The 72,089-nt window shown below is 45.9% G+C and overlaps 3 protein-coding genes and 1 pseudogene across 3 annotated transcripts; all 4 read right to left on the bottom strand.

Annotated features, from left to right (window-relative positions):
• Window positions 1–27,897: 27,897 nt before the first annotated feature.
• On the bottom strand, window positions 27,898–28,392 carry LOC120667677 (annotated as a pseudogene).
• Window positions 28,393–29,437: 1,045 nt separating this feature from the next.
• On the bottom strand, window positions 29,438–30,295 carry LOC120667676 (probable WRKY transcription factor 70). Its single transcript, XM_039947704.1, has 2 exons — window positions 30,045–30,295; window positions 29,438–29,960 (listed from the first exon to the last, which is right to left on the bottom strand). Exons 1-2 carry the CDS (start codon window positions 30,293–30,295, stop codon window positions 29,438–29,440), a joined length of 774 nt encoding a protein of 257 aa, XP_039803638.1.
• A 19,674-nt stretch (window positions 30,296–49,969) lies between these two features.
• On the bottom strand, window positions 49,970–53,145 carry LOC120665145 (probable WRKY transcription factor 62). Its single transcript, XM_039944605.1, has 3 exons — window positions 52,634–53,145; window positions 52,004–52,093; window positions 49,970–50,585 (listed from the first exon to the last, which is right to left on the bottom strand). The coding sequence occupies exons 1-3, from the start codon at window positions 52,942–52,944 to the stop codon at window positions 50,204–50,206; spliced, it is 783 nt and encodes a 260-aa protein (XP_039800539.1). The 5' UTR covers window positions 52,945–53,145; the 3' UTR covers window positions 49,970–50,203.
• Window positions 53,146–59,357: 6,212 nt separating this feature from the next.
• Window positions 59,358–60,808, bottom strand: LOC120665144 (WRKY transcription factor 22-like). Its single transcript, XM_039944604.1, has 3 exons — window positions 60,361–60,808; window positions 60,168–60,269; window positions 59,358–60,033 (listed from the first exon to the last, which is right to left on the bottom strand). The coding sequence occupies exons 1-3, from the start codon at window positions 60,660–60,662 to the stop codon at window positions 59,577–59,579; spliced, it is 861 nt and encodes a 286-aa protein (XP_039800538.1). The 5' UTR covers window positions 60,663–60,808; the 3' UTR covers window positions 59,358–59,576.
• Between the last annotated feature and the right edge of the window lie 11,281 nt (window positions 60,809–72,089).

Raw genomic sequence — 72,089 nt, 5'->3', positions numbered from 1 at the left:
TACGTTTAGCAGAGATTCAGTTTTCATTCATATAAAACTCACCCAAGAGGAAAGGCGCACTGATATCATCGATGCTCTCACGTAACATGTTATGCACATCTTTTTTGTTCTTACAAATTTTGTATCTTGCCGTGATACAAAATTTCCCACTTGAGAAGGATCAATTATGTCTTGCAGTATCGGGAATTATGTTTCATGGAAATAGCACACCGGCCGGATACTTTGTGTTCGGCAATGTCGCCAATAGGCAATAATGAATGCACGCATGCTAAGCTCCAGTATGCGTTAATCACAAAGTCTCGCCTCAGAGACAACTGAAATTATAGCCTATCAACCCATGCTTCCGCACGGACTAATTAGAGTTATTTTAAAAATAAATCATATAACTAATAACTATAATTATCTATTCACACACTCTCATCTATTAAATATTCTAACACACACTACCAGGGGCGGGCCTACCTTATAGCAAGGGTATTCAATTGAATACCCATTATTTGTGGTAAAAAATTTTTATATATGTAGTGTATCATATATATAGAGCAAAAATACGAATATTACACAAAATAATAAGCTTCCAAACTTCTAGTTTTCTACTCGTGCTGAAAAATCATAGCAGCCCACATCACACCCCTCCTCACTTGATGGCCCAGAGGTCCATTAGTGGTCAAGTAGCTAGTGAGCTAGCTTGACCGACAGGCCAAGCGTCCATGCACCCTCTCGGTCCCTCGATTCCCAATCCCCATCTGCAAGACCCTAGCTCCTCGAATCGATGATCACGGCGGCGAGGACGCAACGAGACCAAACAGAGGTAGGGGCTCGTCGGTCGTGAGGATGAACGGCCGTAGGGGCTCCGGGCGGACGGCGTCACGGGCTTGGCAGCCGGGCAGGCCATGAGACACGGGCAGCGACCAGGCTAGCCGCAGCTAGGCAGGGGTGCAGGGTTTGGGCGTGCATGACATGGCGCACGCGGCCAGGGCATGGCACTGCCCCTTCTCTAGTGCGGCGGGGCCTGCACAGCCCGCCGCTCCAGCAATCCGTGCCCTTTGGAGTGTGAGCGAGCAACCAGAAGCGGATCTGAGTGAAATCAAAATCTGAGCGCAAAGTGAGTTGACTAGTGATAAATTTGATCTTAAGTTTGAAAATTATCATTATAGTTCATAAAATTTGGCTTGTCAAAACAAATTACATCTTTTGAAATTTTGAATACCCATCTCTCGAATTCTGGGCCCGCCCCTGCACACTACAAAATATATATTTATCATAATATAGTTGTCATAGATTTTATTATGCACCGCAGCTCTTTGTGTGTTCCACGCTGCTTTGTTAATCATATATTCCACGTTGTTGTATTAACTTCCACACAATTGTTGCATTTAGTCTTTAAAAACTCACTGTTGAAAACTTCTAAATTAGTCATCGTAGATTTTTAAGAACCACACTGTTGTAAATCTTCTGAAAAAAAATGAAACACAGTATAGTTCTAAATCACAAGGACAAAACTATATTTGGAACGTGAAAAAGGAGGAGAAAAAAGAATTTGAAAAATTGAAAAATAAGCTTGGTGGGCCTCATTATCGTGGGCTTTTTCTACTTCTTCCCTGGTGGATTAGCCCATGGATCGGTCTCACTCGCACGCGTGCCTATATAGCTCGGCGCACCGCCATTGCTTCGGCCACACCTCGAGTACACACGAAACACCAGCGGCGATGCCTCGCCTCCTCCTTTTCTTCGCCGTACTTGCCACCTGCTGGTTCATCGCCTCACCGCCGACCAGCGTTCTTCGGGTGGATCGGCTTCCTGCACCGACGTGCACTACCACATCCCCGACGTCGGCACGAGGCTCTGCCGACCGCTCCGCACTGGCTCCGCTCCGCACGCCGGGCGGGTCCTTCCCGGACCCAGTGCCCGCGCGTCCGTGGGGATCGGAGCCAGGGTTCAACTTACCGACCGCTAACCGGTAACCGCCGGCCTCCGGTTCCGGTATACCGGACCGGTTTGGCCGGTTACCGGTCGGAACCGGACAAATTCAAATTTAAATTCAAACTTCCCCGTTCAACCGGTTCGTACCGGTATACCGGCCGGTTAGACCGGTTTACCGGCCGGTTTGACTGGTAACCAGTCAAATTCAATTTTTTTCTTTTTTGGTTTAAATTCAAATGCCCACAAAGTATACTAAATAAATGTTTGTATAACATATTTTAGTCTAAATGAACCCTCCAACCCTCTTTTGTACTACTTTTACATTGTATTTGTATACTTTTGTATGCACGTTTTTTTTGTTTAACTTTAAATCCCCGCAAACTATACTAAATGAATGAATTTTTGAGAAAATTTGACACCATTAAATTTGTCGCATCTTGAAATATTTTTAGGAATTTTTTGAGAATTTTTCATTTTTTTTGAATTCAAATTTAAATTTTGAATTTGGACCGGTTTATACCGGATCAAACCGGAACCGGTCCGGACCGGTAACCGGTCAAACCGGACCGGTTACCGACGGTTAGGGGAACCATGATCGGAGCACGCGCCTCCGCCGCGGACTCCTCGCGGCGAGATGTCCAGAGGGGCCACCGGCGCTTCCGGGCGAGTGTCCGACATCGGCGTGGGACCCCTCCGACCGCGCGGCGTCTTCTCCTCCTCTTCAGGCGCCACCACCATGAGCACCCTTACCCGAGCGCGCGGCGTCATCTCCCGCGACGTCGGCACCAGGCTTCTCCGAGCGAGCCGGCCTGTCTCCCAAGAGCACGCCATCGAAGACGTCCTCCGTCCCCGCGCCTCCCGAGTGCGAGTTCGCGCTGCCGTCTCCACGTCTCACCGCTCCCGACTTCGGCGCGTCTGCGGGACTCCTCCGAGTGCGTGGGGCCGTCTCCGCAGCGTGCGGCTTCGGCTGCGCCCTCGGCTTCCGGCCATCGCTCGCAGAGAAGCTCCCTGCCGGCCGCCGAGACGGCGTCGGCTCGGTCCACCTCCACGACCACGCCACCGCCGCTTCCTGCCACCGCCCCTCCGTGCGTCTTCAACGTCTACATCGGCGACACCGGCGAGGCACAGGTGGTCGGCGGGGAGCTCTGGTACGAGGCGCGCAACAATTCAACCAGTTCCGATGATAACACTTGCTTTGATGAGGAGAAGGAGGACGACGACGACGGGAGCAACAGCAGCAGCAGGGACGCCGGCGGTGACTCGATCGGCGCCAAACTCTGCCAGTTACTGTCGTGGTTTGAGGCCACCCTTCATCTGTTTGGTTGGGATTTGGACACAGAGGCGGATTAGATCCTGTTCGGGCTGCCCACTTCAGTTTTCGTCAGTTTTCTCTTTCCGGCGAGCTAACTCAAGTTGAAATCTAGGTTGTGTTCAGTTCATGGTTTGATTGATTAGCACAGATTTGAAACGTGAGTGGTCTAGGGAGCCTCTGTTTGCAATCTCAAAGAGTGATGTGAACGTGGAATTCAGGTGGTTAGGATGTAGGATATGGATATGTTTGATTTCAGGTTACTGTACATTGGGATGATGTCTGAATGTTTTGCAGTAGGATGGATCATAAAAAATCATGGGATGCAGTATATGATGTGATTTCAGGTGTGTCGTAGATTGGGCAGCATGTTCTGAATCTGTTTGCATCTGATTTATCTGGAGTTGGCATGGGAAGTTTCTTTGTGCAGATGTGGTGAGATGATAATGATGGGGAGATGTGAAACTTTGTTTGCATCTGATTTCTCTGGAGTTGGCACAATTATGAACTCGATTTGGTAGGTTCCAAGGAATTGAAAAGTCTGATGGTCAAACAATTTTCACTCTGAACTCTAGGCAAATTTATGAATGCATCATTTTGTTCTATTTGCTCAGAAATTGTACATACTGGTAGAAAACAAAAACATTCACAATGGCGGATACTGTTGCATCTAGAAGTTCTACACCATCCGGATGCACATACAAGCTGTCCTTTTGCTCTAGCAGACGGCAGCACAACCCGGATCAACAGGTTGATGAGCAAGTTTCAAATGAATAGCCATCTTGGTGCGAATAAGAGCAAGAGGCCTACAAACTGAAGCAAGGTGAAACACTAGCTTGTTTGCAGGACTCGGTCCTACACTCCTAAAAATCACATGAAGAACCAAAGTCACATACATGGAATAAATTTAAGTATGCGGAAGAAAGTTGCGGTTCCAAAATATTTATTTCAACAAGTTTCATAAGCCTGCTACACAGAGCATTCTTCAAGCAAGGAGATCAAATTGTCTGATACTACTACAAACATAGTGCGTAAACTTCAGGCAAAAAGAACAAACAAAACTTGGCCTGCATCTTCCTATTTACACGATCAGCTAGAAAACTTGTCATCTCCTGTAGACATCTGCATCTTTCAAGGGCTGTATACTCTGACAAAAAAAAACATTTAGAATGCCAGAAATTGTTGCAGCTAGAAACTCTCTACCATCCGCATGCCCAACAACACTAGCTCTACTTTCGCTCCAGCCCACGGCACACAAGAGGAACAACTTTTCTCGGACCTTCTAATTGCAGTTTTGGTAGATGTTTATGCATCTGGGCTTCTTCTTCTTCCCCGAGCAACTTCTCTTCTGCTGCTACCTGGCCTCCCTCTGCTTGCACAGTCCCTTCGCTGCCTTGAGGAAAGCTCGCACCACTCTCCACAGATCCGAGAGGTGAGCATCCGCAGACGCGACCTCCCCACCTCCATCTGGGCCAGGCGGGGGTGGTGGAGGCTGGGGAGGCGGCGGTCGGAGGGTCCTGCCTGCGGGTGATCTCACAGGCGGGGGCGGGGATGAAGGGGGCGAAGCCGGCGGGGGAGGAGGAGGAGGAACGGGCGCCGATGACCTTGACGGCTCCCCGCTGTTCTTCGGCGGTGGAGCGCCCGCGCCCGCACATGGCGAAGGCGATGGCTCGGCGGCGTTGGCACCGGAACTGGTTGGGGATGCTTGGGCGGCGACTTCCGCTGCCCCGGGCCAGTCGGGTCGAAGGGCCAGGCGGGCGGGGAGACGGGGGTAGCACTGGCGGCGTCGATGGTGCGGTCGGCTCCGCCTTCGGGCGCTGGAGCGGCGCGGTCATCCGGGTCAGGACATCGCCCATGGGCCATGGGGCCCAAGCGGAGCGTCGCCTGGGTCGCGTCGAGCGAAGCGTTGCCGGTGCCCCACGGTCATCGATGCCTCAGAGGCGGCGATGGTGGACGCATCAGCGACGATGAGGAGGGCGGCGGCGACGACGCCTACGAGGAGAGCGGCGGCGGCCGCCATGGTTGGCGCAAGAGTAGTAGCGGCCGGTGGAGGAGGGCGGAGGGGAAGCGGGGTGGGTGGTCGGGTGGGGAGCGCAGCGGCTAGTACGCTCGAAAAGCGGTGAACTCGTGGTATTTGTATTTTGTAGTGGGGAAGCCACCCTTCGTCGATGTTGTGGGGCCGAGGTCCTTTTTTCTTTGAAATCTTATGGAAGAAGACTCACGGCTGGCCTGGCAGCTGGCACAGCTGGCCAGCTGGCTTGGCACCAGATGGGGTGTCTCAACTCTCGAACGTGTTGTGCCATCGGAAATTCGAACGAAAGGTTTCGGTTTTTCGAGGATTGTAACTAGTAATTTATTAAGAATCTGGGACGAAATACAAAAGAGCCTCTAAATTTGGAAAGTTCATATTATCAAAACATAGTTTAACTTAGTTAACTACATGTGCAATACTAGGGGCAAAACAAAAATCGTATGAACAATATTTATGAGAATTGTCCACATTGTTCACAAATTTTGCAGTTGAGAAACTTGGTAATTATTTGTTTACATCCTATTGCTAACTTTTCACATATATATTTTCATGGTAACAACAAAGTCACAAGTTCTTTGCTAGTAGGATATCACAAATTGGTAATTTAAAACATTGAAATCTAGCATCATGGTGAGTATTACAACAAAATCAAATACTCATCTAGTCGACTGAGTTACTTCAGAAAAATCTGGTGGACTGCACGGTAAATGTTCAAGAAATGACACATAGCAATTGTTCCTTCATCCGCATAGTGGTATAATGAAATAATTCTAACTCAGTTGTGTATTGTAACATCCCATATTTATATGAAATGTTATAAACTCAAAAAAAGCGAGTTTTCAAAAAATTTCGTGGACATGTGATAATAGATAGAATAATTTAAGGTTGACTCCATTCTCTATCCCAAATTCCTAGTAAATTAAAACTAAGACAACATAAGGAGATATAAAATGATAGTGTGATTCATTTGGAGTTGTTGGATTTTATTTGAGTCTACCTTGTTTCAAAATTCTAGTTGAATAATTTTTTGTGTGAAACTTGTGTGGCAAATAAATTGAAATGACCAATCAAATTATTTGCAAAAGATACTAACCTACCCTAACTAACTTGGGCCAAGACCCACCTAAACCTAAAATCCAGCCCACCTAACTAAGGTCTTTCGGCCTGCTAACCAGACCCCTAAACCGGCCTGCGACCCCGGCCTACCCAGCACCTGCACGACCCTATTCCGGCCCGGAAGCCCGCCTGGACGTGCGCCCCGCGCACGGGCCGAAACTCCCTGCCCCGGCCTGCATTCACGCGCACGCCGGCCCGCTTCCACCGCCAGCCCAATCGCTGCCGCCAACCCACGCCGCAGCAAGCCGGCCCAACTCCGCGCACTCTGGCCCGAGACAGCCGCCGCGCCCCTGTCTCTGCCCCGTGCCGCTAACCAGCGGGCCCCGCCTGTCATCTCGACCCCACTTGTCAGCCACCCAGCACCGCTCCCCTATTCATCTTCTCCCCCAAGCCTTTTTACCCTTCCTCACATCGCCGCCCGGCTCTGCTTTTGCCGCTCGCCTGCGCGCGCCAGCTCTGCTCCGCGCCTCGCCTGCATCGCGACAAGGCCGAGCCCGCACCTCGCGCCGCGCTTCCCGCCGAGTGCTGACGCACCTGCCTGCCAGCCTCGCCTGCTCCTGTCGGCCACGCCGCGCGCGCACCGCCTCGCGCCCATGTGACCGGGCCCGGACGCCGAAGACTGCCGGCCTGGTCGCGGAAAACCCTAGTTGGCTCCGCCTATAAGAAATGGACGCCACAACCCGCAACCCTAGCCCCTTAGGGTTTGCCGGCCCTCGCCGCCACCAATTCGAGTAGAGAAGGCAAGGAGGGGGAAGAGCAGAGGAGGCGGGAGGGGTAAAAGAGAAGGACTGGTGATCGGAGCTGAGGAAGAAGAAGGGTAGAAAGGGAGGAGCTCGGCGCTCTCGTCGCGTTGAGAAGGGGCCAAGGAGGAGGAGGACGACAACGCCGCTTGAGCCGGGGATCGCCGCCGCCGGGGAGCTTCCGCCGCGCCGCCGACCGGAACGCCGCCGTACACACCCCTGCACTTCCCGGCACGGCGTCAAGCCTTCCCTGCACCGGCCCGCCACGGCACCGAGCGCCTTCTTCCCCAAACCCACCGGTGAGCCGCCGCCGCCGCCGAACCCAGCGCCTGTTTCTCCTCTTGTGTGTGTGCCGCACGTCACGCCGGCGCCACGTTCGGGCTACGCCATGCCTCGCCATGGCCACGCTGGAGTGCCTCCACGCGCGTACTAGCCCAAGGTTGCACCTTTTTGGCTCACACGCCCGAACCCGTCGCCCTTATCCTTGCCCTTGATGCCTTAGCCGCTGTCGCTCTTCCACCGCCAGCGTCGCGCCGCGCACGCACCGCCACTAGAGCCCTCGTCGCGTTCTAGGCTCGCCGGCTGCTGGCAAGGCCGAAAGGCCAAGCCTTTCTACCGTGGGCGTCCAGAACGCCTTTCCTCGCCATCTCGGGCCTCACCAGCGCTGCCCTGTAACCCAGGCCACTGCCGTCGTGCACGCCACATTGCGCCACGCCGCGACGCGCTTGCGCGCGTGCACCCACGTGCGCACCTGCCCAAGGCCGTGCCTTACCGGCTCGCGCGCGTGCACAATCCCTTCCTTTGCTCGACCTTGCACGCCGCGCCTTGCCTTGGCCCTCTGCACCGGCGTCCCGTCCGTCTCGCCGACCTGTGCCGTCGCCCATCGTCGTTCCGCAGCCACCGCCAAACCAAGGGGCCCCGAGAAGGAAGTAGAACAAGAAGAAGGACCCGGAGCTGCGGAAGAAGGGAGAGAGAAGGAGGACGCGGATGTCACCGCCGAGTTCGTCGTTGTCGCCAAGCCCGCCGGCGGTGTCTAGAAGGAGAGAGGGGGAGGAGCCGCCGCCGCCAAGCAGAGAGGAAGAAAGGACCCCTCCGTCGCTGCCGCCAAAAATTGGGGCCAGAGGGGTGCCGAGGAGGAAGACACGAGTGCGGTTGGGGAGAACCGCCGCCGTCGACCCGCCGCCCGAGCACACACCCTCACACACGCAGCCCCCGCCGCACGGGATCGCTGCTCAGCCACACTGGATCCCTGCGCTCACTGACAAGCGGGAACCGCCTGTCATTGCGGGCCGGCGCAACTGACCAGCGGGTCCCAGCCGCCAGAGAGAGAGAGAGTGTGTGGGAAGTGTGGGGGAGGGGAGTGAGCTGGTTGGCCGTTTTTGGCCCGAGCCTGTTTCCCCTCAGCCCATGGAGCCAACCCTTGGTTCCTTTTAGCCTGAGCCGACCTTTTCTACTTTGCAGCCCGTCCAGCCGAGCCGCCCTGCTGTTGCTGAGCCGGCCTTTTCTCCTTTCCTGAACCCGCGAGCCAAGCCGAATTGCTAGGCCAAGCCGAGCCGGCATGTTCAAGTTTGGCCCAAAACTCAGCAGCCCGTTTTCCTTTTTCTTTTAACCCTGACTGACACACGGGACCCACACATCATCCTCTAGCGTGAGGCTGACATGTGGGGCACTAACACATGGATCCTGCGGTCCGTTGACTGGGTCAACATTGACCTGGTCAACGCTGATGTCAGCACTGACCGGCCCCTTGCTGATGTCATGCTAATGTCAGCATGACACGTGGTGCACCCAGAGGCTGCCACGTGTTGGCCTGTGGATTTTCCTTTTTCCGAAATTCATTTATTATTTTTAAAATAGTTTAAACTTCAAAAATTCATTATAAATCCATTTTAACTCCAAAAATTATAAAACCAGATTCATAATTTTTCTAAAAACATGATCTACACGTTAGAATAGGTGTTGATATGATTTGGATACTTTTGTGCATATTTGCACTTTGGTCCCTATATTTATACGTAATTACGAATAGGACCTCGCTGCTGAGAAGTTGACCGACGTCCCGAATGACCAGAGGACCCCAGAGGCCCAGGAGGACTATGAAGATGCGCTAGGTTCACGCCCATCTCTGTTCTTGTCGCCGATAGACATCGCATGCTAGATCTGCTATCGCTTCTACATACTGTTGAGTGAACCTGCATGACCTGTTTGATATTCCCATTCCTTGACCACCTACTCCACCACTATATGGTTAGGAGGTTATGAGTGTGATATGAGATACTGGTTTCCGTGATGATAGTCTTGGTGAGGATGGACATCCACATATGAGGAGTTTGGGACTAGGATATTAGCAGGGGCGAGTGAATTAACTTGATCTTCGGATTAGGGGCTGGGGACTGTGTGTTGGGCACAATCCTACGGAGCACCTGTGGCGGGTGCAGGATCCCTTCGGGGAGGTGTTCCTTCGGGAACCACAGCGGAGTTTGGCGGGCAATACCTGTAATGGGTGCCGATCGCGAACCGTGTTGACGGATACGCACTTGGACGGATATACTCACTTTGGCAACATAAGGATCGAGATAGTGGACCTAGAGACGGAACTATGTTAAACGTACACGCCACTTATCCTCTATGCGAGAGGACCCGGTCCGAGCTAGCTACGCGCGGCACCATACCTGTAGGAGGATATGGCATCAGTGTTAGGGGGAGAGGGGTTGAACCTATGGCTCCCGATTAGCAGGATTCACTGGAATTCGACTGTAGAAGACTTCACAGTTTCGGGCGACCTCTCGCGGGAGGACGCACTCCAGAACGGGAAAGCAGGATGGTGGCCGTCGCTGTTAGTTTCGTTACAGTAGACCGGTGCCTCGTATTCAGTCGGTCGACGGACCGGCTGGCCTTGTGGCGAGTGGGTACATGTGTATAAGCTCTGCAGAGTTAAAACTATACGTATAGCATTGTACTCGGTCATGTACACTTCTGTACCCAGCTTCACTTTCATAGAGTAGATTTCCCCAGAGAGATTTCTACCTCCCTCTAGTCTTTTTACCTGCTTGGATAAGCAGTTGAGGTATGAGGAGTGGGAGTTCTCATACCGACTTGGAGAGATAGGTTTAGTCTGGAGATGAGAGTGACCGGGAGTTCGGGATGCCGGAACGGCCCGTGTCAGGAGAATCGGCAGATGCTGTGATCTTGTTGTTGCTGCCGCTGCTTAGGAAAACCCTAGCCTTATTCTTGTCTACTCTTTTTATACCCGTGCATTTCACTCAAAGCTGCATACAGATGGTGACGTGAGCCTATCCCATCCTTGGGAATGGTTTGTTAGATATAGGATCCGATTACATTTTGACGATCAAGATGGACGACGACGAAGGATGCTAAGGACGGATCGTGCTACGCTCAAGTTGCCTGTGGAGGAGTAAAGCAAGAAGATGAAGGATGCCTAGAAGAATAGCTATGCTTCCGAGTTCTGCTTGTAATTCCTTTAGCCCGGGGGCTTGTACTCTGATTTCTGTATCGCAAATCCTTTGGATTGCGTGTAATTAACCCATGCAATGACTTCTATCGAGAAGTATGACTGTGCTATGTAATTGAAATGAGTTCGGTATGTGATAGCTACTGATCTAGGGACTATCACGACGATACAAAGAGTCGGATTCTCCTTTTGGAAACTTGGTTCGTTTCATGTATCCTTTTGCTTACACACTTGAAAATAAAATATTAGGAAAGTATTTGTCAACAATGATCCGAGGCTGGTCATAATGGGGTGGAGGGCCTCCTTGTCGATCTCCATCTTTGAGCCTTCGGCTGGACAGGAGCAAGGGCACGGGGAGTGTTCGAGCTGCCGGCGACAGCCCTAGGATAGAGGGTGGGGGTGGGGAGATGGCTCTACTGCTTCTCTTGCTTGTGGAGGATCCACTGCCAGTGGAGGGTGGCTGGGCTGTTGCCGCTCCTGCTACTTCTGCTCCTAGCGCGGCATAAAGTGGGGGAGGATCTCGCGGATCACTTCTGGGGGTGGACGGAACTAGCGAGGAGAGGTGGTGGAACGGTGGGAGCGAGGTGTGTCCTAGCAAATAGTGGACAGGGACAACAAAATCATGAATGGGTAAAACCGGATATGGAGCAAAGTGGAGGTTGACAATGAAAGTGAAAGTGAAACGTGGAAGCGCCATAATTTTTTTCGGGAACATATCTAGTGCAAATCAATTTTTTTGTGCACCGTTTTGTTGGAAAAGAGCGGGTCTTAAGGTCCTTTGAGGCCAACCTCATCCACTACAACATCGACTCTAAGGAGATTCTAGCGCCAAGAAACATGAGGTCAGTCCTCAAGTTTAGGACCCGATCTTAACGATTAAATAATTGATTTCGCTGGTGTTATTGCCGCAGCGGGCGAATCCTGCACAGCGGAGGACAGAGGACAATGCTTCTTGTCTGTTTGTATATTCCAAAGTGGGACCCACCTCCTAAGGTCGTTCTTGGTCTTATACCATGCAGGACCGGCCTTATTTGATCGTGGGACCTACGTTTATGGCTGACTCATCCTTATACACTCGTGATGCCCTAAGTAGGAGATGTTTGAACTAAATTAACTATAAATATAATCTTAACTTAGTCTAATCATAACCACTAATCAAGCATAGTGTGAAATTAAGTACTTAACTAATCAAAGATTGAAGGTGCCATAGATATGCCTCTGGTTGCTGCTGTAGTTGTCGTAGTTGATGAAAATCTTAATTTGAAAGTCGGTGAATAGAGATGTTGTCGTCGGTCTTCCGACCCGTCCAATGCTCTAATTAATTGGTGTTTAGGCTAATCATAAGATTAACTAATTAGGTTTACGTGGGGTGCCCCTCCATCTCATATTTACAGCCCTATGGGGTCGGGGGCAACTCCTAGGTGGCTACTCTCTCTGTGCACAAAAGAATGCAATTTCTCACTTTTTGATAAGTTAAACAGTTTGAATTTTGACTAAATTTATATAAAAAATAATATATTCATGATGCAAAATAAGTACCATTAGATTAGTTATAGAATATATTTTTATAATAAATTTTTTGAAGATATAAGCACTAACATTATTTACTATAAATTTGATCAAACTTGAATTAGTTTGACCAACACAAATCTCATAGTTGCTTTTTTCCCCTGGACGGTGGTAGTACGTTATATGCACATGATGATCGCAGCATAGATTACAAAAATTCAACAAGAGAGAGAGAGAGAGAGAGAGAGAGAGAGAGAGAGAGAGAGAGAGAGTAAGTTTTTGAGGTTGAGATGATGAGGCTTATTTTGCAAACCAAACAAAACTAAATAACCATTGATTTAAACAGCGAGGCATAAGGGCAAAGGTTCACTTTGAAGGGAGAAGCCAATAGGCCCCCGCGTCGTCTCCCTCGGAGGCGGCGCCTACCCCCGCCGCCGCGCACCCCCCTCCCGACCCCCCTACCTCGCTGCCGCCGGAGCAGGGCGCCGGAAGCCCGTGCACCTGCGGGGAAGGCGGCGGCGGGGCCTTCCTTGAGCTGCGCACAGGCATGGCCACACGCGACGAGCTGCGCTGGGTGCCGGGCACGGTGGCTGCGGCGGCGGCCCGGGGCTGCGGATCCGGTGTCCTGGGGTCCGGATCTGGCGCCCCCGGGGGCTGATCTGCGCTGCGCTTCCTCCGCCGCTGCCTCCGCGTGCGCCTGCTCGGTCGCCCCGAGATCCAGCGGGACCCGCGCGAGCTCCCGCACTGCTCGCCCTGTGCTTCTGCGTCCTCGTCCCCGTCCGCCCGCCTGTACGCCTGGTGGAAGCTGCCAAGGTTGATAACGCCGTCGGCGGGCGACGCCGAGCCATGGTCTTGTTCGCTGCCACCACCGCCATCGCTGCCATGGTGGCCGGCGGCCACCTCTGCTGTGGACTGTGGTTGTGGCCACGGCTCGTGGTGCTGCAGCGACTGTGGGAGGAGGGATTTAGCAGACAAAAGTCTTGCTCGGCCTCTGGCCGGGCCGGCAGCGACGACATTCAGTGGACGCCGTGTTCTCCCTTGGGGGCGTTGTCGAGGTGCCCTCCTCTCCCTGACAGGTCTCTCTCAGTGAAAACTTTGCCTGACTTTGCTCAGGCGGGCGGCAGTGGCGCCCTCGGCGTCGTTCCTTCCTTGGAAGCGTCGTCTTTGGAGAAGATGTTCCGTTGCATCCCTGGAGGTCGGTTCTGGTGTCCCCGGGGCCGGTCTTCGCGGTGTTGCGGCAGTGGCTCCTCCCACGCGGGAGTGTTCACCTCTGCTGCGGCTGTGGCTCGTGGTGATTGGCGGCGGCGTCCCCCTCGTTGGTTGGGTCGCTGCCTAAGAACCAGCTCAGCATATGACATTGTTGGCTGATTGGCGGCTAGGGATTGTCTCATCGTTGTCGACTAGCTGCTTGCAGCGAACCACGACGGCAACTGTGCGGCGTGAGGCAGCGTCCATGGACGGCGCTTGCAGCTACGACTTCATGAGACGACTTGGCTGCAGCGGACCGTGGAGCGGTTCATCGTCGGAAGATGGCACAAGCGACTACCCTAGCTTCCTAAGGCCGGCAATAGTTTTGTTGCTATCCGTGGTTGTGCCACATTTCCACCCTTATGCTAGGGTGTGCGTGTTTTTTTCTATTCGTGGTTATGCCACAAATTTGCCCATGTGCTTGGGCTCTGGAGTTGGTTTAGACCTAGTTTAGCTAGGTAGTTGTTGAGGTTTTAGCCCGGTTTTCCCAAATTAACCGAGCAATGTGAGTTTTGTCTCATTTTCCCTAAAAATGAGACCTTTGATCTGTGGTCTGCCACACTTTTGAATACAATTCAGGTGGGGATACTCCCCCCCGGTGACCATTCAAAAAAAAACAGCGAGGTAGTCGCTATTAGTAATCCAAGATGTACGATATCGTTAGCTTCAGCATTAATAGGCTGTGTAGCGATAATGCGATATCTATATACTAACCTAGCTAATGTACCCATATTTCATTGAAGTACAAGTATTATCCAGCTCTCTCATTGCTAATCTGCGTAGATGATGCCGTGGGGGTGAAGAGATCACAAGGCCTTGCCTTCTTCCTCCACATTGGACAGCGGCATGAACCCCACCGCGTTCCGCGGCATGATGTGCACCTCCGACCTCCCAGCAATCGGCCTGTAGAAGGCCACAATGTCGGCGGAGAGAACGAACGACTCGGGGTTCTCCTCCACTACCATCGCCGCCTCCGACTCCCTGGAGGGCACCGGCACCGGTACACACTTTTCCTGCCCGGGGAATGCCCAGAACACCGTGTCGTAGTGTGGTTCGCAGTTGTAGACGGATAGAGTCCCAGTTGCAGGCCGGAGGCAACCGTCTGGTCGCAGGTCGCCGTTGGCTTCGCGGAGGCTTTGCTGCTCCAAGCCTTCCAAGCACGGCATGATGCGCACCGTGAACTCGTCGCCGGAGCACCCGAGCAGCATCACATGGTCGCTGGGGCAGGACAGATATCTCCACGCTGCCGGCAGCGGTGGATGCGCTTCTTCGGACGCTGGCGGTGGCGTAGCTTCGTCACTTTTTGTAGGAAACTCCTCCTCCACCTCCTGTTGAAAATAAAACAAAATCAAAGCCGGCAAACTCATTAAGTTCTATCTTGGCGTTGCATAAGTGACACCAGGGTTTTGCCATGACTCAGATCAGGCACAAACTTCTTGGAGCAAGCGAATTCAGAATAACCTCTGGCAAAACTATGGTCGAACGATTCGCGCTTACCGTGGCTTCATCCATAATAAGATGGTCAACTTTAAGAGGCTGGGAATCACCCATGTTGGTTCTCTCCTCACCACCACCGGGGTTCATGATCTGGTGACTCGTCGAATCCATGGCTTCCCCTGGATCTTTGGACAACGCCCCCGCCGAGTGGAGTGGGCGACCGAGAGCAGGAGCTCGGCGTGCACGGCCAGCGCGGCCAGGAGCAGCAGTGCCGCGAGCGTGACCCAGGCGCCGGCGGCCAGCTCGAGCAGCGCGTCGCGCACCATGTCGTCGAGACGCCGGCACAAGCGGCAGCTGGCTATGGCTGTGTAGATCGTGTTACGAAAAAATTAGAATTAGTGATCAATTTCTGTAATAGTTAATTAGATTAGTCATTAGGTGGTTACCTATCACGAAAGGGTAAACACGAAAGGACACCATGCCCTTTAGACGTGTTTATATATATGTAATCAATCCCATCAATGAATATCAATCATTCCATTCTACTCTAATTCTCAATACGTTATCAGACACGTTGATTTCCTCTGAGAAGAGAGGCCGATGCACTATTCCCTGGAGAAGTGGTTGGCGCTGTGGTTGAAGAACTTGACGAGAAGAACAGAGAGAGGGATAGGCCATCGACGACGGTGGCAGCGGAGGCACCCGCGGTGTCCTCGGTGCCCGTCCCTCATCCACAGGGGTGGTGCAGTGCCAAGAATGGCAACATACGCCGGTGGCCGGCCCTTGGCCGGCGCATGGGGGCACGGCGCGCACGCCGCAGAGGTAGGCAGATGGCGCTCCGTCACGGTGGCCCTCCGCAGCGGCGAACGACGTTCGCGCGCGGACCTGGAGACGACGACGCTTGGGGCTGGCGACGGCCGTGGTGGTATAGAGGCCAAGGTGCGGCGGCGGCTGGCTTCCAGGGCAGGTGGTGGCGCGCCCAAGCGGCGACGGTGGCTCCCAGCAGGGGCGCGGCGGCGCTAGGCCAAAGCCCAAATGGCGGCACTTGGCGCAGCCCCCCAGCGGCGCTCGGCGCCCGCGATGGCAGCACGTCCAGGCGGTGGCAGCGGCGCTCCATGGCTCGGCAGAGGAGCACGCCAGCGGCGGGGCACCAAAGACAGACGGCAACGACGGGCGGATGGCGGTGTCGGGCAGCCGAATGGCGGCAGCTGGTGCACGCGGACCCGGCGGCGCTTGGACCGGACGGCGGAGGCCGCCGCGCCACACGCCGGCGATGGTTGCGTCGGCGGTGCAGAGCCCGGATGCGGCGGCGATACGCGTGGCACCCAGAGGGGCGGCAGCGGCGGCTCCCCAAGGGGCAGCCCCCAAGGGCAGGGGGCGGCGCTTGCAAGGGACGGCTTGAGCGGTTACGGACGCTCGCTGGGGCGTCAAACGATTTTTTCCCAAGGAAAATATATGGTAGATTTTTTCTCCTATACATGGTTTGTTTCAAAGACCCGAAATTTATTCATGTCTAAATATACATAGTTTGTCGATTTTGTTTGGCAAATATTTTTAGTTGCAACAAAATCAAATCCTCTTAATTAATTGATAGTTATTAAGATTGATATAATTAGGCTCATATGAGCCTAAATCAAAAAGGCAAAATAGCAGTCGAACCATTTTTGCTAGGAGGGCTAAAATAGGAAGTATTTTTTTTGTTTTGATCCTACGGGATTTTGCATAATTTATGCTACTACCTAACTATAGCACTTTGTGTTTTGTTGTTGTTTGGAAATTGTCATTGTAATATATTTTGTGGTTTGATTATATTATATTACAATGCTATATTGATTCTATTATATTCTTTACATATGTGACTTTGATAATTCAATTGAACTATGTTGGTGCACTCAACCCCCTGTTTTGCACCAACATATAAGTTACATTTGTAATTTTTATAATAGAATTGGATATATTGGTGCCCCCAAAACATATTTGCACCACATACTTGTTAAATTTGCTAGTTTACATAGTTGCAATTTAACAAAGTTCTCATTGGATAAAAGACTTTAATCCATCTAGAATTGAAATATGCAATATAAATACTTGATTATTTTGATTAATTAACACAAGGTAATGGAGACTATGGCATTGGCTGCGTTTAATTTCTTGTAAATTATCCTGCCTTGAGACCGTGCCATAGCAGTGATCTAATCACCTATTACTGAGAGGTCTACATCTTATTTCTCTGAAACTTGATGATTACATACGATGTGTTTTTAATCAAAATAAAAGTTTTGGATTGTTCTTTGTCATCATATTGTTTTATTTTACACAAGGTAGTAGAGTCCTAAGCAAAGGCTGCATTTAATTCCTTGTGAATTATTCTGCCCAGAGACCATACTTAGGCAGTAATTTACATTGCCTACTATAAAGACGATCTACTCTATGTTTCTGACATAAAGATTATTTGTTTTGTGTATCAACAAAATTTATGATGATTCGTTGTATGGTATACACATTTATATGGTTACCTACAATGGTCCAAAACTATGATAATATATACAATTATAAAATATTGCATTTGATATTACAACATCATCATAGTGATTTGAGTTTACCTTAGGTGTAAATTCATTAGATCAATAGTTTGTCACATGTTTTGGATTTTGACTTCAGAGGAGTCTATTGAACTCTCTCTCGATGGCATCAATATCTCACATGGACAATGTACATTAACTAGTTTTATCCCATAGACTAATAAAACAATTTAATGACACTTAATTAGGAGTCATTTATTATAGATCAAAGAAAATAATACATTACTGTTGTTAAGGAGTAATATCCATAAAGATCATTGAAAAGAATATCTTATGGAAGGAAAACTGATCTATATCAAACAACAATAAGGGATAAAATAGGAGCTACGACATAAGATTTGAAGGGTTTTCAATCCTGCATTTGAAGCCCTCTAGGAAATTGATCCTATTTTTTTCGTAAGAGAGTCTAAAATTTATGGACAACAAAATCATCGATTATAATTCGAATGACTTGATATGAGATTTGGAATAATCTCATGGTCCTTTGATATTATTTAATATTGTCCATCAAAATATGTTGTAACACTTGTTGTCAATGCATAACTATTGTGAGTATCATATTGGTAAATTTGATACTCAACAATATTTATGGATTTCTATATATTTGACAAGAATTTCATTAATTTCTTGTCATATATAGATAGTACGGGGATCATTCCAATGTGGAATGATATATGCCTAGTGGATTTTTGTACCACAAACTCTATAATAACATAAGTAAAATATTCGTGGTTCTTATGATAAGAAGAGGAATAATTTTGTTCATCGCTGATGCAATGTATAAATTGATAGTTTGGTCAATTATTTGCCACTATCATTGTTTCTATGAATACTGAGTTAACAATTGAGGATATTTTCATCGCAAAAAATTGAGGATATTTAATTATATTTTAATTAAACTCGTATCTAAACAAGTCATAGAGATACATATATCCAAATGTGTTTTCATATGGAAACACAAGAAGACAACATTGGATATTGCATATAAGAAATGAGATAGGACTCATTTTGGTTGTATTATGCATACATCCATTTCTGTACAACATGTTGCGTATAAGAATTTTTCACATTGTTGATCCATTCAAGATTTGGAATGATAAATTTGGCCATTCAAAGGGATGCGTGAAAAATTATTGGCAATTCTTTTTATTCTGATTTTCCCAAAGTATGGATATAGTAAGTACCATAGGAAAACAGATTTTAAGACCCTCTTATCTTAAAATCAGGTTGACTTCATTAGATTCCTTCATCATATTCAAAAGAATATATATGGATCCGATACAAAGATTGTACGGACAGTTCAAGCATTTCATGGTTGTATAGATACATCTATCGGATGATCTAGAGTGTGTAAAGCTTACACACTCAGCCATGCATTTGGTAGATAATGCCTTTTGTTATGAGCATTATCGCGAACACTACTGAGTTTTTGTACCTGCAATGACGATTGTTTGGTATAACAAAAGTTTCTTTACATATCCAAGAAGATAAATTGGAATCTATAAGTATGCCATGAAGTCATAGCAGGACCATTATTACTAAATTGCTATTGCCAACTTCGTGTTGGAGTCAGGTGGACTTACACACTCCTGACTTATGATTAACTGCATATCCCCCATATGCATATAGTATGTGGAAATACATGATGATTTCCTATTTGCGTAAGATTGAGTTATATTGTATATGTACCACTCTCACCACCGTAGCATACATTAATGGGTTCATACAGAAAATTGGGGATCAATCTGATATTTCAAATCTCCGTCGATTGTTCAGTATATAGATCTCTTAGAGAGAATTTATTTACAACCTGTATGCTGGATTTTAGTATAAATGAGCTTTTCCAGGCATTAGGGGGAGATTAGAAGTACCATATATAATACCTGGAAAATATTTGAATGCATGAAGCATTTCAAGCTCAGAATCACGTACTAAATTAACTGAACTTTGAGTTCAAAGAATTACTAATTTGCATAGTATTGCAAATAAACTGTCACATGCATTTACTAATCATTAATCTAATGCAAGTCTGTGCCAGAAAGAGTAGTGGTACTAAGTAAAACCACTCAACTCCCAATTGTAAATAAGAGGGGGAGAAGTATGGCCATAAAGCAAGATTATTCATGCTAGCAATAGAAGACTTTCCTTCTAATGTAGTAAATGCAACTCAACCTTTGGTTGAAAGATACCTAGAGGACATTTTATGTCCTGTGGATATTTATAATCCACAATCCAGCTCAGAGGTGCACCAAAATACTGATGCTGGGATTTCGGAAAGCCTTGACTCTCGTTTAAGGAAGTCACGTTGAGTCATTTAGGGTTCATTTTTAAGCTTTGATAACCGGAGAATTATTTCATATAAAGACTACATGTATCGATACAAACTTCTCTGAATAAATTGTATATATTATTCAAAGTTATCCAGTTAATAAGACCAGGCCAGAGTGCTTTGTCACTCTTACTGGAGCTTGTTGAGTAAAGTTATACATATAGAGATAGTCTTGCTCACTAGGAGAGAGGTGTTTTTGGTAGTAAAGCCAACACCTAGACGTACCTTTACTGTGGGTACAAAAGTATTTTCATCCTAGAATGGATTGAGAACAATGAGGTGGTGAGATTAAAGCAAAACTAGTAGCATGAAGCGTCCCCTCATAAGAGAAGATTTAAATGTGATACTAACATCAGTCCCAGGAGGCTGATGACACATTTATTACATCAGATGGTTCATCACCGTACAACTCTATGCGGTAATGGACAGAGAAGCGTCACTATCGCGAGGATTACAACCCACACCCACACAACGATATTAATTATAAAAAGGGGGTCATCAGAGTCTTGCGCCATGCGGGATCTCCTGCGGGTGACCCTAATCCACAGGCAAGGTTGGGTGCAGGTGATGAGGACATGACCAATACGCATATGACCAAGGCCCAAGCGAAGATAGAGTTCAAAGCCCAATCCACATTGAAGTCCGATTTATTCGCGAGTCCGGTTCGGACTGCAGGAGCAGGCCTCACGAAAACGGACGCCCAGGCCACATACGGGCTTCGTTTTGGGCGTTCTATATATCGTTGGAAAGCTAAGGAGATAAGCTTTCCAACCCAACTGATCCCATATCAAAATACGCTCGGAGTCGACGGGAATCGTCGAAACAACATGACGACCAGAATCTGCCTGGATGCAGCGACGCCAGTTTTTGGGCCCGAAGGCCTTGTACTCCCTAGGGTTGCCCGGCCACCCCCTTGGCCGCCCCCCTAGCCTCTCTCTTCTATATACACAGCAGCCGCCATTAGGTTACTTGGGTTTTGCTTAGATTCATTCTGTCAAGAACAGTTGTCGCCGTTCATCGGTTTGTGAAACCCCAACTTGTGAGATTAATCATTCATCTTCAGAGTCACTCTATTTGAGCTGTGTTTCTTTCGAGTTCTTGCTTGTGTTCTTCGTTGCGCTTGCAGGGATTAGCCTTCTTGGCGAGGTCAACCGGGTTGTGACACGGTTGATAACCAGAGGAGTTGTGGTGCTAAGATTGCTGGATTCGGGTCTTAGGATCTGAAGCCGGATCGGTGTGTCTCGCTCCGCCTACAACGAGAGTTATCCAGAACCTGACGGAAGATCGGGAACCCACGTCCCCATCAGCAGGACGGTACCGTACTCGACGTCCTCGGGAACGAAGTCTGGGTCTTCCTCTGTAAAGATTAAAAATGGGGTGAGTACAAACGTACTCAGCAAGTCCAATCACACCCACAGAGGGGGAATAAATAGAGTATAATGCACAGGGTAATTCAAGGATAAGGTTAAGGTTTACTTTTGCGGAAAGCAATATTTTATGCAAGGGTTCATTTGAAAGAAAATATTTCCAAGACCAGTTTTCTTGTACCGAGTAATACGAGGGGTTGATCCACACAGGATCCAAGTTTTAAGCTGATACCGGACTCCTCATCCGCCATAGCACATGGCACATCTGCCGGACACCTATCCCAAAACAACTCACGCCAACCCATCCCAAAATAAACACTAGTTATGTGACCACACCGTAACTCGCACAGTACCGTGGGCACGACTATTCGAATAGATTTTAACTCTGCAGAGGTGTGCAACTTTACCCACAAGCGGGGTACCACAACTCGATCACCGTAGTGTCGGTGCAGATCCCAACAAAGCCATTACCCACTTTAGCTAGACCTGACTAGCCATCACGGGATGCACCAAGGGGTCATTGACCTATCATAGAGGTTTTCACCGGGGCATATGTCACACAGAACTAATCACTTCTCCTTGATCACCCGCTACTCTCAGCTCTCCTGATGGCTATCAGACTAACTAGTGGGGTTTATGCTAAGCTGTTGCCCATTCAACGGTCGAGTGGTTTGCACGATAGTGGAGTTAGGTGAGATGACACACCAACTCGGTCCTTAATTGTGACAAGATGGATATCTCCCTTCCTTGCTCTGCCACACAGGCACAAGCACACCAATCGGCAAGTCACACAGAAATGCCATCCATCCCGTCTAAACTCATCTTTCAAAAATTCACATTTTTCCTTCCCACACACACACACACACATTTTGTTTATAAAACAAGTTGTATTGTGTATAGGGTCCTAAGCGTTCTAGCAGCGATTAACGTCCAAACAAAACACATTCAGACATTAATCTAGGTGGTCAAGGAATGGTTATAACAAATCAAGGGGTGGCTATCCAACCGTGTTTTCAGCAGGTAAAACATATGCAATTTTATAAAACAGGCCAATAGGTTGTGTTTATAAAAACTAGGACAAAACATGTATCAAAGGGCGGGATTGAACTTGCGGTCTTCAAAGCCTTCCGGGAGGTCCTGGTCGAAGTACTGTCCTTCGGGCTCGGGGTCGCGGAACTGGTCCTCGTTCGCTTGCTCGCAGTACTGCTCGTCGACGGGCTCTCCCTCGTTCACACCGTGATCTACGACGTATACAAACAAGCACCCAATCAAGAAAAGAAATAAAAGCTTTATCGTTGAGCTCGATTTGGAAACAATTAAGATATGGAGATAGAAGTAATATTTTTGGGCGGTTTCCTAATGGCATGGCCAAAACTATGTTAGTAATGGCGTGGTAACATTTCGGGATAATTGGTGGATTTTTGGTGCATGGAATGATAGGTTAAAGAGAGATTTAGGGGCTAATTAAGGATTCGGGGCTTATTCGTAAATACTTTTGAGATGACAGGGCTTGATTAGAATTTTGGAAAATACTTGGACTACTCTGGAAAAGAGGCAGGGATCTTTCTATAATAATTTTTGTGTAGTGGAGGGGTTAATTCCTAGATAAGAATAAGGGAGGGGTTTCTTTAGAAAAAGACTAGAGAGAGGTGGGAGGGCTCTTAAACAAAAAGGAGAGAAGAGAGGGGCCTGGGGGCAAAATTGCCCCCTTCTTCTTCCTCCCGACACAGAGGCGGACAGGGGAAAGGGCGCAGGAGGGGGGGCATGGAGCCAGCGGCCCTGGGCACGAGGGAGGCCGGGAAGTGTGTGTGTGTGTGGGGGGGGGGGGGGAACGGAGAGGAGGCCTAGGGGGTTCGATTCCCCTCCTCACCTTGAGCTGGGATGGAGCGAGGCAGGCTGCCCACGGCGGCGGGCGGAGGTGGGCGACGACAGCTATGGCGGCGACGCTGCAACCTGGGAAGGAGGGCGCGCGGTGGGGGGCGGGTTCGTGGAGGTGGAGAGCTGCGCGGAGGCCTACTTATAGGCGAGGAAAGGCGGTGGAGAGGGGGGGGGGGCGCCGGTGGCCGAGCTCGGTGGCCATTAATGGTGGTTTGGCCTCGTCGGGGTGTCGCGGAGCGGCGGCGCGATTCTCGGCGGCGTACAGGACGACGAGACGGCTTAGGCAGCGTCGAGCGGCGCGCCGGCCATCCCGCGGCGCGTGGAACGCGTGGGCACGGGGGGTGCTGCAGCGCGTGGCACAGGGGAGCTTTGTCCGTGCGTGAGCAGGCAACAAGGAAGAGAAGGAAGGAGAAGGAAAGAGAAGAGAAAAAAAAAGAGAAAGAGAAAAAGGAAAAAGGGAGAAAAAGAAAAAGATGAAAAGGAAAAAGGAAAGAGGGGAAAAAGAAGAGGAGGCGCCGGCGGGATTCGCGGCGACGGTCGCGAGCCGGGCGTGGCGTCGACGAGAAGCGACGCGCATGAGAAACGAGGAGAACAGGGAAAAGATTAGATGGTGACTGATGCGGGTGTTGGGACGGCGGATCGCCAGGGAATTTCGGGAGATTAGGAGTTCGGACGGGAAGGGTTTTAGAAAAGATTTGAGCTCAACGATGCAAAATAATTTTGAAAATTATTTTTAGCGTGTGATTTAACTTGGTGAATTTTGGGATGTTACATAGCACAAGGGGTTTACGCAAAGCCCGGAGCATTGATTTTCAATGCAGGTTATTCTCCATGGTAAATTATAAATTTCCGATACTAACTTTTAACTAGCAGTACAAAAAAACATCTATTTTTGTAGTTGATAGTTGATAAATATAGTGATTACATATGATCACTTGATTTGGTATATTATGAAATTTCCAGGAAGGAGTTCATATTTCCAATACTTATATATAAAATTGCAACATATATATCATATATTGTTTAAGTCGATATATGGCTTAAAGAAGTTAAGTCAAATTTGGTACAATTGACTTTGTATGTATTCCTTAAATTGAAGGATACAAGATTGATCACACGTGGTGTTCATTTCGGAGTCTTTGGTTGGATTTCCTGGTATTGTATGATTGTCAATAATCTTGACATCATTGGTAATGAACACTTATCAAGAACACGTTATAATCTTATTATAACGACGGAGGTTAGAGATAAAAGATAACGGTCTAAACTAAAATTTTATTTTGTGTTTAGGATCCAAGTATCTTCTCCTAGATTTTTTATAGTAAAGCTATCTATATCCACATCATATTGAATGATTCAATATGAAAAAGATTCCTATGGTGGTTCTACCTCATGATAGAGAATGGCATGATGGGAGATTGTTTTATGCCATAGTGATTGAATTAAGATAATGAGACATGTGGTCCATTATCCCTGTGCTATTTGTGCGCTAATACATATATTGCAAAAGTTTCCGGCTGAATATTGTTTTTGCAATAATTTGCTATCTAATAGCAGCGCTATTCTATCTAAGGTTGGTAGATTGAAGTTAAGAATATCTTTGATATCTTAAAAATAGCACATACGGACTTGGTATAATCCATGATCCGATTACGTGGATATCATGATTCTGGTTATCTATAAGATCCCCAAATTTCAGATCATTAAAATAAGCTTTACATGAATATGGAAAGACCAATATATAATAATCTTTAAGTACGTAGACATTTAATGGTCAATTCCATTAATCATTCTGATATTGTATTGTATAAAGCTACACATGAATGTGTATAGCTTAACAGAATGATATGTCACATACTGAAGTTATGTGGTATAAAGGTCATCTATAAAGGTAATGCAGCTTGTGTTGTTTAGATGGAGACAAGTTATACTTAATGCAATATTTTGTATTAAGATGGTTCTGTTCCATAGGTCATATGGACATATGAATATTTGCAAACTAAGTATTGTGATAATTTTGTTGAGATTTTCACAAAGTCTACCATATTGCACATTTCATATGTGTTGAGTGCATTGGTATGAAAGGTTTGCAAGTTCCAGGGGGAGAGTCTCTCGTCTCTCTGATTAGTAACTTGTGGAAAACATCATATTACACTCTTTTCTTTGTATGAGTTTTTCCCTTTGGGTTTCTCATATAAAGTTTTTAATGAGGTAATATCAACACAAGATTATGTCCTATCATCTATTTTTTCCATAGAGGTTTTTGGTGGATGGTATTGGAACATACGATACATTGTACTCTTTTCTTTATGTGAGTTTTTTCTATTGAGGTTTCTCATATAAAGTTTTTGATGAGGCAATGTCAACATAAAGTTATATGCTATATCATCTAGTTTTCCCCACCTGGATTTTTAGAAGATGATATTTGAAGCATATTGACCATAGGGTCAAGGTGTTATTAGACTAAGACTTTGGGTTATCTCAAGGGTCTACTGACATTGGTTATTGTATATTATGGTGTTTTTCCTTATTTTTTCCACTGGTTTTAAGGAGTTTTGCCTAGTATACCGGAATTACTTTGGTTTTCCCACAGGGTTTTCCAAAGATTCTCCTCATATTTTTCCTGAAAAGTTTTTAGGGGAGATATATTGTTTTGCATCTCCTGGTTTTTCCATAGGGTTTTCAAGGAGTTTTTCGATTGATTACAAGTTTATGAGAGGATCAAATTGATTACAAGATCACAAGAAGAAGAAAATTAATCAAGAGGGAGTGTTACGAAGAAATTAAAATTAGTGATAAATTTCAAGATTAGTCATTAGACGGTTACCTATCACGAAAGGGTCATCACGAAGGGACACCATGCCCTTTAGACTTTTGTGTATATATATATATATATATATATATATATATATATATATATATATATATATATATATATATATATATATATATATATCAATAAATATCAATCATTTCATTCTACTCTAATTCTCAATATAGATCGCAATATGTACGATCCATCAATTTAAGTTGAAATAAGTCCTGTCCTTTCACGATCAGAAAATTAAAAGAAAAAAAGTTATTCAGTCAAATGGGCTGAGAAAGAATTCAGTCAACAAAGCAGCATTGTATCCAGCCCACTAAGAAAAAGCAAAACAGCCCAGCCCAAAAAAATGCCGGCGTCTCGGCACGCGTCATCATCGGCTGGAGCTCTCCCCAATTCTCTCTCCCAAGCCGGCGTCTTTCTCCGACTAAAATGCAGGTGAGGTGGCTTCAAAAAAAAATGCAGGTGAGGTAATCACGTCCGTCCATTGTTGGCGGCCCGGGCTCCTCCGGAGGATCGCCGCCGCACTGCCGTGAACCGTGATAGACTCGTGCAGTCATGCAATGCAGGCCGGTGAGCTTGGGTTTCGGAAGGTTGCTGAATCGAGGCGCGCTTGGGCCGGCCCCTGCACGAGTTGATTGGGTCAGGGCATCTCTGCTGCTTATATGGAGTAGTGATTTGGTCCACAACATGACAAGTGACCACGCACGCCCTCTATCTAACCCAGAGCTATATATTCCTTTTTTATACTCGCAACCAGTATTCAAGTGCAACATTTGCAACAGTATTCAATTTCTATATTCAAACTACTAGTTGGTGGGAATCAGACAGCATCTGACTTAATGTAAAATATAATTAAGAAACCAATGTTGCTGTGGCTTTCACCCTAGCTTCGTGGGCCTCGTTTTGTACTCATTTCAAATGGATTAAGATAATTTGGAACAAATGTAAATATAATTAAAAAACTAATGTTGCTGTGGCTTTCACCCTCACCATGACCCTCCCTATCTAGTTATCGCGACGGTGTTCCCATAGCCATTTCCTCATGCCTCTCGTCTGGCTGTCTCCACTCCACCGTTGACCAAGCTACCGCCCCATCTTCCCCCCTTAAGCTTGATAGACATGAAATTCTTTGCGGGCAGCTGATTCAGCAACCTTCAACTTACCATTAGTGGGAACGAAAATTTCGTCATTTCTTAACTATTATCCACTCCTGTGTTCTAAAAGGAACACACTTCTAGTTTTATCACAATTCAAATTATTTAACCACATTTATAAATAATATCACTAGATTATTTATCATGAAATATATTTTTATGATATACATACATTAATCTTATAAATATTTTTGGTCTTTTATTATAAACTTGGTCGAACATAAGATGTCATATGATAAAAGTAAAAGTGTATTTTTGGGGATGGAGGGAGTGAGAAGGGGCGGATCCAACGGTGGGTCTGGAGGGGCTTCCTACTGCTGCTGGATCCATAGAGCTCCTTCTAAGCCTGCTCTATAATTTTTTTTTCTATGGATGCACCGGGGTTTTTACATCTTTATCATTATAACGGATGGCACTCGCTCGATTATCACTCGTAAAATAACGCCTATATATTTAGCACTCTTGTTTCGCGACTCTTACATTTCTACCACTTTTGCCTACGTGGCACGCTACGGTGGCATGACAAGCTGGCACCCAGTCAGCTCGGGATGCGAAATGTCCTTCATGCCCCTGATCTCCTCCACTCTTCTCCCATTCCGACAGCTGGGTCCTGCAGCCCCTCTTACTGCCAGATGGACCCTACTCGTCAGCTTCTTCTTCTACCTCTGGGTGGCGCGTGCCACGGCGGGGCTCCGAATCCCCCAGCGGCGCAGGTTCAGCAGCCCATCATGTCTGCCCACCCGCGCCTCCTCTCCACCTCGGCCTCCGCCGCCACCTCACCGCCGCATTTCTCCGCCGTGGTCTCCGCGGGGGCTTCAATCAGGCACGCCGCCGCCGCGGGAGCCGAGAGCAGCGTGGGAGGAGGGGGCGGGGACGCGGGCCCCGGGACGACCTCCGCCACGGCTGGGGCCTCCGGCGATTTGGGGCGGCTCAGAATCGGCGGCTGCGGCGGAGGGGACGGCGGGGCGGAGGCGCTAGTACGTGAGGAACCATGCCGCGAATGGTGCCGTCGCAACGTCCACGTACCCGAATGCCTCCCACCCAGAACTCCTCCCCCCCAAGCTCGACGTCCAGCGCGTGCAGCACGGCCACCATCTCCTCCCGCGCCTCGGGCTCCGCCGCCTCCTCGTCGCACCGCAGCCACAGGCGTACTCCGCCCAGAACCGCACCCGGGCACGCGCGTAGGGGTCGGCCGGGAGGAGCGGCGGCGTCCCCCGGAAGGCCTTGTCGAGGTACTGGAGGATGGCGAGGGACTCGCAGATGGGCCGGCCGGCGTGGAGGAGCACGGGGACATTGCCGTGCACGGGGTTGGAGCGGCGCAGGAGGTCGCCCTTGGCGGCGAGGTCCTGCTCGGCGCGCTCGTAGGCCAGGCCCTTCTCCGCCAGCGCGATGCGCACGCGTTGCGCGAACGAGCTGCCGAAAACGTCCAGCAGCACCAGGCCGCTGCCGTCGCTCTCGCCGCCCGCCATGTGTTACGATTACGAGCGCCGCTGGTGCTCCGGTGAGACAGCGGGCGAGGTCGAGGCCGGGGGTGTGCCTCCTTTTTGCTGCGTCCTATGGGGACTGGGTCTCCCTCGGGAGCCGGTTGGGATAACGGCGACACGAGTGGCTCCGGCGACGGCGCAATGGTGATGACAACGGGCGCAAGGCAGCAGCGATGGTTGCCAAGGGCGGGGCTCGGCGTGGCCACGGCGTGCGCAGGGCCGAGGGCGCGTGGACACGGGCGGGCGGTTGCCAGACGCGGCTGCGCGCGCGGGCGCTCGCTGGAGGGGGCGGGCAAGCGCGAGCCAAGCACGAGCGAGCTCGCACCCGCTGGTCCTCGGGGCTCAGCCCGGCAATGAGGACGAGGATGGCGGGTGGGATGAGGCTGAACGCCGCCGCGATGGGTCCTCCGCCGGTGACGGGTGGAGGGGAGAAGCGGGGGGGGGGGGGGGGGGGGGGGGGGGGGGGGGAGCTGATGAGTAGGGTCCACCTGGCAGTGGGAGGGGCTGCGGGACCCAGCTGTCGGAATGGGAGAAGAGAGGAGGTGATCAGGGGCATGAAGGACATTTCGCGTCCCGAGCTGACTATGTGCCAGCGTGTCATGCCACCGTAGCATGCCACGTAGGCAAAAGTGGTAGAAATGTAAGAGTCGCGAAAGAAAAGTGTTAAATATGTAAACGTCATTTTAAAAGTGATAATCGAGCGAGTGCCATCCGTTATAATGGTAAAGATGTAAAAACCCCGGATGCATCGGGAGGAGATACTGTAGTTATAGAGAGGTTGAAGAAAACCTCCCTAACAATTATACTGGATCCGTCACTGGGAGTGAGCCATTGAGATGTACAGGGTGTAAATGTATAAACACAAGTTAGACTATTGGCGCGCAAAGCTAGAAAATTAAATATTGGATTGCTCATCAAAAGGGATGTTTACAATAGAGATAATGTTTGATCGACTGAAAAGAAACCTCATGCTAGAGTCACGAATGTTGTGCCACTCTATTCAGTGCGATATCCTTATTATTCCACTAACTCATGGCCACAATAAATCCATGAGTTCCTCCATGCTGATGGCATCCAAAGATTCCAGCTCTCCTGGGGTTCCAAAGCAAACATCCGAAGAAACCAAGTTCGCCATCTGATCCGTCGGTGGCCAGCAGTACCCCGCCGTGAACTCGACCATGCTCGCTGGCATCTGCTTAGGATCCTGGCCCTCCGGCGGCAAGCACGGCCTGAAGCTGTCCAGGCAAGCCTGCACCACGAGGCGGCGGCCGTCCCCGTCCAGCTCGGCCGTAGCCGCGTCGTCCCTGGGGCACGCCGGCGTGTGCTCGCCGAAGTAGGTGATGTGGAACAGGGACGGGTCGTCCTCTATCCGGTCGACCTGCTTCCTGGCGCCGCAGCCGAGCTCATCCCTGTAGGTGCAGCGGAAATAGAACCTCGGATTCTTGTGGTCCTGGATGCTCTTCTCCCCGTACTTCCTCCACGCGTAGCCGTCGTCCATTGCGGAGCTTGCTACGACCCTTGCTCGCGCTTCTTCTCCGCATCCCCTCCTCGCTCTGGAAAGAAAAAAAGAGGAGAAAATAAAGATCCAAAATAGTAACATTTAGGAGGACACGCTAGCTATCACATGCGCGCGTTACCTTCTTCTCTTGGATCCGGCTGGAGGCCGAGCTCCCAATCCGAACCCATGCCCCGTCGTCTTGCCCGTGCCATCGCCGGCGCCGCGCACCGCGGCCCGAGCGCGGTCGATGCAGCAGATGATCTGCTCGGCGAGCTCTCGCTTGCCAGGATCCGCGCCCGTGGCCTGGAGGAGGGCCAGCAGACGGGCGGTCGCCTCCCGCGCCTCGGCCATGACGCCGCACGCTGCGGAAGCACGATCAGCCGTCGCCATCGCTATCCCTTACTGCAGTAGCTCGTTGTTACTGCAGTGTCGTGACTGTGTTCTACCACGTGCCGGACCTTTATATGGTCGTAGTACCTTGCTAGTTCAACGCACGGTGCCACGATCCGGCCGCGCCGACGACGCGCGGTGGATTCGGGAAACTTGCGGCGAATCCGCGCCGAGTTAGTCATCCCAGCGGCCGCCTGCGACTGTGCCGGCGTTGTCAATTCTCACGTCGGCATCATCTCTCAAGCAAGGGTTGCTCGCGTACGTAACGACAGTTCTTTTGAGCTGGCCCGCCGGGCGCGCAGGTACAGCATCCACGTGAATACGTGAGCCGGTCCGGACGCGGGTGCCGCGGCGGCTCCGACGAGGTGAGGCGGCGTGCACCGCCGGTGCCGGGAACGGGATCACAGGAAGAGCAGCACCGTATACCTGCTGTTTTCTACCAGTACTCCCGGCCCTTTGCTGCCTTCAACGTGGAGCGGAAGGGCAAGGTATGCACTAATTGGGGATTTTGAGGGGGCATCTGGCATCTCGACCCGCCACCTTAATGCCTCCAATTTGACCTGGATCGTACTAGTACCAGGTTGCTATATGTACTTTGATATCATTTCCGGTACTCGATCGATGCCAAGCGAGGCTGTGCCTGGGCAGTGTTTAATTAACCTAGTGAAATCATGCATCGTGATGCGAAATGCTCGGAGCCAGTAGATTGATGCTGCTGCTACTTAATCCGTATATAAAACTCCGACCAGTGATAGGTACCCGGCCGGCCCATATTCCGGCGTCAAAGAGAGGATACTAAATTAAGGTTATCCTAATACAGCTGGCTACACATCTACTACATGCAGCTTCAAGTACAGTGTGAAGGCGTGAATCATGCATAGAGTAGTACACTACTGCAGTACTGCTTCAGTGGCATCAACTTATATTAGCAGTAGGCTCGGATAAAGAAAAGGTGGGTTTTTTTTTCTTGAACGGGATAAAGAAAGGTAAGGTTAGCAAGTGGATGATGAATGCATATAGAAGCTAAGCACAGATCCAGCCACATGCATCCAGGGTTTCCCGTTAGCTGGTGCCTGGTGGCCGGGTAGTTGACTGCATAGATTCCAGATAGCTGGAAACTGGCAATTAAGAAGCACATATAGTACATTGATATATTTTCTTATATGCAATGTTGTAGGTGCGTGTATATAGTTTGAATTTCAGATGGGTACCTAAGGGTTAATTTAGGATATAGTTTGAATAATGAAGGATGGATAAGTTATATATACAAGTTTTGCTGTTAGTTTAGATTACTTTGGCAGAACTGGATAAAAGATGAGGAGTTACTTTAGGTCATTATATTTTTCGTAATAGCACAGGTAGTACATATGGATTTAGATGTTATTTTATATTAGTTTCATTGCAGACATGGCTAGTTTTTTTTAGAAAATAGAATAGATTTGATGACTATTAGTCAATCGTAATCACACTCAGGGCTTGTTAATTTATGAACACATGTTAAAGCATCTCCAATAGTTCCACAATAATAATCATTTCCCAATAACTAGTATTGGGAGATGTGTCAATAGTAGTTTTAGGATTATTGGGGAAGTTGATTTTGCAGTCTCCCAATACTCTTGTCCCAATACAACAACATATTAGGAGAGCATGAATCTTCCCTTTATTTGATGGGAGATGAGGTGAAATATTAGGACATCCCAATAGTTATTTGGAAAAAGGGAGATGTATTGGGGAACTGCTAGAGCATATCATTTTCCCAACAGTAGGAGATACTGGAGATGCACTTAGAAAAGATCCCAAAAGGTGATCGCTAGTTTTCTTTTTGGAAAGGTTTTTTTAGTAACTTCGGAAATATATAAACTTGTAAACAACACTTTTGCATACAGCTTTGCCGGAAAAAATCCTCAAGATTCTTTTTGCACAAATTTTATCACAGTGTTTTCAGGGAAAGTTCCGGAAACACCTTTTACGTATAACTTAACTATACAATATCTCATAGAACTTTTTCAATGATAGTTTCAGCAAAACTTCCTATAAGAATGTTATTAGAAAAGTTTCGCACTCAACTTTTCTTATCCTCACAACTTCTCATACTAACTTTTGCAGCACAATTTTCATGAGAATGTTGTTAGGAGAGCTTCTGCGAGTCAAAAATAAACTAGACAAATAGACATTACTACCATTTTCTATGCGGCTTAATGTAGCTTCATTAGCTGCAGTTAGTGGCTGGTGCCAATATAGGAAAACTGATCGAGAATGGCAAGTAAAGAAGATGAAGCTAGCTCAATCAATCCGAAGGAAGATGGGATGCCTAGACAAATGGGACGCCTAGTGGTAAAACTTTAGACCACTTTCATGTGGCATGGCTGCATGAGTTCAAGTAGGGGTAGTACTATGATTATGAAGCTAGACTTCTTCAGCAAGATGTATAGCTATTAGTTAACACGAGTTTATCTACTGCTTAAAATAATGGACTCACAATTTTGACATAAATTTATAATGAGAGATGCTTTTTTAGGTCATGTGTATGCTTTTTAAAAAAAACATAACATAGACACTGATAATTATGCACATTTAATGTTGTTAATATATGGACACACACTTTATCTCTAATCTCCAATGAGACCTTCAAAAATAATCTAAATAGTGCACATACAAGTTCAAATATATGTGCATGAAATGCTATGGTGCTTGTAATTAAGGAACTAATGTTACTTCCAAGTACTTATTCTGGTAATTTTTTCTGACTATTGAGATTAAAAATCCTCTACCATATGTGAATCCCTGCTGCCCGGAGCAGTTTAGTAGCATATTTCTACTACTAGTGGGCTAACACTTTGCTTACTTCAATGTTTAGAGAATTGTTACTACCATGCTTTGAAGAAGTACTGCAATGCAGTGGTTAATCTTAAACTGTTTCAGTACTTATTAATTGGCCAGTGATTTTTCTCTTGTGCCAGACTCTTTCACAAGCTGAATACATGACTTTAGCACCAAAATGAGAATTGAAATCAAAGCGTACAACTGAAGAAATAATTAGCATGCATTATGATGTTATATTTCAATTCATCCATTCTAAGATCCAATGCTGGTGAAAGCATGTGATGCATCACATACTACCCTATGCTCCTTCCTATGGCATAAAAAGTGGAGGGGGCTCCACTTGTGTGTAGGGTAGGGCTTGAGCCGGTGTGCAGGTGGTAGGTGGGCTCGAGCACCCTGCCCCCTTGTTGGATCCACCCTTGTAAACTGCCCGCTTTCTAGTTTCAAGTTAGTACTAAAAACCTTGAAATGTCATATATGTGAATCCCTACAGCTCAGCTCTAGGGTTCCACTCCAGCCAGGAATGGATTACTTTGCTCTAGGTAGCACCTGGGTATGTAATGTTGTGGTATGAGAGGCAAGAAGTACGAGGGCGGCCGCAGAAAGGACGACGAGGTTTCTATTCATGCGCGGCTGGCAGGGTTGCCACTACATTGGGGTCGGCCTACTCTTGGAGTTCTGATGAAGCCAAGTGGAATGAATCTGCCGGGGACATGACATCGCCCGCCACCACGTGCACATCTTGGAGGATGACCAGCGGCCGCCAAGGGTGGTGAAGGAGCTAATGTATTCTTTTTCTCCAGAAATGTATGGATGCTTTAGAAAAGTGTAGCAACAAAAAGGGTAGGACCCATTATTAGACAAAACAGCAGTTCATCTTTGGATTTGTTAGCGTTCACAATCTTATCATCATCATAAACGTGACATGACTATGTCGTGCATCACCCTAATATGAAAGGTGATGCGCACAGATGAGGCGTGCCACCTTTCATTCTCCTAGGGCCCCCGATTATGCCCCCGCAAAAAGTGGCCCGTCACCTTTGACAGAGAAAAGGTGACACGGCTCGTGAAGTCCGTCACCTATAATATAGGTGACGACTATATGTGTAGCCTGTCACCTATAATATAGGTGACGGGCTATAAATGCAGCCCGTCACTTATATTCAAATCATAGGTGATTGGCGTTGTTCTCGTAGCTATAGGTGACCATCCTTAATGAAGCCCGTCACCTATTTAAAGCACACAAGTCACCTAAACTCTAAACCCTTAACCTATGGTCCTTGAAAGGTGATGCATTACTTGTATGGTTCTTCACTTACTCCCTCCGTCCTGAAATATAGAGCATTTTGGTTTGTCCGAAGTCAAACTGTTCTAAGTTTGACCAAGTTTATAGAAAAGAGAAATAATATTTGAAGATCAAATGAGAATAATTATATCCATTATGACATATATTTTCATAATTTCCTTATTTAATATGTTAGATGTTAATATTTTTCTTTATAAATTTGGTCAAATTTAGACTAGTTTGACTTAGAACAAAGAAAAATGACTTACATTTCAGGACAGATGGAATATGTGTATGCCCTATCTTACCCGTGCACATGTGCCCTAGAACTTAGCCATGTTTTTGTCGGACAATTCAGTGTCGCCACATACAGTCGTACAAGTTCTAACAAAAGGATGAAAATTGCGATCTAACAATGTTGATATTACTACGAGATATATAACAAGGCAGAAGTTTATCTCTCTCTCTCTCTCTCACACACACACACACACACACGCACACACATGCGCGCACGCGCGTAAAAGAACCTGCATACAAACTACGATATATATACATAGTCATGGCAGCTCCCTGGTAACTTCCGCCACTCTGAAGATGGCGTACATATATTCGGCGACGTTCTGCACGAGTGGTTGGTTCACCGGAGATTTCCCAAGGCAGACGAGGTAGTCGTTCAACTCGTTGAATGAATCCTGCAGGACGTTGATTGCCCAGTCATCCCGAAGCCGAAGGGGTGGTTTGGATCGAACCCCGGAGCAGGGGCCAGCGCAGGCACCGGGGCTGGAGCAGGGACCGACACAAGAACTAGGACCGGAGCTGCAATAGGAGGTGGTGAGAGAGGAAGAAGGCGAGGGCGACGACGGCGAGAGGGGCATAGGGGAGGAAGAAGTCAACGGCGACGGCCGGAGTGAGAGTTGGAACCTAACATTGTCGATGACGACAACAATGAGAGCACGGGTGTGAGGTGATGGCAACGGTGGCGAGGGAGTGCGTGCTATAGTGAAGAAGATGGGAGCCGAGAGCGGCCAGGAGGCAGTATATAATGCGTGGGAGTGTGGGAGCCGAGAGGGTGAGCACGGTTGTTGATAGGGCACTGGTGGGAGCCAAGAGGGCAGGCGCGGTTGCCGGGGGGGGGGAGCCGAGAGGACACAAGCGAGAGAGGGCACCGGCAGTTGCGATTCCCAGATTGTCATATGACATAGGTGACATGCTACAAATATTGCGCGTCACTTATGTAAACATAAAGGTGACGAGTGGTATATGTATCCCATCACCTGTAATGATGTACAAATGACGGGCCATGATTACACTCGTCACCTTTAACTGATACATAGGTGCCGGTTACAATTGATGCCCGTCACAATTGATCTTGACCTAGTATTTAAGCAAAGAAGATGGGGCCATGCAAGGTTAGAGCTTATCCTCCCTCGCCTCCTCCAGTTGCGCCGCCCCTCTTCGCTGCCTCCTCGTCGCGCCACCCTGCACCCGCCCGCCGGTGCCGAGCCGCCACCCGCAGGCAAGGAGGAAAGCCAGGCATGCCGCTGCACCTCCTCATCGCATCACCAAGCGCTCGCCTGCCAGTCGTGCTCGCCACCTCCTCTCCAATCTCCGGTCACACCACCGCCTCCTCTCCAGTCTCTAATCATGTCGCCGCCTCCTCGTCGCACCCGTCGTCCTCAACCCCGACCTCCACCTCCTCAGCTCTCGGTAATTACCCGAGGCCTTCTTCTTTTTCTTTTTTTTTGTTCACTTGTGACCATTTTTGGCAAATGATGATATGAGAGATGGATTGACCTCAGTACATATGTGCTTATGCCTTTGGAGGCTGAGGTGTTTATGGATGGTTATATAATCCAAACATATCTCTCCCAGTTGAATTTTTTGAAATGTTAAATATTGTTCTGATGTATTTTTGGAAATGCTAAATATTGTTCATATGCTTCTTTTGAAATGCTAAATATTCATCGATACTTGCTGTTACTTGAGGCCTTCTTTCTTTCTTTTTCATTCGTGAGCATTTTTGGCAAATGATGATATGGGAGATAGATTGACCTCAGTGCTCACCAAGAGAGATTGTGAGATATACTTGTTGCTCACCAAGAGAGATTGATACGAGAGTACAAATTAAAGCAGATTTTTCTTATAAGCTATTGTGAAAACAATACTTAAATACCTCAGCCTCAAAGGGCATGAAACAGATGCCGCGGTCAAGTCTGAGGTGTTTATGTCAAGTACATATCTGTTTAGGCCTTTTGAGGCTGAGGTCTTTATGGATGGTTATATAATCAGAACATATCTCTCCCAATTCAGATGCCTTTTCTGAAATGATAAATATTGTTCCAATGTCCTTTTAAAAATGCTAAATATTGTTATGCTTTTTGTTTTAATGGTTATATACTTTCTGTCACCTATATACTTGTTGTTCATGTTGAAATAGTGTTTTGTTGCCTATTTTTGCAGGATCACTGCAAACAGTCATGTACACTTGGTGGTTATTTCTCATGTAACATTTGTGATTTATGAACCTTTGTGCTATATGATTGTAACATTTCTGATGTAACTCGGTGGATGTTTAAATTACATGTCTCCATTCATATACAATATATGGTCTATATTCTGTGTGTTTGCTAGATCAAAATGGCTGCCAAATCCTAGCTGTGCTCCAAGATGCAGCCGGAAACAAAAAAAAAGAACCCTGCCGGTTTCTAGTTCCAAAGTGACGAGCAACAACCAAAGCCCATCACCTTTAATATTCAACAGGTGACGACGCTTGGAAGCACAGTCCGTCACCTTTAAAAATTGAAAAGTGATGGGTGATGCCCTATGCCCATCGCTTATGCTCGAATCATAGGTGACGGGCGTTGTGTTTTGCCCATCATCTATATTTGACAAAGTTGGCGAGCATAGACTTCATATGGAGGTCCTGGTCACCAAGAAAGGTGATAGTTCTCTAGTGAAGTCTGTCACCTATTAGGTCACATAGGTAACGGGCAGACGGCCGTCACCTTTCTGTTTTGAACAGTTCTTGGCGCTTCCTAACGTCGCTACTAGATTAACCAGCAATGGCGCCAGAAAACAGCCTGGTTAACAGAACCTCACAAAAAATTCGCAAGCACACGGATATCACTATAGCTTTCACCTCAGAGTATTCCAAGGGTTATCGAATCCAAGGGAACATGAGTACGATATCTAAAGCTCAGGCTCAAGCAAGGACACAACACCGGTAGGATAAAGGGCTAGAGAGGACTACTCAGAATCAAGGTAAGATCAAACTAAGAATTACTTGTAAATGTCGGGCGACGGCTTCGCCTTGTCAGACAAGAAGATCCGTCATAAGGCTTCTATCATGCAACTGAACGTGGAGGATTACGATGGCACTAAACAGGACTGTCACCACTTGCAGGCTACCTCTACAAACCGTGGGAGGCACAACAATCGAATGGTAAAGTCTAGCCTAGGCACCACGCCTACACTATCATTTACTAAATCTAGTCTCGCGCAAGGACATCCGTTTCTATCAGGAGCCTTAGACTAGAGCTAACTATTATATACTAGTAGACACTCAATCCAGTAAACAACATGAAACTACTAACATGGACTTGTAAGGTAAATTATGAAACTGAGTAAGTCACGAACACTTACAGACTGATAAGCATCCGTCGAGGTACAAGCGGAGAAGAGTGCCGACAAGCCTGGCCCTTCCCCCGACTCCTCCTCACTCTGGTAGAGGTACAAGATGGAGAAGAGCATTGCCATTCCGGCGCCCCTCTTGCGTACCTTCTACCCCCTAGCCTTCCCTTAACTCTAAAGGTGAAAGAGAGGTGCAAGTGTTGTGTGTCCCTATTCTTACCCCCTCCCCTCATATTTATAGAGGGGGAAAAGGAGGCCTTCACGTGGTGGAATGGCAAGGAGGCACCGTGAACCGACTTATGGGAACTTCCAGGAAGCTTCACACTCAAGGGGTAGGTCGGTGGAGCCGACCCATGTCCTGCCGACCATGGTGGTCAGTCAAGTATGGGCCAAGCCCACTCGGCCTCCCCTTTGGCGGTTAGGTCCTCCTGAGATCCCACATGTCATATTTTAGTGATTGGCCTTGTCTTAAGTCGGTTTAGATGCTCTGGTGGGCCAATGGATCATTGTAATCGCGCCTGAATGGTCGAGAAGATGTTTCCATGGATTGATGATGTGTCACCTTACTTATGGCAGTGTTTCTTCTCATGTGTGGCTGCCAAGTGGGCCCTTTTTGATCCTTGTGCTTGGTTGAGTATTTTTTTTACCTTGGATCATTCTTGCTAGTTTTCTGCATTTTTGGCCCAAATTCACCTGCACACATTTCCAGACCAGCATCTGTGGAATTTGTTAATATATCATCTTATCCTAACATTTATTCCCTCAGATGCTCTTATTTTGCGCGATAGATGACGGTCAAAATGGGTCGAAATAGACTGTCAACAAGATCCCCCACACTTAGTCCTTTGTTCGTCCCGAGTCTTTGCTAGGACTAAGGCGGACCGGCTCCAAAATGATATGACACCTGAATACATATTATTCTAAGTTTCACCTTTACCAGTGAATTTTGATGTTTCTACCATAAATTGTTTGGGAAGTTGAAGAGCGGAATAGTGATGACTTCAGTCTCCTCCACTTTCTTGTCATATGACTGGGGGTTTTGAAAATATTTTTGCAAATACCAACCATAGCTTTACTTTTTCGTAGGATTTCTCATGTCACTCATTGTGTATATCCTCTCCAAGGTGCAGGCACAAAATTTGAAGGGTAATATGGAGAGGGAGATCATTTTCATGGAGTTCGCTTCCAAACCAGCCAGCCAGCGTCGAGTTCATAGCCGGATGAGGCAGGTGATGATGGCTCAGAGAACTTGCCCTTAGGAGCAGAAAGGTCGTGGATAGAAGGCTGCTTCGTGGTAGCGGGGGTAAAGATAGAAGAAAGAAAATTAAAAAGGATGGTGAATACATCCCTTAGGATAGAGAGGCTTTTAAAGGATGGTTTCTCCATGGGTGGCAAGGGTAGAGGTAGAATCAAGGAAAATGAAAAAGATACGAGGATGAGCTGAGTCCAAAGATAAAGTAGCTGCCGTTCCCCAGCAATGGCGCCAAAAAGCTTGTAGGCGCTTCCTAACGTCGCTACTAGATTAACCAGTAACGGCGCCAGAAAGCAGCCTGGGTAACAGAATCTCACAAAAGAATCCACAAGCACACGGATACCACTATGGCTTTCACCTCAGAGTATTCCAAGGATTATCGAATCCAAGGGAATGTGAGTACGATATCTAAGGCTCAAGCTCAACCAAGGACACAGCACTGGTAGGATAAAGGGGTAGAGAGGCTACTCAGAATCAAGGTAAGCTCAGACTAAGAATCAGCTGTAAACATCGGGCGACAGCTTCGCCTGGTCAGACCAGAAGTTCCATCATAAGGCTTCTATCATGCAACCGAACGTGGATATATGATTATGATGACACTAAACATGGTTGTCACCACCTACAGGCTACCTCTACAAACCGTGGGAGTCGAATGGTAAAGTCTAGCCTAGGCACCACGCCTACACAATCATTTAATAACTCTAGTCTTGCGCAAGGTTATCCATCTCTATCAGGAGCCTTAGACTAGAGCTAACTACTATATACTAGTAGACACTCAATCCAGTAAACAACATGAAACTAATAACACGAACTTGTAAGGTAAATTATGAAGCTGAGTAAGTCACGAACACTTACAGACTGATAAGCATCCATCGAGGTACAAGCGAAAAAGAGTGCCGACAAGTCCGGCCCTTCCCCCGACTCCTCCTCACTCTCATAGAGGTACTAGATGGAGAAGAGTGCTGACATTCTGGCGCCCCTCTTGCGTACCTTCTACCCCCTAGCCTTCCCTTAGCTCTAAAAGTGAGAGAGTGGTAGGTGCAAGTGTTGTGTGTCCCTATTCTTACCCCCTCCCCTCATATTTATTAAGGGGGAAAAGGAGGCCTTCGCGCTATGGAATGGTAGGGAGGCATCGTGAACCGACTTAAGGGAACTTCCAGGAAGCTTCACGCTCAAGGGGTAGGTCGGTGGAGCTGACCCATGTCCGGCCGACAATGGTGGTCGGCCGAGTATGGGCCAGGCCCACTCGGCCTCCCCTTTAGCTGTTAGGTCCTCCTGAGGTCCCATGTCATATATGAGTGATTGGCCTTGTCTTAAGTCGGTTTAGATGCTCTAGTGGGCCCATGGTTCTTTGTAATCGCGCCTTATTGTTCGAGAAGATGTTTCCATGAATTGATGATGTGTCACCTTGCTTATGGATGTGTTTCTTCTCATGTGTGGCTGCCAAGTGGGCCCTTTTGATCCTTGTGCTTGGTTGAGCATTTTTACCTTGGATCATTCTTGCTAGTTTCCTGCATTTTTGGCCCAAATTCACCTGCACACACTTCCAGACTAGTATCTATGGAATTTGTTAATATATCATCCTATCCTAACATTTATTCCCTCTGATGCTCTTATTTTGCGCGATAGATGACAGTCAAAATGGGTCGAAATAGATCGTCAACAACAATGTCACAGTAGAAGTGACGGGCGCAATGCCCGTCACCTTAGGGAGACAATGCCCATAACTATTGGGCTTTTCTTACATAGTGTTTGCGTGCTCTATCACGAGCTTATACATTTGGGCTGCATAGAGTATATATAAGAATAATGAATAGTTTATATTCTATAATGATGTAAAGTTGATGCATGATTAATCTACTTACACAGGTAATTCCACCACAAAATACAAGCATATCATAAAAGTTAATTTACCAAAAATAAATTTTAAACTGAATTGAGGTATTTCTAGGAGTGACCATAGTTAACAAAGACACAACATTGTTCAGGTTGGGCATATAGTAGAGCTAAATAAATAGCAACTGCACAATCTAAACAAGCATCTATCTGATGAGGACATGACCATGCTAGACACACTCAAGCCGGCCTCATCACCAAGCTACAAGTTGGACCGTGCGTTCGGATTCAGCCGATAGCCCTACACTCAAATGACGATATCTCCCTCATACGGTGTCAAATATGGTGTTCTCAGATGCGTTAGAAACCTGATGATGAGATGCTTCTTTTGGTTTGGATCCTAGATCTAAAAGATTTGTGCATCATTCCGTGTGTCCGTGACAAGATGTTGCATCACCTGTTTTGCGCCGAGCAGGCCTTTGTATCGTGTCGGACCTTAAACCCAAGTTGTGGACTCTCCCCCTGGTCGCCCCCAACCCTTGGACGTTCCTCTTATGGTATAAACTCAGTAGCCACTGCCACTTAGGGTTTGGGTTTTGTTTTGTGCTTGTTTTCCTTTGAGAAACAACCATCTTCATTGTAACTGTGACGTTGAGTCCTTTTGCTATGAATCAGGGCCCCTGTTCTTGGTCTTCACCACTATGGCAATTAGTCCTTTTGTGATCAGAGCTTGAATCCCATATTGTTTTTCGCTTCATATACATCTACAATTTCGGATTGTGTGTTTACCCTTTCTAACTTGTGTTCTTTGATTCGCTTGCAGGAAAAGTCTTCTCGGCAAAGTCAATCAAGTTGTGCTTTGTTGATAACCAACGAAGCAGCAGTGTAATGGTTGCAGGACTTTGAATCGTGCTGATTAGAAGCCCGGATCACCAACGTCACATACTCCACAATCGATTTTACCCTACCTCTCGGAAGATCGGGCCAGTGCTACATCACTATCACCTTTTGTGGATAGTGAAAACTGAAAACACAATCAGAGAAAGGCAAATACATCTCTTGCTTATGTACAAAGACATGAAACTTCTCTAATAGTTTGACAGATGGTTGCAAATGCATGTTTGGCTTCCCATGGTGCTAAGTGAACTTGTGTTTGAGAATGATCTTCTGCTCGGTCAGCTCTTATTACACTCCAGAAGATGCAACCAAACAAACATGAGAGAAGTATATATGTAAAACAACACTCCTGTTCTGCTAGTTCTTCAGCAAGAGAAGCAGCAAAGAAGCATTTAAGAAGAAATTGACAGTTCCAGATTATGTCTATGCATAACTAACTACAAGTGTACTTGATTACTCAACCTTGCATTCTAAACTTATATTTTAGTAAGCTAAACGTCAGAAATAGAACCTTATAGTTTCTAAGTCCACATGATTTTTTGAGAAATAAATATAAACTAGCAAGATGAAGTACACGGGCATAATTTCTTCTCTCTGCGTTGATCCTCACCAAGAGCATCACAGTAGTTGCTGTCGGAGCGGGTGGTGACCGGTAGAGAGCTCGCAACCACCAGCATGGGAAGATCGAGAAGGGGAATCTGAGCAGAGGCAGGGAGAGGTGAAGGGAAAGAGAATGGAGAGGGGATTAAAGAAGACGACGCCATTAAGCCGCCCCACCATGCTCAAGAGGGTGAGCCATGCAATCGCAGAGGTGGGTGGTGACGGGAGCAGCAGCAAGCAGGTGCGAGCGGCGGCATCAGCGGTGGAGGAGGATATAAGACAGAGAGAAAGCAGAGATACCATAGATTGCTCTAGGTTTTGGGGTGGTGGGGGTGGTGGGGGGGTGGTGGATCCGCCCCTTTGTAGGTAAACGGGTAGGCTACGCTAGCATTACTACCGCATAAACCCAAGATACTTGCGAGTAGAAGATCATAGATCGTTACCACTAGACGCGCAGCGCAGCGGAAGAAGTCGCGCGTCGATGTAGAGGAAGTAGTCGATCACGTCCCACGAACCGAGCTCCTCGTACTTGATCCCAGCAGCCGATCAGCGCAGCAGTCGCAGCAGCGCCTCCACGGAGTCCACACGTACGGGGATGAAACGCCGGGCGTCGGTGTGCTAGCACCGCACGCACGGCAAGGGCGGCGGCCGAGAGAGAGGGAGGGGCGGCGGCTAGGGAGGTGGCGCGGCTCAGGTCATCGCCCCCCTAGCCCCTCCCTCATATATATAGGGCGTACTAATGGGCTTCTATCTCATAGGCCCATTAGTAACCCTAATACCTCTTGGATCAATACCATACACACAGTGAGAAACAATGGCGATCTCAGGTCTAAGGATTCAGTAGGTATAACACTCAAGAACAACTGATGGCACATACAAAATAACAATCCCAACATTGTCTTGGAGTGGGTCAATCCAACACCATGTTCACCAACATGTGTCCACATCATTAATCCGATATCTCCATATCCATGATCCGTGAAACATGATCATCAATTAATGCATGTGCTAGTCTCAACGTCGTTGTTGTCCCACACAACGACATAAACTAGGGATAATTTAGAATCATATCATTTTCAACAAAGAGTTTCACGAACAAGTCACATACTTGATAATCAATGTAAAATAATCATCCATGGAACAAATAACAATTATTTATCATTACATAAACATACTCATGACACAAAATCTCCCACGCACACTAGAATCACTGATGTAAGTATCTAATACCCATAGATCTCATGTGCGCCTCATGCTTTGGTTGTGGGAGAGGCTTCGTCAACGGATCAGCAACGTTTGAATCCGTGTGCACCTTGCAAACCTTCACATCACCTCTCTCAACAAAGTTACGGATGAGGTGATACTTTCGCAGTATATGTCTGGACTTCTTAGTTGTTCTAGGCTCCTTTGCTAGTGCAACGGCACCACTATTATCACAATAGAGGTCCACTGGACTGGACGCACTAGGAACAACACCCAAGTCAGAAACAAACTTTCTGATCCAAACAGCTTCTTTTGCAGCTTCGAAAGCTGCAATATACTCGGCCTCTATCGTCGAATCAGCCACCGTATCTTGCTTGGAACTCTTCCAGCTCACTGCCCCACCATTGAGGCAGAAAACAAAACCGGATTGCGATTTGGAGTCATCTTTGTCTGTTTGAAAACTAGCATCGGTGTAACCCTTTACAAGGAGCTCATCTTCGCCTCCAAATATTAGGAACATATCCTTAGTTCTTCTCAAGTACTTAAGGATACTCTTTACAATTGTCCAGTGAGGTTCACCGAAATCTGACTGATACCTGCTCGTAACACTTAGAGCAAAGGAAACATCTGGGCGCGTGCAAAGCATAGCATACATGATCGACCCTATGGCTGAAGCATAAGGAATCGTACTCATCCTCTTTTGCTCATCAGGTGTCGTAGCACACTGACTCTTACTTAGAGTAATGCCATGTGACATTGGCAAGAAACCTTTCTTGGAATCTTGCATATTGAACCGATTCAGTATCTTGTCAATGTACATGTCTTGGCTCAATCCAATTAGTCTTTTTGATCTATCTCTATAGATCCTAATACCCAGAATATAAGCCGCCTCTCCTAAATCCTTCATCGAAAAACTCTTTTTCAATGAGGTTTTAACGGCTTCAAGCATTGGAATATCATTTCCGATCAGTAATATGTCATCCACATATAGGACCAGAAACACAAGTGCGCTCCCACTAGCCTTTTTGTAAACACAAGGCTCATCTTCATTCTTGATGAAGCCAAACCCTTTGACTACTTCATCAAAACGAATATTCCAACTCCGAGATGCTTGCTTCAATCCATAGATGGACCTCTGAAGCTTACATATTTTCCCAGCATTTTTAGGATCGACAAAACCTTCAGGCTGTGTCATATACACATCCTCACTTAGATGTCCATTAAGAAAAGCGATTTTGACATCCATTTGCCATATCTCATAGTCATAATATGCGGCAATTGCTAGGAGAATCCGAACAGACTTTAGCATTGCGACGGGCGAAAATGTTTCCTCATAGTCAACACCTTGAATTTGTCAGAAACCTTTCGCCACCAATCGTGCCTTATAGATGTGAACATTTCCATCCATGTCAAAATTTTTCTTAAAAATCCACTTACAGTCGACAGGTCTTACACTGTCAATCTGATCGACCAAGTTCCAAACTTGATTATCATGCATGGATTTTAACTCGGATTCCATGGCTTCAAGCCATTTGTCGGAGTCGGGTCCCAGCATTGCTTCTTTGTAGGTCAAGGGCTCATCATTTTCCATCAATAATACATGGCGCTCCTCCGTAATAAGGAGGTTGAGCTTGTCAGTAGCGCGATGTGCCCTTATAGACCTTCGTGGGGCTGGTGCCTCAACTGCGGGTTGTGCAACATCTTGCACATCCCGTGGATCTTCAGTGGGTGCTGAAACAGTTTCGGGTGTTTCCTGAATTTCTTCAAGTTGCACCTTGCTCCCAGGAAATCCTTTTGAGAGAAACTCCTTTTCTAAGAAAACACCATTGCGAGCGACAAACACTTTGCCTTCCGCCTTATTGTAAAAATAATATCCTTTGGTTTCCCTAGGATACCCCACAAAGAAACATTTGTCTGACTTTGGAGTGAGCTTATCTGACATCAAACGTTTGACATAAGCCTCACATCCCCAAACTTTGAGAAAAGATAATCCGGGACGCTTCCCAGTCCATATCTCATATGGTGTCTTCTCAACAGACTTACTTGGAACCCTATTCAGTGTGAACGCAGCAGTTTCAAGAGCATAACCCCAAAATGACAATGGAAGATCAGCTTGGCTCATCATGGACCTAACCATGTCCAACAAGGTTCGGTTCCTCCGTTCGGATACCCCATTCCATTGAGGCGTTCCGGGCGGAGTTAGCTGCGGAATAATTCCACATTGCTTCAAATGATCACCAAATTCAAGGCTCAAATATTCTCCTCCACGATCAGATCGCAGAAATTTAATTGTCTTGCCTAATTGATTTTGTACTTCATTCTGAAATTCTTTGAACTTTTCAAACGATTCAGACTTGTGCCTCATTAAGTAGATATAGCCATATCTACTAAAGTCATCAGTGAAAGTAATGAAGTACTGAAAACCACCTCTGGCTATTGAGCTCATTGGTCCACATACATCGGTATGTACAAGTCCCAACAAGTCACTCGCCCTCTCACTCTGACCAGTGAAAGGCGCTTTGGTCATCTTTCCAAGCAAACAAGACTCACATGTGTCAAATGATTCAAAATCAAATGAGCTTAACAATCCATCTTTATGGAGTTGTTCAATGCGCTTCTCATTTATATGACCTAAGCGACAATGCCAAATAAAAGTGGGATTCAAATCATTTGGTCTAAGCCTCTTAGTATTAATGTTACAGACAGATTTATCCTCAAGATCAAGAACATATAATCCATTCACCAATGGACAATGAGCATAAAAAATACCATTGCAAAAGATAGAACAACGTTTGTTCTCAATTACAATCTTAAAATCACCAACTTCTTCCAAACATGAAGAAGAAATAATGTTCTTGCTCAAAGCAGGAATGCAATAACAATTATTTAATTCCAAAACTAATCCGGAGGGTAGAGACAAGTGGTAGGTGCCGACCGCCAACACCGCAACCTTTGCGCCATTGCCGACCCGAACGTCCAACTCGCCTCTTGCAAATCTTCTAGTCTCACTTAGACCCTGCAACGATTTGCAAGTGTGAATCATCGATCCAGTATCAAATACCCATGATTCACTAGAAGATAATGCAATATTTATTTCTATAACATTTATACTTGAAGTGGAAGTCTCACTTCCCTTCTTCTTCTTCTTTTCTTCCAAGTACTTCTTGCAGTTCCTAGACCAATGTCCCTTTTCATGACAGTGGAAGCATTCATCTTCAGAAGTAGGGCCAGATTTGGCCTTAGGTGCTGGCTTTAGCTTAGAGCCTGAGGACTCACCACCGGAACTCTTTTCCTTGCCTTTACCTTTGGGATTAGGAGGCGTCCAACGCTTCCTCTTTTTGTTCCCCTTCTGAATCATCATCACATGATTGTGATTCTTCTTAATGCTCTCCTCTGCTGTTTTTAGCATCCCATGCAACTCACTCAATGTTTTATCCAAGCCATTCATCTGAAAGTTCATGATAAAAGGCTCATAGCTCGCCGGGAGCGACTGGAGAATAACATCAGTAGCCAAGTCTTGGTGAAGTTCAGAACCAAGTCTATCCAAAGTCTCAATGTAACCAATCATTTTGATCACATGAGGACTGACTGGGCTACCTTCTGCCAGCTTGCACGCAAACAAGGATTTTGAGATATTGAACCTCTCAGTCCTGGCTTGGTTCTGAAACATCCCACGCAGCCCCTCGATCATGGTATGAGCATCCGCATGCTCATACTGCTTCTGCAGATCAGGGGACATGGTGGCGAGCATCAGACAGCTGACATCAAGTGAGTCATTGCAGTGCTTCTCATAAGCTCTGCGATCAGCAGCAGTTGCATTGTCAGGGAGATCATCAGGATATGGCTGCTCAAGAACATACTCCTTTTTCTCTTGCCTGAGAACAATTCTCAGGTTGCGGTACCAATCAATAAAGTTTGTTCCATTCAACTTTTTTTTCTCAAGAACAGAACGCAAATTGAAAGCGGAATTGTTACTGGCAGACATGATCTACAACATTAAAGTAAAGCAAGATTTCAGCACTAAGTTTATGTAAAGACTTTCATTAACTGATTTAACAAAAGACAACCTACTATATCAAAGTCATCTTCCCTCTAATGACATATAGTGGTTCAAGATCCATAATCACTAAAATTCTAGTGAGCTTTAGCATCACGGCTAGAAAAGTAGTGATACAGGTAAGTAACAAATTACTAATCACATATCTATGCGACTCTTGTTTGTTGGGTGGCATCCAATGCCCCGGCCCCAACCCTATGCCTTAAAGCCCAAAACTATTTTGATAGCTTTGCTGAGTAAACCAATACTATGCTTGTGAATGTCCGACATCCACCCTATACAAAAGTGATAGCTGAGGGTACTCTACTTTGGTAAACCTACCACACAACGATCAAAATTTATAGGTGCAGCTATTGGTAAAAGGCATCAAAAACTCAACCTTTTCTGAGGGAAGCTATTCTATCATGATTAAAGCATCCACCATATGTAAAAGCATGAAAGAATAGTATGACAGGAAAATAAACATCACAAGCATATAATCATATTATATTGTGAATAGTATGGCCTCTTGCATCACAATGGGCACCATCGCCATGGCTCCAAGGTGACCTCCATTGCCATCCGTCCTGTCTTGTGGTGATCATCATCGCCATCATGATTGAAGCCTCCATGAAAAGATACTAAGCTACTACATCTAATAGCTAGTGAAATAATTACATGAGGATTCAAACATCACAAGTCGACACGCAGGTCGTTATACAATAATGGTGCAACCTCAACCCGGTTGTGTTAACTTGCGACACGCAGGCCGCACAAATCATCACATACATCATCACATGACATTGAGGCCATACCATTCACATCACACCCTGCAAAAACAAGTTAGGCGTACGACGTGTTCTACCAAAGTAGCGCTTGAGAAGCCGCTACAGCGAGAAAGCAACGGCGGTCCTTGAGCGTGCAAACTTTGCACTTGAGAAGACTGCATCTACACATGACCTTGATCTGTTGGTTCAATCTGCTGACTATGCACACAGTTAGTCCCGATGGTGATTCCAGCCGGTAGGGACATGTCGTATGCATAACAGAGAAAGAACACAAACTAATCTTTTGTCATATGCCGCGCAATCAACTCGCTCCAGTTTTAACCCCTTATGACCAATTGATCTAATCAAACCGTGCAAAAGTAATAGATCCAATCTACTACAACAACATATCACCTATATGCAAAAGATCAAGACCAAAAACTACGCAAGATGGCTCTGATACCACTGTAGGTAAACGGGTAGGCTACGCTAGCATCACTACCGCATAAACCCAAGATACTTGCGAGTAGAAGATCATAGATCGTTACCACTAGACGCGCAGCGCAGCGGAAGAAGTCGCGCGTCGATGTAGAGGAAGTAGTCGATCACGTCCCACGAACCGAGCTCCTCGTACTTGATCCCAGCAGCCGATCAGCGCAGCAGTCGCAGCAGCGCCTCCACGGAGTCCACACGTACGGGGATGAAACGCCGGGCGTCGGTGTGCTAGCACCGCACGCACGGCAAGGGCGGCGGCCGAGAGAGAGGGAGGGGCGGCGGCTAGGGAGGTGGCGCGGCTCAGGTCATCGCCCCCCTAACCCCTCCCTCATATATATAGGGCGTACTAATGGGTTTCTATCTCATAGGCCCATTAGTAACCCTAATCCCTCTTGGATCAATATTCACTTGGGCCTTTAAACCGTATTGTGATGATGGGCTCTTGGGCATATCACCAACACCCTTGTCACAATAGCAAATGTCCCCAGGAGAAATAAGAACAAAATACCATGCTAAGGTATTTACCCTCAGCTTTTGCCCTAGATAGAGAGAGACCAGACTTGGCTTTAGCCTTTAATTGTGCACACGACCAAAGACTTGATTAATTTTGCCGTGTTGATAGCACAGTTCAAAGTATTCCAATGAAATAGCCACTTTAATTTACGTCACTCCTTTCTTGTCTCTATTTTTTTTTCACTTTTAGGAGTCATGTAACCACGTAGTACTGATCACGATAGCATTATGCCATCAACATTAATCAACGGGTGGGCATACTTTTGTTGATTTCTCATGCTTTCTTACGCATATTATTTTTGGTGGAGCTAGAAAATGTGCAAAGAGATACAGTATATATATGTCCAACAACTCCAAAGCGAAACCTTGTATATCCAGCTAAGAAACCGTTGTTGCTACAGGTTAACACCATGGCCACGCATATTTATGCATAGTTGGTGCTAAGAAACCGTTGGTGCTAATAATAAGCTAATCTTGCCGCGCATGAGTCGCTGCTAGATTATTATGGTTCGACTCACTGCTTGAAAATTACAGTAAACTGGTAGGTGTATCTCACTCACTCATTAGACTGCTACCACCCGGGCCCGGGCCCCGGGGAAAATTTGACCTGATAATCTCCATCTGGCGACATCATTGGAAATGAAGATGACAGGTACTCATCATACGGGTAGCTGTGCATAGACACAGACATGCTGTCTTCTTCCTCTTTCTTCAGCCCTGGGGCAGCGGCGGCCATTACTGGAGGAGGAGAAAGCGATGCCTTTGTAAAGTCGAGAACCTGCGAAGCACTAGTGCTGCTTGAGCTGGGCTCGTCCGGGAACAAAGTCTCGCACGTATGCTTGTTGATCAGGGTGACCATGAAAAGTGGAGTAGGGCCGTTGTTGCTTTGCTGCTGAACGTATTTCTTTGCTGGGCACTTGTGGTCATCACTGTAACCGCATTTATAGTATAACCTGAAAAATAATAATAATTAAGCGAACATATGAACATACATAAATCTATGACAAACATCATTTTTTCCCAATTGATTGAGAAAAATAAAGTCTAGAATGCAATCACATTGAGATAGAAATAAATTATATATTGGCAGGGAGATTACGACATTTCATATACATGGTAAGCACTTTCTTTATGTAGTCGTAAAGACAATTCTTAGTTTTCCTTGTTGCAGCTGACACACATCTATTTTCAGATGAGCAAAAAGCTAAAAATAAGTTATGTTTAAACTTAAGTCAAATCTTCATATATATTGCCATATGCACTTGAATAGCTAGCCAAAATACTTCTGAATATAATATGCTTGCCATTTTTGTTTTCCGTGCTGCTGAATCCTCTTTGAAATATTATGTCGTCCCAAAAAACAAGTCATTTTAGTTTTGTCTTAAGTCAAAATAACTTGAGTTTGACCAAATAAATTTGTAAAAAAGCTAGTGTATCAACATTTATAATACCAAATAGGTATATTATGAAATATATTTCATGATGAACCTAATATACTTATTTGATATAATAAATTTGATACTTTTATCTACAAACTTGATCAAAACTAAGATATATTGACTTAGGATAATACTAGAATGAATGACTTGCATTTTGGAACAAAGGAGTACACCAAATGAACATCACTAGGTCCCCATGAATTAAACTGCATATCTAAATGTTTATCCAGTTTTTAAGAACAAACAGAATGCATACCATATACTAACTACAATAATATGATGGCAGAAATCTAAGCACCCATCATCGACAATAGAAAATTAAAAAATAATACATATTGCACTACTTGATGGATGTTAGGTCTTGTCTGTTAGTTTCAGTTCTTGTAAAAATCTGCAAATTGCAATCCACAATCTACAAGCAGAAACAAACATGGGGCTTAGTTTAGCTTTAGCCAGATCAGAGTTACTGGAAATTTAAGATTCAACTACTCCACAAGATGGGTTATCCTTGAGGAAACGTAACATCAAGAAGATAAACGCTAATATAAAATATGCTTTCGCTGAGAAGCGAAGACATCCTCAACAAGGCGTCAGCAGGAATCTTCTGGAGCTTGGAAGCTATATCAAGTTAACCAAGCTAATACTCAAATGGATCAGCGAATTAAATCATAAATACTGTATCATATTAAACAACAAGACGAGAATACGATCGATCCATGACAACTCATGCATACTTTTTACTGAATGCAAGTAGTAGTACCATGTAGCAGTTATTTTCTGTAAAGCAGTACTTTTTAACACAGAGGCAGTATATTCTTCTCAGTATTGATTGACATGAGAAAACGGATGGGCATTCATCATAATCTAGCCAGTGATAATCTAGCTAGATTAGTGTGGATGATGCGCCATGAAACTCCACCAAAGACACATACCTTGGATATTCAGCCTTGAGGATCTTCTTCTCACCATATTTCCTCCAGTGGAAACGATCGTTTTCTGGTGCCTCAGTCAATATCTCCTTCCTGAATAACAAGATGGAAGAGGCACTGAATCCAATTTCACTGCACGACCGTACCTACTAGTACAATTTTTCCTACCCAACCATGAAATATAGATCCCGGCTGGTATCCGTGCGCCTAAGTGTGAGAACTCAGAAGCGAGCACACATGTACATCATATATGCCTCCCTCCCATATGAACTTGGATATAAAAAAAAGGCGACCCTGAAACACCTGAGATCTTTGAATTCCCTTTCTTTTGTAATGTGGATCTGAAAAATCTAGGCATAAACTGATATTATAACGTACGTTCCATTTTTCTACACGCCCTCAAGAGTGAGTTAATTTACAAATGGTGCAAGAAAATGAGAAGCTAATTATGGCATGAATTAGTTCCGTCCCTTAAACCCAAATGAGTTGTTTGTACAGAATTACAGATCTGCTAACACTGACCCTTCTCATGCGGATCCCCATGGTTATATGCAGGCTATACATATATTCTAGCACCACTTATTATTGTAGCATGCAAAAACGCAGTACAAATCACAGGTTTGTAGGACTCACATTGGGAGCTCAGCTCCATCCCTGCCTCGCCGGTGCCTCACCCTTCTGGCACTGGCGACGGCGCCATTTCTTTCACCGATGCTTCCATCGGAGGAGTAGGCAGCCATGGCCACCGCCCCGACCTCGGGGGAGGGGGGCCGCTCCATCTCAGACTGGAGGAGGGAGAGCGACGACTCCATCGCCGTGGATATCTCGCCCACGTTGGCCACCGCTGCGTGGCGTCGTTCAAGCTCCGGGATGAGCTCCACCTGCTGCATGAGCAGATCCGCCAGCCTGGTTCCCCTCCTGAGCTCCTGGATCGCCGCGTCCATCCTGTCGGAGGAGGAGCGCGGCGGCTGCGACTACTTCGCGGAGCTGAGCCGCGTTGACATGGGGGGACTCTTTGCAAGGTGGAGGAGAGCTGCAAAAATGTGAAAGCTGAGCTGTGAGCCTGGGTCTGGGGTTCGGATACGAGCTTATCTTGTGTAATGGCCTAATGGGTAGAAGAAATGGCTCAACCATCGAGATTTGAGAGAGAGCACAAAGATTAGGCGTGTGTACGGTTTTTATTATTTTGATATGCTGGCAAATAAATTAATTAAACTTGTTATCTGTCGACTAAAGATTGAATATGTATTGCTTGCATATATGCAAGTGTTAGGTAAGGTGTATTTATCTCGGTGTCATCCCTACAATTGTCCTTACTTGGCCCTAAGGAGTGGTAATGGGCCATGGCCCTAATGCTCTCCTCACAATTCTATTTGGCCTTTTATTTTTTTAGCTCAAAATTATATAAGATTAGAGCCCGATCCTTTTAGGGCTCGACCCTTAGATGATCTAGGTAAAAAATTAAGACCCTTCATCCTCTAGCTTATATCTAAAGTCTGATTTACTAGCATGGAACACAATGACCAGAAAAGGTGGAGACGATATATATAAAAAAAATCTACATGGACGGGCAAGATGGTTATTGGTCTAGCCGGTGGATCATATGTGTATTCTTGTTATCTTGCATGTCACTCTACATGCGAGCTAAGCATAGCTCAGCTGGTAAAGTTTCTTGTGGTAGAATATTTCCCTAGATGTGAGTGCCTTAACTCAGTACAAGTGATCCTATTTTCTAGAATTTATTTTTGTGCGAGTGCTTTATCGATAGTAAAACGCCTGTGATGATTTCGTTAATCTCAAGATCCGCCGACTTAGTCTATAGAGGTGCTCATTGGGGTAGGATGTGAGTGTCTGCGACGCTTATGGTGACTTCATCAATCATGATATTTACTTATTCAGACTCTCGGAGGTGCTCATTATGGTAAGGTTATATATACGTATTCAAAGGAATGAGTGTTCGTATGTATATAGGAGCGCCTCCATCTATTTTTTTCTTGCTAGCTAACATGGTGGCACCAACTATAGCTAGATCATCCTCCACTTTTCACTGTCTGAGAGTTCTCTGTAAAACTAATTTACCGATAAAAGAAGAAACTAAGAATATACTTTGAAAACCTAGACCTACGTTGTCATGTGTAGCAAGAAAATAAACCCTACAAATTTTGGTGTCCATTGCAGAAGCCTGCAAACTATTTTGACAAGTGTTACAAAAAAAAAACTAAAATGGTGCCTGCTATGCATGTAACATTTGTCCTCATTATGTCAGCCTCAAGTAGGGTGAGAAAGTTGTAGGTTTTTTGCAAAATTATGTCAAAACAGTTGCATGACTTTGTAATGTGTACAAAAAGTTATAGTTATGTGCAACATTTGTCAAAATAGTTGTAGGTTTTTAAAATTAAATCAAGATAAAGCTGGGCCTTCCAATGCAAGTTCATTCAGGAAAAATCTGTGATTAGCAGGAAAGTTAAGTTTGTAAAATCAAGTCAACTTATTAGGAGGTCTCATCTCTACATTATCTATCTATCTATCTATCTATCTATCTATCTATCTATCTATCTATCTATCTATCTATCTATCTATCTATCTATCTATCTATCTATCTATCTATCTATCTATCTATCTATCTATCTATCTATCTATCTATCTATCTATCTATCTATCTATCTATCTATCTATCTATCTATCTATCTATCTATCATCATGCATATATCTTATATTACCTCAACATGACACAAAATATACATGTAGCCTTTGTCCAAAGCTGCGTTGGACTATGTGATGGCGCCATCTTCACATAAGTATTATTTCCTCCTTATTTTAACAAGTTTATGTTTTGGCCTAAATAAATGATCACACACGGTTTCCTGGCCTCCTGAACGTTGCCTAGCTAGCTAGTTGCTGTCAACAAGAATGGTCGTCGAATTACTTGCAGATCTAATTGGAGAGCGAGCAGGTGCGTACTTTGCTCTCAGCACGTACACGTGCTGCTACCTCAGACTTGTCGAATGGTTAAACTATACATTTGGGCATGCAATTAATGCTACATTTGGACAGTACACTGGTTAATGGAATATATATAATCTGCTAATGATGCGGACGCGACGGAGTACGATAGATGCTCCCTGCACGTTGTTGGCCACTGTGTGTGGTGCAAACCCTGTGGCGTCAGGACTGTTGCGTCACCGCGGGTAGCGTCAGCGGCGTGACATACTCGACAGCTCGATCCAAGCGTTCGTTTCTCTTTTAATTAAAAAAAAACGTGCGTGGAAGCCCATCTCTCTCTGCCGTGCTGGTCGGTTAATTATTTTCCCTCTCCCGTCTTGGAATTAGAGAAATATATTGGAGTCGCAGTCGCGCCTAGCCGTTCTTTTAGCATGCACAAATCCATCACCGTCCGACTTTTGATCGATGCTTTGGTCAATGGTTAGTTGGTTACAGACAAGTGACATGTATTACTCTATATAGTGGTTCAGGTGAAACCGTGTGTCGGCGACAAGTTTAATCTGGTGCGTGTGCGTGTAGGAAACCGGTTGGATATATAGAGGGCGTGCGAGACCACATGGTTTCACAGCGCTTGGCCGGGCCTGCAGGCTGCAGAGCAAAAATTACAATTTTCTCCACTAGCCCACTACTCTGATGAGTCCCCTTTTAATTTGAGTAATTTTGCTCCTGGACATCCTTCAATGTTGGTTTTTGCAACAGGACTCTACTCAATGTTGCTTTTGCTGCTGAACACTCTTTAAGTGTGCATCTTTGCTACTGGACATCTTAATCATTATAATATTCATTTTCTGTCCCCTTTTAACTTGTCAAGCAATCGATCCAACTTTCAAAATAGCAAGGTTCCAGCAGGCACATCCAGCCAGCGATCGAACTATGCTAACGCAAAAAATAAAAATAATAAGAGGATTATGGTGTAAGCAAACCAATCAGGATGCCGCTTGCCGCCCACGTAGCCGACCACAGGTCAGAACGCGCACCAGCTCCAGGTGCCTGAGTACGCGTTGCTCTTGTCCGGCCACGCATGGCACACGTGTCGACGTCAGGTCCTCGACGTCACAGCAGTGCCGTCAGCCATGTGACGAGAAGCAACGCCTACTAGCGAAACTTATATTTTGGATCGTTGTTTGCATCAATCATATATGTGCTCAAACGGCCCAGCATCGAAAGGCATCTTTAAGCTCAGAAGAATAACATTTTTATTTTAGCAATTTCCTACATACTTCTTCTATTTTTATTGACATGTCGCATTAGGTTTGTCGTACATCAAACTGGCCAACTTGGACCAAATTTATAGGAAAAACAATTTATTTCGTTGAATCGACCATTAAATATATATGCCGGTAGTGCATATATGTTTGGTTAGTATAGTTGTTGCTCTATTTTTGGTCAAAGTTGTTAGCTAAGTTTAACTTAGAATAAACCTAATATAACATGTAAAATAAAAAAATGGATGGAATATTAGTGATACTCACTTTCTACACATTGTCATAACATGAAGATGCATCGGGGGCTTTAGTGCTTGTCTCGAGCCAAAGTATCGTGTGTTGGCCAGGTTTGCCTTTGCCATGTCATTTTATTGCATGTGAAAAATATATAGCGGAGAAGAGCCACTTCATTGATAACCACACTAAGTATATATATGCGGAGCCATATGATTTGACAGCAATGCCAATATAATGAGCACCCGATCGAAGAGGACAGTGGTTGGAGGAGATAAGACTAAATATTTGTAGAGCAAGTAGGATTGTTTGTCTATTTTAATTTGAATGGATAGGAAGGCAAGATTGGGATGACGGTGATCTCTAACCATACGCCCGTTTTGATTTGGCTGCTAGCCTGTCTACACGTTAATATTTGTGGCCGTGTGGGTCCAAAGACTTGTAAAAATAACATACTCAATTAGTGGTGCACATTACACGTGCACGGCTTTTCAATGTATATGTTTGCCCTGAGTATAAATTAGCGGGACATTCATTGTTCGGTTAGTTCTTGTCTGGTAGCGCACAACACTGATCTAAAGTTAGCGATAGGTTTGACAAAATCGGTGGTCCCTCGGGCCAGTCCCACCTAATGCATGTGCATCACGATGCATTGCACAACATGCACTCACACGGCTCATACCCCTTGGTAATACTATATATGCATTCACAGCATATGCATTGAACTCAGGATATATCGATCCGATCGAACATCAGATAATTAGTATCAGTGTTGATTTCTTTTTATGATTTACTCCTTTCGTCCCAAATTATTAGTCGTTTTGGCTTTTGTCTAGGTGCATAGATTTTACAATGCATCTAGATATATATTATGTATAGATGCATAGCAAAATCTATGTATAAGTCAAAACGACTAATAATTTAGGACAAAGGGAGTATAAAGTGACTACTTCCGGTCATCATGTCCGCACTTTTCTAAATATATTAGGGTCCTTATTAAACTAGAGAACAAAGAAAAAAAAATAGTTCAGTTTTTGCATTTAATATTAATAGGGCCATATATACGAGAACCTGAACCTGCACTTATTTTGCACTCGAATACAAAATTCGCCCTACATTGATGTGAACATATTAATTTCTCATATTTTTTGGTGTATTATTTTCTAGTTGACTAAGTCGATCACTACTATGACTCTTATCTAGTATAGTTCCTTGACAAGTTCATCATGATGAATTGGACGTTTTGCAACTGAAGTTATACTTTTTTTAAAAAAAATAAGTAGTTCTATATCAATGTTATATCTCTGTTACTACTAAATAAGAATATCTGGAACACTTGGCAAGGCCTCTGGGGTTCTAAGCTCATTTTGACCCAATTTTTGACTTAATAAGTTCCAGGAAAAACACCGGTTGTTGGTTTCAAGCTTCTGTTTGTGTTTACTTGATTGAACCACCACCAGTGTGGCGGTTGTTTTTCAACAACGCTATTTTATTATACTAATCGTTGGGCCTACTAATCATCAATTGCGGGATGATAGCACCTCTCCTCTCCTGTACAACTTGTAATATATTTCACCAAAAAAAAAGTTGTTGGATATTATTTTGGTCATTGCAAAATCTCATCAACATTTTAATTTAGGGTAATTAGTATAGATATATATTAAAACCTCCTTATGGATTTTACAATGACCAATCAGTTTAAAAACTCTATATATATACGCATTTTATGCAGAATCAAACCTTTATTCTGGCTGATGGCAGTGCAAGGGCGTCCTTCTTGTAATAAAATTCAGTCGATCCCTTGAATTAGGTTTTGCAACCAAATAAATAGAACCTCACTACTACAAAAAAAATATTGTAGAGACGGTAAAAATCTATTTTTAGGAGCGGGTAAAATACATTTCTAGGGGCGGGTGCCCCTGCAAATCAAATCTCTAGGGTGGGTCACCCTATCATCCGCCCCTACAGATCGAATAGAAAATTAAAAAAAATGACCGGCAGCTGCTCTACTCTCTGCTGCCGCTGCTACTCCACGCGTCGCGCCCCACGCCACCAGCGTGCGCTCTGCCTGCCGCGCGCCGCGAGCCTTCGCCGTCGCGCGCCGCCGCCGCCCGTCGTGGGCCCGCCGCGCATGGCGCGCGCTGCGAGCAGATGCGGGCCCTCGCCGCCCGCCGCGTCCGCTCCCGCCGCGGGCCTAGCTGCGCAGGCCGCACGCCGCTGCCCGCCGCGCACCCCGCACGCCGCTGCCCGCCGCGCACCCCGCACGCCATCGCCGCTCGCCGCGCACGCCGACCGCCTTGACTACGTCTGATGCCTCGGCCGGGCGCCGCCGCGTCCGGGTCCCCACCGCGCGCCGCTCGCCGCTCTGCCCGCCTTCGCCGTCGCCGAGCGCCACCATGCACCGCGCGCCCGTCCTTGCTCCGCGCCGCTCACGGGATGAGAAGGAAGAGATGAGAAGGTGAGAGAGAGAAATGAGAGGGATGAACGTGGGAGAGAAGTTAAGGTCGGGTGGGGGTTGGGAAATCGAGGAGATATAAGGTCTGCACAGCTGCCGCTCACGGGATTCAATTTTTTTCAATCGCGGGGCTCAAAATCTGACCAGCAGCTACCTGGATTCAAAATTTTTTAGGGGCGGGTGGGGATCTTCACCGCCCCTAGAAATGATATTTGTAGGGGCGGGTGACGCAACCGCCCGCCCCTGAAAATGGACTTATTTTCAGGAGCGAGTCGGGGTGGTCCGTCTCTAAAAATATAATATATTTTTTAGGAGCGGGTTGGTTGCTACAGTGATTCTAATCTATTTGTAGCAACGAGTGACTTTTTGATCCGCCCCTGAAAAAATCAAAGCGTTCCTACAAATCATTACCAAATAGATACGCAAATCACGTAGACGCGCCATTTTATTACACTTCACGTCATAATTTGCCTTTTTAATTTAAGAAGCATGATGACAGCTGGCAAAACAACATGATGCACGCACTTATATATTACCCTTACTGCATATATACTAACACATTATTTCTCAATCAAAATTAAGCTACTCCGTTTGGCCTGATCGACCAATACCTGTCTGTACACCGATCATGCATATACTAGTATCTATTTTTTTCGAAAGGCGCATATACTAGTATCTCTTAAAGCAGGCCAAAGTAATCGAAGTCTTGTCCGACGAATTCGCCGATGTCAAACGAGCTCTCCCCATCGCAAAGCGTCCAATCCAAGCACCCATCCATCGGGCTCATACTCGTCGGCTCCGGCACAGATGTTGACTGGTCGATGAACTCAGACTCGTTGTCCGCCATGCCTGATCGCAGCTCCTCTTCCGGCGAATTGCACAAATCCGGTGACCTACAGACCACCGGACCGTCGTCGTCACAAGAAGGCCACGGCGAACTGCGGCTAGGCTGTCCGTCGCTACTGCTGGAACCGAAGTTGATGACGAACGGCGCCAGAGGCTCGTCGTCGCCACGGCAGCAGGTGTGGTCACCGAAGTAGGTGATGAGGAAGACGGAGGGGTCGGCCTCCGACCTCTGCACCTGCCGCCTGGCTGTGCAGCCGTGGTCGTCCTTGTAGGTGCAGCGGAAGTAGAGCCTGTGTGAACGATAAAGATCAGAAGTTCAGCGATGCACATGAACTAAGCTGATGACCTCTAGTACGTACTCCTGATTGCATTCAGATTCAAGGAGTTTGATTAATTAGATTCTTGGAATTCAACAGATCCGCACCTCGGGTACTTGCTGCCGTGGATTTCCTTCTGGCCATACTTCCTCCAGATGAAGCCGTCCTCCATTGTCCGTCTCTTCTCAGTTCTTGTTCCCCTCTCTCCCCTGCAGTGTGGTATGTCAGTGTTCCAGTTCCAGCTAGCTAGCAGTGAGGCTGAAGATAAAATCATCAATCACGAGCTAAACTATTGTTCACCTCGTCCTTTTGGAGCTCGTCGCAGGAGGAGCAGACTGGCCGTAAACACGCTCCGGCTTGCGCTTCCTGGTACCGCCGCCGGCAGCGGCGCCCTCCGCCGTGCCACTGCGCAGCGCGGCGAGCGCGCGGTCGCAGCAGAGGAGGATCTGTTCTGTGAGTTCCTGGAGGCCGTGGGGCGTTGCGACTGCGCCAACCACCGGCTGCTGGCCGACGAGCAGGGCCTGCAGAATAGCTGCCGATTCCCTGCCCTTGGCAACAAGGTCCGACGCCGCACAAGCTGGAGCGCTGCTGGCCATTGCCATCCTTCTCAGCTCTCCCCCTCCCTGACTCCCTGACCGTGATCTGATTCCAGTCAGTGATCTCTTTTTGTCTCGTGCCGAATTCAGGCGTGGAGTCCTGGGAAAAGGAGCCGGGACGACTGACTATTTATAGAGCCGTTGCGATGAGCTCGCCGGCCAGTGTTCACTGTTTAATTTAGCTTGTCTAAGAACTAGCTAGTAGGGGTAAACCAAGGGGAAGCAGCGTGGAACTACGCGGAGGAGGCGAGACAAATTACTAGATTGGAGATTTAAGCACCCATGTACGTAGTACGTTACTGTAACTTGCCTGTCACTCTCTGCTGACCATGTATGTGTCGTATTCTCGTCGCACCGTACCCAGGGATGGGAACGGGTGGGCCGGTCGGGGTAACGAGCGGATAGAGTAAATATATAGCCGCCCACGATAATACCTGAAACTGTATACCATACCTATGAAGTCTAATGGTAAAATTTTATTTCCGTACCCATACTCACCGGGCATGGGTTGGATTTCGAGTACCCCATCCAGTCTATTAATGATAGCACAAATAACATGTCATTGGTCATATAGACTAACACATTTTGAATTTATTGCGCATACAAGCGAATACAAAGTATTAGTAAAATAGAGAACTAAATGGTTCATCGTGCACTATTTTTTTCTTATCTTCATCATCTATTTTGTAGTTATATATAAGTAAATTCATTCAATTCTAACTAAGTATTTTATTTAAAATGCATCAATGATACCTACACTTCACTACAAACAATAAGCAAAATGTCAAACATCGCTCATTATCCGTCTATGTCATACAATCACAAGAAAAATGAGACATAACATTTAGGAATGATATAAATTCACTAGGTTATAATTATTATATTTTGAGTACCCATGGGTAAGACTTCTTACCCTGTTCTACCTACGGATAAAATTTTGTACTCATACATACGTGTAAAATTTTATACCCATATCCTCACTCCGCCTATGCTGACTGGAAGACTCTCTCTCCTGAGTCGTCTCAGCATAGCCAGTCCCAAGCCCGGATAAAGGAGGAGGGTTGCGTTAGGTTTTGGCAAACCAGCATAAAAATAGCCACTCTAATGGATTTGAAACCCACAAGAAACTCGTTGGGGGCGTAACCCTCTTAGCGACGCGCTACATCGGAACCCGGGTGTGGTGATAAATGGGCAAGGGCCGGGTCGCCATCCCCCCAAGGGCGCGTCGTATCATGACCTGGGTACGATGATAAGTGAGCAAGGGTCGGGTCGTCACCTGAATGGCGCGCTACATCTATGCCCGGGTGTAGTGAAAAATGAGCAAGGGTCTTCGCACTTCCCTCGACGGGTGCGAAGGGTAAGGAAGCTAGCCGAGCCAATTAGGATTCGTATAGGTAGCTGGAACGTAGGGTCCCTAACGGGTAAGTTGCGAGAGCTAGTTGATGTAGCAATTAGGAGACGTGTAAATATTCTATGCGTTCAGGAGACTAAATGGAAGGGCCAGAAGGCGAAGGAGGTTGAGGATACTGGCTTCAAGCTTTGGTACACGGGAGCAACTCCGGGTAGGAATGGTGTAGGCATCTTGATTGATAGGAGCCTTAAGGATGGAGTCGTAGAGGTTAGAAGGCAAGGCGACCGGATTATCCTAATCCGGTTGGTAGTTGGAGATTTGGTTTTGAATGTGATCAGTGCCTATGCCCCTCAGGTAGGCCTTAGTGAGAGCACCAAGATGCAGTTCTGGGAAGATCTAGATAGCATGGTTAGTACCGTGCCTGCCAGCGAGAAACTCTTCATAGGAGGAGATCTCAACGGCCATGTGGGTGCGACTAATGTAGGGTTCGAGCGAGTGCACGGGGGTTTTGGGTACGGTAGCAGGAGTCAAGAGGGGGAGGATGTGTTGAACTTTGCATTAGCCTATGACTTGTTGATAGCGAATACCGTGTTTAAGAAGAGGGAATCCCATCTTGTGACGTTTCGTAGTGGACAACACTCGAGCCAGATCGACTTTATCCTTGCTAGGAGGGAGGATAGACGTGATTGCTTAGATTGTAAGGTGATACCTGGGGAGTGTGTTGTCCCTCAACACAAGCTTGTGGTAGTGGACTTTCGTCTTCGGGTACGTGTCCACCGGGACAAACGTGCCAAGATTGCGAGAACAAAGTGGTGGAAGCTTAGAGGGGAAGCGGCACAAGCGTTTAAGGAAAGGATGCTAGGTGAGGGGCTTTGGGAAGAAGGAGAAGACGCAGATGACATGTGGCTAAAGATGGCAACATGTGTTCGGAAGGTGGCCTCAGAGGTGTTTGGCATGAGTAGGGGAGGCAAACAGGAGGGGAAAGACACCTGGTGGTGGAATGACGAGGTGCAAAGGGCTATTAAGGAGAAGAAGGAGTGTTTCAAGCGCCTCCACCTTGACAAGAGTGCAGCCAACATCGAGGGCTATAAATTAGCGAAGAGGGTTGCAAAGCGAGCTGTGAATGTAGCAAAGGGTAAGACGCATGATGACCTGTATCAGCGGCTAGGCACGAAAGAAGGGGAGAAGGACATTTATAGGATGGCTAGGATCCGCGAGCGGAAGACAAGGGACATCAACCAAATCAAATGCATTAAGGATGGGACAGATCGTCTGCTAGTGAAGGATGAGGAGATCATGGATAGATGGAGAGAGTACTTCGATAAGTTGTTTAATGGGGAGAGTGAGGGCCCTACCCTTGAGTTAGATGACTCTTTTGACGATACCAACAGACGTTTTGTGAGGAGAATTCAGGAGGTAGAGATCGGGGAGGCTTTGAAGAGGATGAAGGGAGATAAATCGATGGGCCCTGATGGTATCCCCATTGAGGTGTGGAGATGCCTAGGAGATAGAGCAATAGTATGGTTAACTAAGCTTTTTAATCTCATTTTTCGGTCAAACAAGATGCCGGAAGAATGGAGGAGAAGTATATTAGTACCTATCTTCAAAAACAAGAGTGATGTTCAAAGTTGTACTAACTACCGTGGGATTAAGCTGATGAGCCATACGATGAAGCTTTGGGAGAGGGTTATCGAGCATCGCCTAAGAAGAGTGACAAGTGTGACCCAAAACCAATTTGGGTTCATGCCTGGAAGGTCAACCATGGAGGCGATTTTCTTAATACGACAATTGATGGAGAGATATAGGGAACAGAAGAAGGACTTGCACATGGTCTTCATTGACCTTGAGAAGGCATATGACAAAGTACCGAGAAATGTCATGTGGTGGGCCTTGGAGAAGCACAAAGTCCCAACTAAGTACATTACCCTCATTAAGGATATGTACAAGGATGCGACGACGTTTGTCCGGACATGTGATGACAACACCACTGACTTTCCTATTAACATAGGCCTACACCAGGGGTCAGCATTGAGCCCTTATTTATTTGCTTTAGTGATGGATGAGGTCACAAGGGATATACAAGGTGAGATCACTTGGTGTATGCTCTTTGCTGATGATGTGGTGCTAGTTGACGAGAGTAGGGCGGGGGTTAATAGGAAGTTAGACCTGTGGAGACGCACGTTAGAGTCGAAAGGGTTCAGACTTAGTAGGACAAAGACCGAGTACATGATGAGCGATTTCAGCGCGACTAGGCATGAGGGGGGAGACGTTAGTCTATATGGACAAGTGGTGGTCCAGAAGGATACTTTTCGGTATTTAGGATCGGTGCTACAAAAGGATGGCGACATTGATAAAGATGTTAGGCATAGAATTTCAGCTGGCTGGTTGAAATGGCAGCAAGCTTCTGGCATCCTTTGTGACAAGAGGGTGCCACAAAAGCTAAAAGGCAAATTCTATAGGACAGCAATTCGTCCGGCGATGCTATACGGTGCTGAATGTTGGCCTACAAAAAGACGACATGTCCAGCAACTGAGTGTAGCAGAGATGCGGATGTTGCGGTGGTTTTGCGGGCACACAAGGAGGGATAGAGTCCGGAACGAAGTTATTCGGGATAGGGTCGGAGTAGCACCAATTGAGGAGAAACTTACCCAGCATCGGCTGAGATGGTTTGGACATGTCCAACGAAGGCCTCCTGAGGCGCCGGTGCGTAATGGGGTTCTTGAGCGGGTCGATAATGTAAAGAGGGGTAGAGGTAGACCTAAACTGACGTGGGATGAGTCGGTTAAGAGAGACCTTAAGGATTGGAATATCTCTAAAGAGATAGCTTTGGATAGGAGCTCTTGGAGACTAGCTATCAATGTGCCTGAACCTTGAACTTATTTCTTTCGGGTTTCATCTCTAGCCTACCCCAACTTGCTTGGGAAAAAAGGCTATGTTGTTGTTGTATCCTCACTCATCAGGGTACCCACACATGCGGATAAAATTGTCATCCCTACCCCCCTATTGGTCTCTCTGCGGAGTAGAGTTGTTTTTTTTCTCTCAAATAGAAGAGTGCTTTCATTAATCAATGACAGGATATCGATTACAATCCAGTAGTGTATAGCTGGAGTGATTAATCTAGCTAGGGGATCACGCGGGCGACAGTGCTTGCAGTAATTAACAGTGTGGTTGGTGGTGAGATTATGATCGGCACGACCATGGGGACGGTGCCACTTGTGAGTTGCCAATTGCAAGGTCAACAGTGCTTGTGTCCCCTGACGAACGAAAAGAAACAGAACGCCCTTTCTGGTGGTCTCGCGAAAGAGAGTTATAGATCTGATGATGATCAACCGTCACTACTGGACAAATGCACATTCGTCCGCGGCCTTTAGTACAGGTCACAGTTTCGGCCGGTACTAACGTGCAAATTTAATACTGGATCAAAAGAGCAGTGCCCATGGAAGCCGATTAGTACCGGCTGGTGGCTCCAGTCGGCACTAAAGTGCGCCACCGACAGCCGCATGCAACGGCTAGTGACCATTTAGTACCGGCTAGAGCCACCAGCCGGTACTAAATGGCCGCCAGGAAACTTAGTACCGGCTGGTGGCTCCAGCCGGTACTAAATGGGGAGCTTTAGTACCAGCTGGAGCCACTAGCCGATACTAATGCTCCCACTATATATCGGGCCTTCTTCCTTCCCGAGCCGAGCCAGCGTCCATTTCACCAGAGAGCTAGCTCGAGCTCGGTTCTTCTCTCATATTAGAGTGGTGCCGCCATTTGATCCTTTTTTGTGATATTTGCACTCATCCAAGTGCGCCAAAGGTTTGCAACTTCGTTCTCTTTTCTTTGATGGTCTTCATGCTTCGTTTTATGCTCCATAGTTAGAGAAATTTGAAATTTTTAGAAATAATGAGAATGAGCATTTTTTGATTTATGCAATGATTTGAAACATATAGAACCGATGATTTGAATGTGGTAGTAGGTTTATTGGCTAGGTTGAATGTGGATAATTTATAGAGATATTTTTCAATCATTTTCTATATATTAGAAATGATCGTAGTATATTTTTTAATATTTCGAATGAGATGAGTATATGTGAACAGTGGAAATTTTTAGAATGAGTTTAGAGAGTTCATGTGATTTATTTGTATATATGACCATATATGGAAAGTATTTTTTATAATAAATTATTGAAAGAAGTATAATAGAATTTTTTGTATTATGAATGGATTTTTTTGACACTCTAGTGATGTATTTATTCAGGCTCACATTGAAACCATCTAGAAGGTTAAAAAAATTTATTTCGAAACAAGTATACGTCGTTAATCTCCATTCAACGGTGATGGCACTATATTTCAGGGATACACGATGCGCTATAAGAACGTCGCCGATAGGTTGGTCGCAACACCAGCATTTTCAGTTAATGCGAACACAGCATTTGGCGCAGTCAGCGTGGCATGTACTTTAGTATCGGTCGGTACCGACCGGTACTAAAGTGCACCTTTAGTATCGGGCGGCCTGACCGGTACTAAGTGACGGCCCATTTAGTACCGGCCAGGCGGTACCGGGCGGGCGTCCGGTACAAACCGGGATTCCCGCCCTAGTTTTTCTAACAGTGCGTGACCCAAACGCGTGACTTAAAAATTCGATCCCGCGTGGAGTTGGAATACCAGTCCCCAGCTAGGTGCACATGCGTTTTGATCCCAAGTCAACTGGCCTGCTGCGTGGGAACTGAGGAACGGAATGTAACAGACGTATAGTGATGTATATGTCGTATATCGCAGATTTTGGGTGGTTAGGACGGGGACTGTCCGTATTCCAGCATGATTTGAATTTTTCATGGCAAATTGACATAAAATTTTCGATACAACAAAATTAGTAGGATCCAATAAAAGTATAGATAGAATCATTAAAAGCACACAAGAATATATCGATAAGGTGTCTTGCAATATTAAACATGTTAAAATTTAATAACTAAGTTTAAAATTTGCATCATCTACTTCTAAATGAACAGATTTTGTACAAGTGCCTTGGGTCACAAAATCTTAAGGTGGGGTCGTGGGTCACCGGGACATGAAAGTAATCAGGTGCTCGTAGCCTAAGAGGGGGAGGGGTGAATTAAGTAAACTAAAAACCTTAACATCAACCTCTAACTATTTGCACATAAAATAAACTAAGACATACTATCTAGATGTGCAACTAAGGTTCATCTAGTGTGAAAACCCTCATCCCAAAAGAGTTATGCAACCTATAACCAATCCTATCAAGATTCTACTCTAGAAAGTAAATGCACACAAAGATTGCAATAAATAAATGCGGAAGCTTAAAGAGGGATGAGAGAATGCAAACTCTTGTAACACGAGGATTTATTCCGTGGTTCGGTTAGCCACAAAGGCACACCTACGTCCACATTGTTGAAGCAATCACAAAGAGTATTGCTTCTCAGCAATCAAGTCTCTCCCGAGGACACCAAGCCCACGGTCACCTTGATCCCGGGTTCCACTAAGGAGCTTCTCCACCAATGAAGGGGGTCTCCACGTCCCCCGCGCAAAGCTTGTCGTCGCTGCTCCACGCCAAGCCGGAAGGTCGAGGATGTGTCGGCGAGTCACCAAGACTCCAAGGATGGCCGGCTCACCGAGATACACATTTGTTCACTCAAGAACCAGCTCACAAGGTGCACAATCTTGCCCACTCACTCACTCAAGAGCTAATCTAGAACTAAACCTAAGGATGTGATCAATTTGCTCTTTGGTTGGCTTGGAGATGTTCTTCAAAGTGTCTAGGGTCTCTCTAAACTCCAACAAGTTTGAAATGACCGGGGGAACCCATATATATAGCCCTCAAAGTTAACTAGCCGTTTTAGAGCCGTTAATCTTTTTCTGCGTAGGGCTTCGGATAATCCGACCAGGTGGCTTTGGATCATCCGGTCACTCACAGCCCGAGTATAGCCGTTGGGTTTTCAAACTGTGAAAACTACTGACGGGGAGGCCTTCGGTTAATCCGACGCTTTACTCCGACGGGGAGTCGGATCATCTGGTCCTTAAGGAAATTCTTCTTCTGCGCCACCAAGCACGCCACAATTACTCCGACGCCTTTGTCCGACGTGGCGTCGATTGATCTGGTCCTTAAGACAGTGCCTTGACCCCCCAACATGCTCTCTGAAGAATCACCCGAGGCTTGCTCCGACGTGGCACTTTCCTAGCGTCGGATAATTCGGTCTCCCTTGATTTTCTTCATCTAAGACTTGGACCCTATCAGAGTTGATCCGACGCCTCTTGATTCCCCACGTCGGATAGTCCGGCTTCTTGGGTCGGATAATCCGACCTGAGGGTGTCGGTTTATCCGAACCTACTCTGTTTTCTGCTTCATCCTAGCAAATCTCTGTATTTTCACCGCGACTTGATATCTCTACGGTAGGTTGGACACCTCGTCTCGACGGTGCATTAGACGTCTGGTCTTGTCGGTGCATTGGACGTCTTAACTCGACGGTGCATTGTACATCTCGTCTCGACGGTGCATTGGATGTCTCGGATACGACTTGGAAGTCATCCAAGGGACCTAAAGAGTCCTACAAATGTGATCTTACAAACTCGTTAGTCCCATTGATTGTGTTGTCACTCGATCACCAAAATCACTCGAAATGGCCTAAATGGGACCATGTTCGTTACAGGACACCGGCCTCCTGAATATATTTCAATACGTAATGATGCCGATTATTCATGATTAGCCTATCAACTCGTGCTACCGCACAGGCTAATTAGAAATAATATAAAAATAAAGTTTTAGCCAATAATTATAATTATCTATCTTACACATACTCTAAAATATATATTTATCATTATCTAGTTGCATTAGATTTTATTTTGCATCACTCCTCCATATGTGTTTAGTATACATTTAATTGAACTGTTTATTTGTAAATTGCTATTCTTATCTCTTATTCTCTTCCATCATACATGACTATATGGTGACATATATCGTGGGCAGTATCTTTATATAACAATAACATAAATAATATATCAATAAATATAAACAATAATATAAATAATATATTAATAATGATAGAATAGTAATCTAGAATTTTCTATTGATGCATTTTAATATTTTGTTCTATTTATATAATTTAGCTTCAGATTTTGGGGTTATTTTAATTTTAATAATGATATAATTGGATAATTTATATTCAAATTTAGGGGGTTGCATTATTTTATAATGGCATAGGTGGGTAATGTACACGAAGATTAGGGGGTACTTTAGATTTTGTTTTATAATGGCGGAGGTGCGTAGTTTTGATACATGTTTAGGGGTTATTTTAGTCATTTTTCATAATTGCAGAGGTGGATAATTTATTCAGAAAGATAACAGATTCAGTGATTAGTATGATTAGATTGTCGGATTGACGGCCAGATATTTCTATGTTTTGAGAGAATTTCTAGGATTTCTCTATTTTTTTAGAGTGTGCACCTAGGATCCAAGGTGGCTTCATGTGAGGCTTCAAAAGAAACCTCCAATTATATAAGCAATAACATAAATAATGTATTAATAATGATAGAATAGTAATTTAGAATTGTCTATTAATACACTTTAATATTTTGTAATAGTTATATAATTTAGATTCGGATTTAGGGGTTACTTTAACTTTAATAATGATATTGATAATTTATATACAAATTTTAGGGGTTATATGTATTGTTTTTATAATGGTATATGTGGATAATTTACACGAAGATTAGGGGATTACTTTAAATTTTGTTTTATAATGGTGGAGGTGGGTAATTTAGATACATGTTTTGGAGTTACTTTAGTCTATTTTCATAATGGCAGAGTGTGTTATTTATTAGGAAAGATAATAGATCCAACGACTATTATGATTAGAGTTATCGGATTGACGAACATGCATGTCCACCTAGGATCCTAGGTGACTTCACGTGAGATATCTTTTGAAGTCTCTAATTAGTAATAGTAAGATAGCTAGCACTACAAAGCTTGTTGAATCCACCAGCCAGATTCGAGTCTCGAGACTCACCAAGAGTTCTCGTATTTTCTTTAGGTTTATTTCATGAATATATAACAGCCTTTTTTCAATGACTTCCCAATCTCAAAATGTACTCGTTTTTTTGGAGGATATCATATAGGAGTATGTGTGTATACAACTCATTAATAGCTCCAGCTAGCTCATTAGGCTTGCGAGCTAGATATATAAGTTTAGAATTATCACCCAGTAAATTTAGGAGGGCGCGGTAGAGACTAAAATTTTAAAGTTTTAAGTTGCCCATAAATATAGTGGCAGCATGCATATCTTAAAAAAAAGAACAACTAAATATGCACTTTTATCCCTTTAGCCTCAGTTTCATTGCAACTTGCATAATGAACTTAAAGTTCGTTTGACCATGTCTCGTGTAGAAAATGCAGGTACTCCCTCCGTCTAAAAAAAGTCATCCTAGAAATTTTAGGACAGAATAACAAGAATATAAAATAACCATGTTTGCCCATATTTACTCTCCATATTTGGCACTAATTATGTTTTACATGCACATACACTTTCCAAATGGGGTATAGGATGACTTGTTTTTTAGGACAAATATTGAATCCTAGAATTTTTTTATAGAGGGAGTACATGCTAAGTTTTAGTTATATGTAAATACTGAATTAATTTTTAAATAATTGTATTAACCTAATCCTATCTGATTTGTGCACTAAAAGTGAAGATAAAATGACCAAGGGCCGGGTGCCACTTGCGGACTTGCCAATTGCTAGTTGCAGGGTCAACTACTTGTACTCCCTGAGGTCCCGACGAAAGGAAACGAAACCGAGGCCCTGCTGATCATGACCCAAACGAGATCTATATATAGATATATCCTGACTTAACAATTCGATTCCGCGTGGAGTTTGGACACACTCTAGCTTGCACGTAAGTGTGCACATGCGTTTTGATACCAAGTCAACTGGCCTGCTAGCTCGTGGGAACTGAGAAAGGAAACTTTCTGTATGTCATCTTTGTAGACGTAAGACTGCTTAGTCATGGTAGCACAGATGGTAGAAGCGTTGATCACTATCATAATACAAAGGCATCTTGGTCATATTCCTTAGCTAATCCATTTCACAAACTTTGTATGAAAATTGTGGTTCTTAACGAGACCTTCAACTTTCTTGTTGAAATTATTCTATTTGAGGTTGTTTAAATGTCGAAAAAGTTTCTCGAAGTTCTAGATAATGATGGCAAAAGGAATAAAATTCTCTGTAAAGGAGCGGTCACAGATACTCGCGAAATCACTAATTTTCATGTCATTTGTGTGTTGGGTAATTGCCTAGGAAGAGTGCTAGGAGATAAAGGTTTATGCAGTAGTATGTACGCACTCAGCAATCTGTCTCACATAATGAATCAGTCTCTTCAGATTTCCAGGACAAATTGTGGTGAACGAAAATGCTTAGGCGCTCCTAATTATTTGCAAACAAAGCCTCATACGTATATGGCTATATGCCCTCATGACCCATCACCGAAAACTACAACTCTTTTTCTTTATTTGACAACACTTTCCAGGTCGTCACATCCATGGCCTCAAAAAATTCAGTGGCAGCAGAGCTGGTGATGGCATCGAGGGTACAGCTAATATAATAAACCCTTGCGTAATTTAACCCAAAAAACAAACCCTTGCGTCACCGCGGTCGCGTCAGCAGCATGGCGTCCGCTCCATTTTTCTCCTCTCGTAAATAAAGCCCAGCAGCCTTCGTGTGAGAGATTTATATACATACTCCTATATACGTGCTTTTGGGCACAAATTGACCGTCTTTTGATGCTGTGGAGCAGTATTCTAGTTCAGACGGTCGACGTTCTGATCTGGTGATGATGGTGTTGGTGATATGCCCAAGAGTCCATCATCACAATACGGTTTAAAAGCCCAAGTGGATATTGATCCAAGAAGGATTAGGATTACTAATGGGCCTATGAGATAGAAGCCCATTAGTACGCCCTATATATATGAGGGAGGGGCTAGGGGGGCGATGACCTGAGCCGCGCCACCTCCCTAGCCGCCGCCCCTCCCTCTCTCTAGGCCGCCGCCCTTGCCGTGCGTGCGGTGCTAGCACACCGACGCCCGGCGTTT

This window comes from Panicum virgatum, chromosome 3N (assembly GCF_016808335.1).
Source record: "Panicum virgatum strain AP13 chromosome 3N, P.virgatum_v5, whole genome shotgun sequence".
Lineage (NCBI taxonomy): Eukaryota > Viridiplantae > Streptophyta > Magnoliopsida > Poales > Poaceae > Panicum > Panicum virgatum.
The sequence above is the reverse complement of the archived record's forward strand: the minus strand, read 5'-3'. Positions and strand labels throughout refer to the sequence as shown.

Coding starts and splice junctions, on each gene's coding strand:
- LOC120665145 (XM_039944605.1), bottom strand. CDS start 52,944: ATGGACGCGGCGATCCAGGAGCTCAGGAGGGGAACCAGGCTGGCGGAT. Junction 52,094..52,633: donor GATGGAGCTGAGCTCCCAAT/GTGAGTCCTACA, acceptor CTTGTTATTCAG/GAAGGAGATATTGACTGAGG. Junction 50,586..52,003: donor CTCAAGGCTGAATATCCAAG/GTATGTGTCTTT, acceptor ATTATTTTTCAG/GTTATACTATAAATGCGGTT.
- LOC120665144 (XM_039944604.1), bottom strand. CDS start 60,662: ATGGCAATGGCCAGCAGCGCTCCAGCTTGTGCGGCGTCGGACCTTGTT. Junction 60,270..60,360: donor ACGAGCTCCAAAAGGACGAG/GTGAACAATAGT, acceptor ACCACACTGCAG/GGGAGAGAGGGGAACAAGAA. Junction 60,034..60,167: donor CACGGCAGCAAGTACCCGAG/GTGCGGATCTGT, acceptor TCGTTCACACAG/GCTCTACTTCCGCTGCACCT.
- LOC120667676 (XM_039947704.1), bottom strand. CDS start 30,295: ATGGCGACGGCTGATCGTGCTTCCGCAGCGTGCGGCGTCATGGCCGAG. Junction 29,961..30,044: donor GCCGGATCCAAGAGAAGAAG/GTAACGCGCGCA, acceptor TTTTCTTTCCAG/AGCGAGGAGGGGATGCGGAG.